The following is a 70,132-nucleotide window of genomic DNA, read 5'->3' on the forward strand; positions in this document are numbered from 1 at the left end:
AAAGCAGAATAAATTATACAGAATAATACAATACAATACAAAACAATAATCTTTATTGTCATTGTCCCATACAGAACAACGAAATTGAAAGAATCTACATCAGACATTCAAAAACCAACAATCCTGCTATCCCAGCCTGGTTAGCCCCCTAAAAACTCTGATACCCCATAATTAAATACAGTATACTCCCATAGAGACTACTTTACACTGCGTTTAAAACCAAAATCGCATTTGGATAGAAACTTTCTCAGGCGGCTAGTCCTAGTCTTTATAACCCTGTACCTTCTTCCAAATTGTGGAATAAATTATGTAAACAGAGATAAATTACAAACCTAGACAGAGCTCCATGAGAGCAGATGAAGTTTAACTTTCATCTGTTCCGGCATCTTGATTTCCACAGTGGCCAACTAGATTACTCAGGGAAGCCCATAGGCAGGGCATGAAGGCGGCAGCTCTCTCTTGCTCATCCTCAGAGGCATGCCGGCTCTGGTCATGGAGTTTCTATACAGACATCATGACTAGTGGTCATTGATAGAATTATTCTCCCATGAATTTGTCCAGCCCCCTTTGAAAGCCATCTAAGCGGACAGCCATTAGCAGTAAATTCCATAAACTGATTATGCATTGGGTAAAGAAGTACTTTACATTGTCCTCAATTATTTCCTTCAGTTTAATTGGATGGCCCTGATTTTTAGTACCGGTAACTCACAACATACACACGTTTCACTTGTGCACATTCAGCTTTACACACTTGGCTATATATATATATATATATATATATGGAGAAAAAAGACTTTGGCAATTCCACTCACTGTTGAACCCAATGTGTTTTGACTATACAGTCGTACCTTGGAAGTCGAATGGAATCTGTTCCGGAAGTCCGTTCGATTTCCAAAATGTTCAAAAACCAAAGCGCAGCTTCTGATTGGCTGCAGGAAGCTCCTGCAGCCAATCAAAAGCCACGGAAGCCCTGTTGGATGTTTAGCTTCCAAAAATAGTTTGCAAACCGTTCAGGAGCCAAAACGTTTGGGAACTAAGCTGCTCAACTTTCAAGACACGGCTGTACATGATTTTGGCCTTACCCCCTGGTGAGTTAAGAGTCGTCTGTATTATCATAAAGGATTACATACTTTTATAAATATTTATTATGGATCAATGTTCTAGGACATAGAATTAGGACCTTATTAGTCCAGAAGTTTGGTTTTTTTTAATAATGTAATTAACACCGCCTTGGCTAGGTGCAACAGATCTTAATTGCAGTGTGGAAACAGCCCTACCAAGATATTTTAAAACTGAGTTGAATCACTGGTACTTAAGTTTGTTTGTTGTTTTTGATATTTGTATCCTACCCTTCTTCTAAGGAGCTCAGGCAACATATTTGGGCTAACCCTGTTTTCTTTTCACACATTTCTGTGTGAGGTTCAGAGAGTGAGGTGCCCAGGGTCATGGCTGAATAATCCAACACTAACAGTATTCATTGCACCACAATAAATTTCAGTAGAGGAAATTTTGTTGGGTGAGTTGATGTAAGAGCCAATCAGCAGTCAGGAGTTCTAGAAGCCATCAGTGCAGGAATCTAATTTTTCCCTTAAATCTTCAACTTCACAGCTCAAAGACCTTCAGGTCCAGTGCTGCAGGAAACTTTTAGATTAGTCAGTGATGGGTGCTTCCTTGTTTCAAAGGAGTGCTGGAGTGTGATCCAAAATAAAAGTCATGAGTGGAGACTTCTTTTTTTGGCACATTATTTTTGCTGAGCTATGCTATTTATTGAGCAACTTGGACTTTCAAAAGGGAACTGGTCTTTTGAGCATAGTTGAGAAAGGCTGGGTGCAGTGATTGGGTGGAGCATGATGCACATATGGAAGTCAGCTGACTTCCTTGCTGATTCGAGTTTAGAAACAGACAATTTGAGCCCAAAGGGCTTTTCATCAGACCTGCAGCATTCAAAGGGAATCATGTTTTGCACTTAGCTACTTTCTCCAGGACACGAGCAAAGGCTTCTTTAGCCCCCTTTTCTTCAACATGCATACCAACAGGCTTTCTTCAAACCTTTCCTTTTAGGTATATCTGCTGCATACAGGTGGGCGTGGTGTACACACACAACAAATGAGGTGGTAATGATTAGATTGCATCATTTTAGAACGGCCAGGTGAGGGAGCGCCATTTTTGTATGTTTCCCTATGTTACTTTTCCTTGCAAGGAGAAAACTGCTGGAGAGTGGGTTGAGCTAGAACCTTTTTTTCATGTTTCTTTTTACTTGAGCAGAGAATGTATTTTTCAAATGCAGGGAAGCATCCAGAAATGCATGTCCTACAGTGGCATAGACCATTTTCTTGACTCGTTTGTCAAGAAATGTAGATCAGGCACAGAGTTCTCTACCCCCCCCCCATCTCAAGGGGGGACACTTAACACAGGCTCTGTCAGACTTATTCCCATTATGTGAGGCCTAAGCCTCTGCCTCCAGACTGCCTCTTCTTGGTGCTGCCCCCTGTAGACAACATCACACACTTGAAGGGCCAACCACCTGGCCTGTAGACAGGCACTCCTCTGTCCCATAGCCTGGTGTCCCCCCTGTGTCACTAGACCGATGAGGTCTTGTGGGAAACATTTGGTTCCCGGTGTTCTGCGAGGGCCTGTCCCTATAGACCTCAGTGGTTCAGGAGGTTCTTATGGGGCTCCTGTGTGACAGCCTCAGGCACAGTGGTTTCTCAAGATTGAGCAGCCAGCTGAGTTCCTAGTTGGCTCCTTAGCTGGTGCATCTACAGCCCCAACTGGATCTGTCCTGCTGCTGGATTCAAAGGTTACAACAAACTTTGACCAGGCAGACCTGCTCTGAATGCCTACTCGGCCACAAAGGTCACTGGGTGACTGGGCCAGTTGCGATCTTGCAAGCTAACCTACCTCTCAGGGTTGTTAAAGGGATGCCCATGACTTTGACCTCCTTGGAGGACGGGTGGGGAAGAAATAGTAGCTTCTTGCCTATGCCCTGCCTGATGCAGAGGTGTCACTCAATTCAAGGCCATCTTTAATAGCTTGGTCACCAAGCTGCTAGGTGCAGTTTTGTATACATATAATGTGTGTATAGTTTTATGTTCTTGATTGGCGTGCAGTTTCCCTTAATTTGTCAAGGAAAGGAGAAAGTTTCTCGCCAACAAGGAATCATGAGGTTGCTCTGTTGGCTGCTGTCAAATGCTTTCAAGAGAAGATGGAAAGGAGACCACTTCCTCCTACCTCTACCTGTGGATGGAAAAGAAAAACAACCTCCCATCCCATAGAGAGAGAGAGAAGACTAAGAGCAACGCAGCGTCCTAGTCTTGATTGGGTTTTCTGATCTGGCTTTTGGTGTAAACTGCCTGTAAGGGTTCTGCTATTGAGATGCCTAGAGACTGATAGAGCCAGGCTGCTTCCTGGGTGCTCGGGCTCTCTGTCACCCTAGTTGGTTTCTCTCACACTCCCCACCCCCCACCCCCCGGTATGAGGTAGAAGGACTAAGCGGTTCCAAATTAAAGCCACCTAGTGTTGCTAGGAAGGGAGAGCAACCATAGGATAAATGTGATGAGGGAAAAATCAAGCCTGTTTTAATTCAGAGGGTTAAAAGCAACTTATTTATTAGTACATGTGTGCAACCTACCCCAATCCAAATACGTAACAGCAAAAAACTGGGACAAAAGCAATGCATCTGCAGCTGAACAGAATAAATTGTACCCCACTTCTCTTAACTCACTCTCCCAGTGCTAGTACTAAAATGTAGGCCTTACAGTGCTTCTGGAAAGGTGCCCAGGTTGGGTGAATTTGCAGTGGGAGAGAATTCATTAACTAGGCAGCCCCTAAGGTATGCTCTGGAAATAAGCATATTTTGAATGGAGTCTCCAGTAGCCCTGAAAATGGACAGGATACTCATAGGTGATACTCAAGTCTGCAGGTACTATTTGGCTTGGTTCTGTAGGTTCTAGCCATGCCTGTTGACCAGCACCACCACTCCTTTGACCGTACCTTTTCCTTTCTGTTGAGCAGCCATTCCCACCTAAAGTTAAGGGAAGGGGCTTTCCTCCTAGATCTGCTTGCAGAACGTAGGCTCAGCCCTTGTCTACCTCTTCCCTGCTTTGCTTTTAGAAATTAAGCACTGCCTCCAGTTTTCTTTGACAGTGTTTGGTGAACGCAGACCACTTACAAAAGAAAGCTGCTGGCACTTCTTGCAAGATTTCTGTGTCACCGCTAAAGCTTATTCTGGCTTGTCATATATGGCTATGCTACTTCCTTTCATCAACAGGGAAAACAGTATATAACAAGTCAAGTAATACTGTAGGGCACATCTGCAGTGTTAGGAAATTTTTGACAAATTTGGATACCACCACCACCACACATGTTGCAAAGATAGGCAGTTGTCCCCATCTCCCTTCTGTGGTGTAACCCAGAACTTCACTTGACTCCCTCACACCGCAGCACAAAGGGGATTCACAAGGTGTGGCTGCTCTCTGTATATGCAAGAGCTCCAGATACTAATTCAAAGTGGCCACATCTGTGCCAATCAAGAACCCACAGTAGCAAGGACAGTTTATTTGCCTGGAAGCTCCATTTTAGAGGGCGGAAACATCAATATCATGGTCAACTGTAGACTTGCTTCTGTCCTGGGAGAAGGCAGTGGAGCATGTTCCTTCCTCACTGAACGCCCCTTCCAAAATCCCTTGCACTGTCTGGCGTGCTTTTTCCCTGAATTTTTTCCCCACAAACACATAAAGAAGTGGGTTGATGCAGCTGTTGGCATAGGCCAATGCTGTGGAAACATGGTTCCACAAAGCTATTGTTTCATAAAGTGCTGTGCTGGGGTTAGCCAGGAGATACAGCACCCCAATGACATGATAAGGAGCCCAACAGAGAAAGAAAGTGACTATCACAAGCAGGATCACCCGCAAAGCCTTCACACGGGACTTTGCAAATTGGTTTCTGAGCATCTTGAGGGCAATAAGGAAGTAGCAGGCAGTCATGATTCCGAAGGGGAGGAGGAAACCAAAGATGCTTCGGGTGACAGTAATGGACACAAGAACGCTTGGCAGCTCATCATAAAAAGGCATTGCCATCGAGTCATTGCTAATCAGGAGGTTGCCAGAGTAATTGCCAAAAAGAAAATAGTCGGGAAGATCGGAATAAATAACATTGGATATGGCAGTAGCTGGGTGGGAAGATTCGTGTGACACGTATTTTGGGCTGGTGACTTCCACCGTCAATGAATCTGTATCTCTATTAGTGCCAAGGGTGCTTGGTGTGCTGGAATACCAAGCCTTGCTTTTGTCTGTATTAAGAATATGGTACTCAGAATACACATCCAAAATTCCGTCTGTGAAAATATCTTCATAGTTACTTGCCACAAAGGTAGGGCGTTGACTAGAAAACTCTTCATTGCTGGGAAACAAATAATCTGGCCATCCTTCCTCATATTCCTCACCGTGCCAATTGTAGACACACCTGGCATTGCCCGATTCATCAATGGAGATTTCGCGATAGAAGAAAGCAGGAAAACACATAATGAAAGCTAGGAACCAGGTAACGCCACAGACCACAGATGCGAACCTTACTGTCCGGTGATTCTGACACCAGACAGGCTTCATCACCACAAGACACCTGTCGATGCTGATGGTGGTGAGGAGGAAGACACTGGCAAACATGTTGAAGATGATGGCAGACGGGATAATCTTGCAGAAAAACCACCCGAAAGGCCACTGCTGATGCAGCGCCAGGTGGACAATGGAGAAAGGCAGGGACAGGCAGCACACAAAGTCAGCCACGGCAAGGTGCAGAAACCAAACCGTGTTCACCGTTCGCTTCATTTTCAGAGCAACGACCCAGATTACCAAGCCATTTCCAGGGAGGCCCAGGAGAAAGGTGATGGAGAAGATGACCAGAGATCCAATAGACGCGGAATCCATATGTTGTACCGTGAAGGAGTCCTCAGATTCATAGAAACTCTCATTAGCCATGAATGGAGGCATGTTCTTTAAAAAAGAAAAGAAAGGAGGAAAAGCCTGAAAAATGCAAACAAACCGAATTTCTTAGATGCTGTTCTAAATGAGGAGAGTTGCAGCCTCAGAGATCAGGCCACAGTCAGTGGGAAATTATCCCGCACAAGCTGCTGCTGAAATGCATGGGAGCTTTGCAGGGGCTCCCTTGGGCTCTTGCGTCGCTCCCATTAATTTTATTCACACTTGTGCAGAAGAACTTCCTAGTGACTTACGCCTCCTGTTTGTTTATTAGTGGGAAGAAGTGGTGCTTAGGTGTCCCACTTCCAAGCAGCAACGTATCTGGGGCTAACCCTGCTAGGGATAGTTCATACGTTCAGCAGAGTCAAGTACAGTAGCAAGATATTGGGGGGGGGGGCTAAACTGCTTCAGGCTACAGGTGGAAGCATTTCCTTCATGCAGGAAGGTGGGAGAGAGCTCAAATATTCAACCCTTCACCTGGAGCCTAAAATCGCTCAGTCCAGGGAAAGCTTTAACGCTTGGTTTGTTGCTTGTACGCAGTGAGATTCATTTGTCAGGTAAGGTCAAAATAAGCCTCTTTTTGTGTTGCTGCACTTGATGGAAGATCAAGAAAAGTGTGCAAACTCAGATGATGTTAACACCTGGAGGATGAGAGGGTGGGACCACAAGGGGCAGGAACCCAAAACTTGTGGAAGGCCCTTGACCAACAGGTTGGTGTCCTCTTGTATAATTCATTTAATTATACCCTAAGAAGTGGGAATAGTTGTCTTCCCATTCTCCAGTAATTGGGTGGTGGGTGGAATTCTGTTCTAATTTTTTTATGGGGATGTTGTACAACTTCCATGAATCGATGGTTATCCCAAATTTTTAGTGTCTGTCACTTTCCTAACTGGGAAATATCCGGGTTTCTTTTTTCAAAGAAGTGAGTTAATTGCACCCAGTTGCAATTGTGCAGACCTAAATTTCTCGTATGTGATTTAATCCCTCCCACAAAATGGTGACGAAACCAGTGGCCACCCTGGAGATTTTTTGTGCTAAGCAATCTCAGCCTTCTTCGCTTTACCCCTTATTCCTTGTACAGGATTAAAGAACACGAGGGCTCTTCCCTGCTTCATGGGTGCAGCAAAAGACATTTTTGCCCTGTGCCATAAAATCCAAGTGGCTCCACGGCCTCTGCATGTGTGCACACAGATTAATTGAATAATACTACCTTGCCTGTTGCCAGTGGCGTAGCGTGGGTTGTCAGCACCCGGGGCAAGGCAAGTAATTTGCGCCCCCTAACCCGTGGATTTGCGCCCCCTAACCCGTGGATTTGCGCCCCCTAACCCTAACCCCCAGATGTTGCGCCCAGTGCAGCCGGCCCCCCCTGCACCCCCCACGCTACGCCACTGCCTGTTGCCACTCTTTAATGATGTCTAGAAATCGAGGCAGCCACCTTCCCATCTCAATGGGGGCCTGGCTTTCTCTATACTCTTGGAACAAACTTATCTCTACAGGATCAAGGACCTCCCTGGTCGGGCTAGTTCTGCACTGTCCTGTTCCGCTTGCTTACATGGATGCACATCGCCAGGATGAGGAGTGGGGCTGCCATTGCGTTTCCCCCAACTCGAGGGATCAGTAACCATGTCTGCATTAGTCAGAACTTTAAAGAAGCCCAGTGCAAGGGAATTGGATGCAGCGGCAGTCTCAGGAAATTACATTAGCTCCAGTGAGACAGGGGCTTCCCCTCGCCCCCAGGGTGCACTTCTAATGGTCAGTTCCCCCTGCTTGCTACGATAATCCTAGCTGTAGCTTGAAGGGCTTTTTGTTGGTTGTGGTGGTTCAGTGTATAAATCCTTTTCTATAATGACTTGAGCTTAGTTCCTTTTTTTTTCATTGCAAATGATGTGGTTCCCTTTGTTGTAGGGGAAAATTTGTGAGTGGACACCATTTTTGTCTCTTGTATATTTTTATGACGTGTGCGATGTTGCAATTACAGTATAACCAATGTGTCAGCCATACAGCAGTGGCAATTGTAGTCAGTAATAATGAAAGCCCCAACCCAAACATGATGGAATATATAAAAAAAGAATATGTACAGACCATTTGGTTGCTTATGAGTTTTGACAGTAGCACTCTTGTAACCATTTGTTATATTTATTCACAACCGTGAGGGCTCAGAACCTGGATTTCTTCAGAAATTTAAGAGTTTCCTTGTCTTACAGGTCTGGGGACTACTTTTTTTTAGCGCTATGGACCTATTAAAACTGCAATCGTTGAAGCAAGGCACATATCCATAGTCAATGATTGTGTGGTTATTAGGGCTGTGCATCCACATCCTTATTTTATTACATTTTTAGTAGGCAGACAGTATCAGACAAAATATTACAACTTCACTATAATAGTACCAAAGCACACTGTTTTAATGATTAAAAAGTGAGTTGACAAGAGTGGTCATGATTTGTAGTCCCTGATATAGCAGTTTTAGTTTCCAGAGTATGTCTCACACAATATAAGCCTGTGCCTTGTAAGTTACTGATTTTTATTAAAAACAAAGAGTCTTGTGGCACCTTAAAGGCTGACACATTTGTCTGGGCATCAACTTTCATGGACTATAGTCGGATTCCACAGATAACCATACCATGCATTTGATGAAGTGAACTGTAGTCCATGAATGCTTATACCAGCATACTTTTGTTAGTCTTTAAAGTGGCTCTTAGTCCTTGCTGGAGCAAGAACAGCAAGCACAGCTACCCCTTTGGAAACTTGATCCTTATTGGTTTTTATTAGGGGGGGGGGCATTTGGTGGCTTTTTGCTTTCCTTAGCAGCTCTCCCTTCTTCAGATTTTTCAAAAATGTGAGCAAACTCCTTCTAGATAAGATCTCTCTTATTCTGGACAGAGCTCCCCAACTATGAATAATTCACAAAAAAGGATGAATTGCTTTTCTCCCCATCCACCCCACTCAATACTTTCTATTTTCCCTCTCCAAATCCTGGCTATAAGCTTATATGTCTCATGTAGGAGCCCTCAACCCCAATCTCCTGCCCCAGCTAACGCCTACCTTTGCTGTAGGACTGGCTCCACAGTAGTTTCTGCTGCTGCAGTCTTTGGTCACCAGCTCCTTGTGTCCGACTGGGTCAAGAATAGGGGAAGAAGAAAAGGCAGCTCTGGACAGGAAGTTGCAGATTGCACTCCTAATCACTTTTACAGGGAGAACATGCTACAGTAGTTCATTTTCTTGATTGTTCTGATTAGGAGAGTCCCCACATAAGGCTGAGCAAACTTTTAAGAGCATTTTAGTTTTGTTTTTAAGGCAAAACAGCAGAGATCAATCTGGAGAAAGGGTGCCCTTCAGCCATATAGCTTAAATGGCAGAACATCAGAACTGCTTGGAATAAATGCACTGCAAAAGCCCATTTTTAAAAGAGATGAAGTTTTTTATTTAATCATTGGAAGTATTTATAAGGTGCCCTTTAAGGCCAAGCCCTCACAAAGCAATATACATAAAGATGCAATGTGTGCAACTTATAAGGATGCAGGTGCCATCTGAAAATGAAACAAAACACTTCTTTGAATCGCAGAAGCCATTTGTGCCCTCAAAGAAAGGCAGTTGAAAAGAGTTGTGCTTTCAAGTTCCTTCTAAAGGCCTAGACTGAAAGGGCAAAGTGTAGGTTAACAGAAAGGAGTTCCATTACTGGGGCCACCACCAAGAAAGCCCTGCTCTCTCTCACACTCTCTAGCCTAACCAATTTTCTCAGTAAGGAGGTACAAGAGCAGGACCTCCGTAGTGGCATATTGGCAGCATCATACAAGTAAAGGTGGCCTTTAAGTTAACCTGGGGTTTAAATAAGATAATAATTATTATTATTGGTAACCAGTTCAGCTGGTGCAAAAAATGGTGTCACATGTTCAGATGTCCTGGTTTCGTTCGCATCTGAGTAACTGAATTTTGCACTAGCTGTAGTTTCATAGGTAGCCCTACATGACAGGGCACAATAGCAGTCTTAACTTGGAAGTTCCTATCCTGTCCTAGCCACTCTAATTAGGCGCACAGCTGGTATAAAGTCTAAGATGCTAGAAGGTGTTCCTGTATAAGAGCTCAGTCCAGAGTAGCCACCGTCCCAACTGTCAAAACCTGTTTTTACCCAGCTTAAATTTCAGCTTCTTCTTCATCCATCTCAGGCACCAGGTTCATGTGGTCCACAACCTTCATGGGTGACTTAGGCAAAAAAGAGAGTAGAGCTGTCTGTCATCTGCATATTGGTGACATCGCTGCCTAAACCTCTGGTTGGCTTTGTTTAGATGCTGAAGAGCATGATGGATCATAGATAAGATGGGACCCTTATCCATGAAAAGACCATGGGATGGAATAGAAGTCACCCAGCACCACCTGAGAAAAACCAACAAGGAAGGGTTGGAGTCACTGTCATTCTGTACCACCTAGGCTGGACAGGTGGGGACATAATGGCCACCACCCTAGTCCCCAGCACACATCATCCACCAGGGTCTGTTGCAAGTCTGTTTTCACCCAAAAGCCAGGTCAGAACGTGGTTTGGAATGAATCTTAATAAGAAACCATTCATCATATTCAATAAGTAATATGAGTGATTTCCCTACTGTGTTTCAGGGAAGCTTATCAGGTACAGTGCTACCTCGGGTTAAGAACTTAATTCGTTCTGGAGGTCGGTTCTTAACCTGAAACTGTTAACCTGATGTGCCACTTTAGCTAATGGGGCCTCCCACTGCCACCATGCGATTTCTGTTCTCATCTTGAAGCAAAGTTCTTAACCCAAGGTACTATGTCTGGGTTAGCAGAGTCTGTAACCTGAGGTACCACCTGTATTCCTCCACGTGAAGGGTCAGTAATGATGGACTTAATGTAAGTCAGCGTTAGTTCTGCTTTAGTTTTGAAATGCAGAGAGATCTCTTGGGAGATAACCACAGGCTGCTTTCCACTCCCATTTAAAGAAACAAAACAGAAACCTAAGTTGCCAGTCTTAACCCTGAAATGAAGACTGGGAGGGAGTTTGGACATGTTTGTGTGCATACGGTGGGGGCAGTAAGACTCATCAGGCTTGGCCAACCTTGTCCCCTGTCCCCCAATGAAAGTGTGCATCCTAAACCATGCATCTGCAGTCCCTAATGCAGGGATGGCTAACCTGTGGGTTGGGCTACAACTCCCCTACTCCTTGACCACTGGCCACGCTGGCAAGGCTGTTGGGAGTTGGGAGTCCCGCTTCATCTGCAGGGCCACGCAGGTTCCCTGCTGCTACTGAAGAGATGCTGCCAGCCTGGCTGGCCTGTCAGGCAGGCCTTGGGTGGGTGGGGAGCAACCTGGTAGTGGTGCTAAGCATAGCTCCAGCCCATGTGCTCATGCACCGCCATCTTAATGATGCCACCCCTAGAGTCAATGTGCAAAGGTCAGGAGTGACTTAATTAAGACAGTGAGTGACACCGAGAGTCCGGGTGCACAGCTGTGTTCTGCAGTGCTGCTCAGCCATCGGTGCTGCCAGCGAAAGGGGAGGCTGCCTGTCTCAGAAAGGGGAGGGATGATTCATCAGTGATGTGGCCCATCATCTTGAACTCACACCACAATCTGAACTATGCCGCTCCTGCCCTGGACACGGGGTGTGTGTGTGTGTTGGGAATGGGCTTGCCACAATTAAGATTGCAGAACTCTTAAATTCAAGCGGGTGGCTCAAAATTCTGCTCACTGCTGCCGCTGCCGCCATTATCATGATAGGCAGAAGACCTGCCTGCAAACAAATAAGTGCCCCCCCCCGCCCAGAAAAAACTTGGAGTCCAGATTGTCCACAGAAGAAAAACCGTTGGGGGTAAAAAATTCCCTGGGGGTTCCTCCCCACTTAAATTATACTTCTAGAGAAAACTGTTATGTTGGTCACATCTGTTAAAACACAATAAAAATAGCATTTAAACTATTTGTGGCATACTTCTTGGTTATTTTTGGAGTAAGATAGAGCCAGTTTCCATACACATAGCTGAATGTTAACAGGAGTTCAAATGATATTAGCTAAAACACGAAATAATATGCAGGAAAGCTCACAGATGTGGTGTTGGTCACTACGCAATTACCCTTATCTGGAAATGAAAGGCATACACAGTATTTTATGCAATAGTTTAGTGATGCAGACAAGCCCAATCCCACCTGCCAATGACTGAAACTCAAAACCACCACTTTGGTGTGAAATATTTAATAGAAGCAATAATACTCTGTTAGAGACAGAAACTCTGGGGGTGAAACTCTCAGGTTCCTTCTGAAGTGAGGTTTTTCTGATGAAAATCCAGCCGGCAGCAAAGAAAAGGGAATCCTTCCGATTTCTAATGCTAGCTTTATATGGGGGTGGGTGGAAATAATATGATGGTGATGTAATTAAACGTTTTTAAAGAAATACTCCAGACTGCCCACGAGGGGCACGCGTGGTGGCAGGTAAGAGGTTGCGGGGCTCGGGGAGAACAATCACAGCAAGGCTTAAATCTTGAACTTCATTCTTTTCCAAGGGCAGCTCTCAGTTTCGTCTCGGGAAAACTTAAAAAACTGTGGTCCAGCCTTTCCCAATTGGGGCTTCGTTCTAAGCCGTGTCTCTCTCTGAGCCCGAAACTTGGCTGCCAGGGCGAAAGATGGCTCCCCGCGTGACTTCAGCAGCCCAACTTAATCGCCGCCGCCGAGTAGAAAGACACGGAGATAAGAAAGTAGAGAAACGCATACAAGGGACTGAAGGCAGAGCTTTTGGGTTCCTTTCGCCCTCTCCCTTGTAAAAAAAGAAAAAATAGAGAGAGGCAGATACCCAGGATTTTAACACACAATTGTGACTGAATCGCAACGCGCCCTCCCCAAAGCAAAAGGCAGCAGCAAAAAGAACCCAGGCTTATTTGGGTGGAAAAATGTGTGTGTGTTGTTGTTTTTTCAGTTGTAAAGCTTTTTTAAAAATGCCAATACAGCTTCTTATCTCAATATTGCGTGGTTTGTAAATGGTGCAATTCAGCCCCCCGGTTGCAGCGAAGACCCGCCCGCCTGAGAGGCCCCTCCGCCGCCTCCGAGCCCCGGCCGGGCGCGCCAGGGCCAGGAAACAGCGGCGGGTCTGGCGGCTCCTTGAAGGCGAAAAGGGATCCATTGCGGCAGCGCGAGGGGGAGGCCGCGCTCCGCTCTCCAGCAAGTGCTGCGTCCCGAGCGGCAGGTGGACGACGTGGCGCTGAGCGCGAGCCGAGCTGGAAGGGGGGGGGGCTCTGCCGAATGGGGGCAATGCTGCCTGTCTGTCTGGCACATCTCCCCGGGGGGGGGGGGAAGATCTTTAAAGAACCCGGGAGTTGGCGACTCAGGCGACTCTACCCTTGAGAAGTCTACGCCGCGAGGCGGCCGAACCTCGCCCCCCCCCCCCGCCCAGAAATCCAAGATGGCGCCCCCGGCGGGTCGTGACTGCGCAATATGGCCGGCCTCGTTGCGTAAGAGTGCGCCAGGGGTTAAGATGGCGCCCGCCAGGGCTTCGGCGAACGTGATAGGCCGCGTCCCCTCGCCCGCGCCGCTGCCCCAATCAAAGGCGGCGCTGGAAGCGCGCGGGGCTGCCGGCCGCCCTCCCGCCCTCCCTCCCGCCCTCCCGCTCCGCGTCCCAGAGTCGCGAGGATGGCGGCGGCGGCGGCGGCGGCGCCCGAGGTGGAGTACGAGTCGGTGCTGTGCGTGAAGCCCGAGATCAGCGTCTACAGGATCCCGCCGAGGGCCTCGAACCGGGGATACAGGCAGGAGAGGCGGGCCGGGCGGGAGGGGGAGGCGGGCCGGGCCGCGAAATGCTCCCCTCGGGCGCACGGGTTCCCACGCGGCTCTTTCCCCGCGGAGGTGCGGAGCCCTCCCTGGCAGGGCCGGCATTCATGCAGCGCTCCTGGCCGCCTGTTTCTCTATAGGAGACCTACAGAGCGAGAGAGAGAGAGAGAGAGAGTTATTACCCAGTGGGAACAAGGAGACGACGATTAGACCTTGCAGGGTGGCTGAGGTTGGAATTCAGTGGAGGGTTCTTTATTTTATTTTAAAAAAAACCACATTTTAATTTTCCTCCTCATTGTACGTCAGTAGCAACCATGACAGTAGGAGCAGCAACTGCACCGCGTTCTCTGCAGACTTCTCTAAGTGGCAGTGGTCCCTTTACTCAGGGAGTAAGTGGCGACCCCCTGCAACTTCTGGGGGAGCCTCTTACGCAAGGCGGCCGGGATCCCCTTCTGCTCGCTGCACCTGCTCTCCTTGGGACTCCGCCTCCGCCTGCCTTGGAGATGTAGCGGCCTTTTTTTGCTCCTCGGCTCCTCTGCCCGCCTTCCACACTTTGCACGCCCTGCTTTTAAATGACGCTTAACTCGTTCTTTTAATGACACCAGAGAGGCTGACATTAAAAATAGTGTGCATTTATATAAATGCATTTATATTTTTTAAAGACCTGTAAAATCAGTAAACATTAAAATCAGACAAACACATTGTTATTAATGTTTTTAAATTGAAAGGCCTGTCGTAGATCAATCTGGGGTTGAATTCTTCCCAGTTCAGGAGAAGCTCTGCTGCATGGATTTCCCTTGGTTTGCCCCTCACCAGCCTTCATCTGACAGGCAACCTTTCCTCTGTTGCGTTTCCCCCCCTTGTAGGAGCGCAAAAGGGAGTTGTGTGACATCTGCTGGGTCTCTGTGTGTGTCATTCCCACAGGGATGTTAAAATGGAGAGTGTCGCTTCCTCAGACTTGCTGCTCCACTGTTCAGTGTTTATCTGCACAGGTGGATTTCTGCTGGTGTTGGCTTCTGGAACATCATTTTCTTCTGTAATCCTCTCTTCCCTTCTCTTTCCCCTTCCCCCATCTCTGTTCCTTTGCAGTACGTGTGTTCTCTGAGTCATCCTATCCCGGTTCTCATTAGTGACAAATCCACTCTTCCCCTTTTCCTCTCGACACTAACAGTCACAAAGGGAGCTGGATTATCTTCCAGATTGTGCATCAGCGCTGACCACGCTGGTTAGATGAGCAGAGAGGAAGGGAATGTGGATAACTGCTAAGCAATTACACTTGTTTTTCTGCTGACATCTCCCTGCGTAGGCACACACTGTTTGTTTAAAATGGTTTGGAGCCCAGTTACTTGTTCAAGGAACAGAGCAATCAGAGGAGTCATTGATTTCCATTAGCGTGGCTTCCATTAGGCTCTGCATCTCCCCAAATTCAGGGCTGAAATGCCTCTGGAATGAATCCCATAGTAGAAGTTCAGAATCAGGAACTGTGAATCCTCCAGGGTAATTGGGGGAAAATAAAAGTAAGTCATGTTAGTAGTATTCTCAAGGATATGCCATTTACTGATATAGTAAAAAGGTAAAGGTACCCCTGCCCGTATGGCCCAGACAGACTCTAGGGTTGTGCACTCATCTCACTCTAGAGGCCGGGAGCCAGCGCTGTCCGCAGACACTTCCGGGTCACGTGGCCAGCGTGACAAGCTGCATCTGGCGAGCCAACGCAGCACACGGAACGCCGTTTACCTTCCCGCTAGTAAGCAGTCCCTATTTATCTACTTGCACCCGGGGGTGCTTTCACACTGCTAGGTTGGCAGGCGCTGGGGCCGAGCGACGGGAGTGCACCCCGCCGCAGGGATTCGAACCGCCGACCATGCGATCGGCATTTTCGGTTATTTCAATGGCGCTGGCTCACAAAAACTTATGCTACTTCTTAATTACATTATAGGTGCGTTTATTTCCTGGGCCTTTTCTTTCAATATACAGTACTCTTTTTCTGCACAAAACTGGAGAGGTCAGTGTTCTGTTTCTGAGCCCCAGTACTTATTTTATTTGCAGACTTATAAACAGCTTCACAGTCAAAACCTACCAAAGCAGTGTTCAATAAGTTAAAATACAAATAATAAATATCCACTAAATGAAAAGCAATGAAAACATTTCAATGACTGGATCACACTTCAAAATAAAACATTGTTTAGTTGATTACATTTTGGTTGGTATCACTTTCAAACATCATCCCTGCCCCTACCCACAGTCCCTGCCTTTCTAGTGGTCTAAAACTCAGACACCCTTTAGGATCCCATCTCTAACACTGATATATTTGTAAAAAAAATTTTTTGGGGGACACACCACAAATGTATTACTGATTTTAAATCTCATAGATATATCAAATACCCAATTCTAAATTCCAGGTTATATACATTTTTCATTATCAGTAAAGAAAGTTGAGTTTTCAAGAAAGTGAGAATTGCACATTTGCGCTATTTCCAAAAAGTTCCACCCCTCTGCCCCCCAAGCACGAGGAAAATCCACCCATGGTTTCAGATTCCTTGGAAACTTTTGCATTTCTTCACCAAACAGATTTGCTCCACTAAAAGTTTACTACATGTCCTTGGCCATTGCTTGTAAAAGTTTTGAAGTCTGCATCTGCCTACTGAGCCCATTTCACAACCTCCTCAGGAAACCCTGAGCATCCAGATGATAAGGAATCCTGCCTGGTCACACAGGAGAATATGCTAGCTGATATTTCTTTTTTGAAAGCTGTTGCCTACAGAAGAACCTTGTTAGATTTGAAAGCTTTTCAAAGGTCAGCTCAGCAGTTGAGCATTTTTTCAATGCTTTTGAGGACTGACTGTTTAAGACGAGTCTGTGGGTGGCTCCGTTCCTCTTCAGATGTCACAGACTCCTGGAAGTGGTTTGAAAGTTGTGTATTCAGAGAAATCTTTCTGGGAAGGCCACAGTTGTATCTGTGAAGAGACTGTTTCACACTGTCTCACATGTTTAGGGAAGTTTTTAATATTTGATATTTTATCATGTTTTTAATATTCTGTTGGGAGCTGCCCAGAGTGGCTGGGGAAACCCAGCCAGATGGGTGGGGTAGTTTAAACAACAACAACAACAACTTCGGATTCTCTGTAGATTTGTCTCTGGGGCATATTGACCTCATTGTGTGGAAAAAAATACTGTTAAAATGTAGGTAGGTAAAAGGTAAAGGACCCCTTGGATGGTTAAATCCATTCAAAGGCGACTATGTCATGTGGTGCTCATCTCGCTTCAGGCCGAAGGATCTGGTGTTTGTCCACAGACAGCTTTCTGGCTCATGTGGCCAGCATGACTAAACCACTTCTGGCGCAACGCGACACTGTGACAGAAGCCAGAGTGCACAGAAATGCCATTTATCTTCCCACCGCAGCAGTACCTATTTATCTACTTGCACTGGTATGCTTTCGAACTGCTAGGTTGGCAGAAGCTGGGACAGAGCAATTGGGAGCTCACCACTGTAAAGCAGATTCAAACCTCCAACCCTCTGATTGGCAAGCCCAAGAGGCTCAGTGGTTTAGACCACAGCGCCACCACTACATTGTTAAAATGTACAGCCGAACCCAAGTAGCTCATGATCAAAATACCAATAAAACATCAAAGCATGCCAATATGCTCTTAATACCTCAGATCTAGAAGGGTGAGCCTACAGGAATTCCACATAATTGATGTCGCCATACAGAAGGACCCCATGCGGGAGCTCCTCCACCTTTTCTCTATAGATAGAACGTGTTTTATGGCCACCTTTGATCTCGGCAGGTGTGGGCTCATGTGAGTCATGGTGGTCCCACAGATAAATATCAGTGAGTTGGATTAGCCAGAGAGATGCTAGCCTGGCCCAAGGTCGGCCGCTGAGTGGGGATCTGAGGTTACTCGCAACACTTTCTTGTGATACTTCTTCACATAGCGCATAGTTAAACTATGGCACTCGCTCCCACAGAAGGCAGTCACTGCCACTAGCTTGGGTGGCTTTAAAAGAGGACGAAGGAGTGGGCTGTCTCTGGCTCCTGGCCAGGATGGCTCTGCTCTGCCTCTACAGTCGGAGGCAGCAATGATTCTGAGTCCCAGTTGCTGGAAACCACTGCAGGGGAGAGGACTCCTCTTGTGCTCAAATCCCGCTTGCTGGCTTTGCACGGGCAACTCTTCAGCCGCTGTGAGTACGTGATGCTGGCTCTTCCTGTGTCCTTATGATAGTATCATCTTTCCACAAGGTGCTTCCCCTTCTTTGTTTTTGTCTACATTCCACTTTGAGCAGGCAAGGTCAGTCTCCTTTTCCTTTTGTGCTACACGTAGCTTTTAGTTCCTGTATAAACGTTGTGTTGGTGATGGTGCAGTTAGTTCCTATTGAAATAAGAGTAGCCTCAAACAACATCTAATAACAATCATAATAGCTTTCATCCTAATTATGAATTCTGTTCAGCAGCAGGCTGAGAAGCAGGATGGATAATATTGATGGTGAAGGAACAAGGTGGGATACTCTGTGGCCGCATTCTGTCCTGGAGCATCTAAAGATAAAAGTGCTGCTTGTGCCCTTGGCCGCAAGGGAGGTTAAGCTAAATCTGCCGTGACCCAGGATTGTGGTGAAATCGGCAGGGGAATCCCACAGGGCGTGGGTGGCTGGCGGGGGTTTCTTCTCAGCGAATTTCTCCCTGTTTGTTTACCCTGCAGGGCTTCTGACTGGAAACTGGACCAGCCGGACTGGACAGGACGCCTCCGCATTACCTCTAAAGGCAAAGTTGCATATATAAAACTAGAGGACAAAGTTTCAGGTGAGTAAATCACAGGGTGGGCATTATGTAGTCCTGAAGTCGTGGTTGCCCAGGTTCTGTGCTCTGGTTGGGGTGGATTCAAATACTTCTCAGACTTCTCTGTCATGAAACTGCTCCGCTTAATTTATGTCAGTGTGTACATATCCAGTTCAGCATCATTTTCTTTTGTCTTCACTCCTGTAGGTGATATTGCCCTGCATGGTTTTTTATGTAGCGCCTCACTTGGTGTTGCTTCAGATTAGTTCTGCTCTTAAAGATGTTGTGGGGAATACAGACTGTCAATTTGCCACATGATTAGTGTAGGGAGGTTTGCCTACATACTAAATCTATGGAAAAGTGTGTCAATACATAACGGCTCCGTGGTTGCTGGTTGCACTTCTCCAAATTTTGCAGAGCAGCTTTCTAGCCAAGTAATGTGTACAAAAATGCATATACCAGGGAAAAGTATACATAGGAATGCATTCATTGGCTAAGGTTTATTCGAGGGGGGTGTGTGATTGCTTTGCAACAATGTGTACGTTAGACAGAATTACATACGGGAAAGCGATATTACTGATAGTGTGTTTTCATCAAAACATGTTCCCTTCTCCTTGGAGGAGTTACCTTTGTCTTATGAAAATTTCCTGGCCTAAATTTTTGTTGCTGCTTATCACTCTGTTCTGTTGTATTTTTTCCCCAGCCTCTGGCAGTGTTGGGGAACCTTTGAGCCCTCCAAATATGCTGATCTACAAGATCCATCCGCCTTGGCAAGCCTTAGCCTGGCCAGTAGCCAGGGCAGATGAGAGTTGTAGTTCAGCAACACCTGGAGAGCCAAAGGTTCTCCACGCCCGCCCTGTGGTGTTAAGCCCTCTGTTGTATGTTAGTTTAGATTATCCATGGGGCTTTTGTATCCTTAGCTGTGCTAGTTATGATTGCAGTGTGCACACTTGGGCATATTACAGTTGTAACCAAAACAGATGTAAGTGAAACAAACAGAGATGATGATCAGCTACAGGCTAAGTGATAGTCAACTCAGTCTTACTCAGAGTGAACCCATTAACATGAATCCACATGGCTAAGCTGGGTTTATTCATTTCAGTTGGTCTGCTCTGAGGAAAACCTACTTGACTGTCACCCAAAGCAAGATCAGTCATTAACATCCATATCTCGGCACAGTTTTTATGCACAATTGTATCACTTTGTTACTCATGTTAAATTAGAGTTGAAGAAGATGCCATTAGAATCCATGTTGTAATTCAAGGTGGCAGAGAATGTAGCATTTTTCTCAAATATGTAACGTTTTTTATTGTATGCAAATTGTTGATGAACATCAAGGTACCGCACCAGTTCAGGTATGCCAGGAATTGTTTCTTGAAAATGAGATACTGCAAGCATTAAAGCTCTGACTTAAGCAAAATCTACATGTGTTGATTTTCATAATCATTTTGAGAGTGAAGTACCATATTTTTCCATGTATAAGACCCTTTTTTCTGAAAAATTTTAGTGATAAATTGAGGGTTGTTTTATACAGCTCAGTAGCTCAGCTCAACAACTGTTTTTGCAATTTGCCAAAAATAGCTCAACAACTTAATTTTTTTATTTCCTCATTTTAGGCTCCTAAAAATAGCGGTCGTCTTATACATGGGGGCGTGTTATACATGGAAAAATATAGTATATTAACCAAGGAAATGGTGAACCCATGGTACTAGAAAACTATTAGTAAATGTGCTTACTGAAATGCACACACTGAGCAGAATTAAAATTTATTTGCAATATCTAATTTGTGAGCTAAGGTTTAGCAGTAAAAGCTAGTGTAACTGGTGTTGGATAGATTATGAATTGAAAGCAAACTCAAAATGTTTGGAAGTCTTCAGATACTGTGTGACTGACAATGCAGCAATTTACTGTGTTGTACTCTTCGATTTTTATGAAAATGATAAAGACTGCTTCATGGGGTTTGATGCTGAATAAGTTGGTTGTTCCTTTGAACAAAGAATATAGTGTCTCTAGTTTGCTTGTAGTGATAAATCTGTTTGGGTCTTGAAAGTGGTCTCTTCTTCTGTATCCTTAGGGGAGCTTTTTGCTCAGGCTCCAATAGATCAATATCCTGGCATTGCTGTGGAGACTGTGACTGATTCCAGTCGGTACTTTGTCATCCGGATTCAGGATGGGAATGGTGAGAGAATTAAGGGTTTATTACTCCTTAATTGAACTGTGGTGTGGCTGAATGATGAAGTAGTTCTTGGGAGTAGGAGCACAACAATCTGATGCCCTCCTACAACAGTTCTACATCACCCTGACCATTGACTGGAGCTTATAGGAGTTATGCTCCAATAGCATCTGGAGGGCACCAGGTTGGCAAGTCCTGATCTACTGTATAGGGCCCAACAAACCTAGGCCTAAGTCTCCCTTCTGTTCTGTTGCCACCTAGGAAGCATGATCCAAAATGACTATTCTTACAATCATAGAATTGTAGAGTTGGAAGAGACCCTGAGAGTTATCTAGTCCAACCCCCTGCAATGCAGGAATCTCAGCTAAAGCATCCATAACAGACGATCACCCAAATTCTGCTTTAAAACCACCAAAGAAGGAGAGTCCGCAACCTTCTGAGGGAGTCCATTCCACTGTCAAAGAGCTCTTACCATCAGAAAATTATTCCTGATGTTTGGTCAGAATCTCCTTTCTTTTAACTTGAAGCCATTGGTTCGGGTCCTCCCCTCCAGAGCAGGAGAAAACAAACATGGTGCATCTTCCATGTGACAGCCATTTAGATATTTGAAGATGGCTCTCATATCGCCTCTAAATCTCCTCTTACAATGCCCAGCTCCCTCAACCGTTCTTCATAAGACCCCCGATCATCTTGGTCACCCTCCTCTGCAAACGTTTTAGCTAGTCAATATCCTTCTTAAATTGTGGAGCCCAAAACTGGACACAGTATTCCAGTTGTGGTTTGACCAAGGCAGAAAAGAGTGGTACTGTTACCTCCCTTGATCTGGACAGTATACTTCTGTTGATACAGCCTAGAATAGCATTAGCTTTTTTTGCTGCTCCATCACTTTTGATGCATTATGCTTGTGGTCTACGAGAGCCAGTGTGGTGTAGTGGTTAAGAGCGGTAGTCTTGTAATCTGGGGAACCGGGTTCGCGTCTCCGCTCCTCCACATGCTGCTGCTGGGTGACCTTGGGCCAGTCACACTTCCTTGAAGTCTCTCAGCCCCACTCACCTCACAGAGTGTTTGTTGTAGGGGAGGAAGGGAAAGAAGAATGTTAGCCGCTTTGAGACTCCTTAAAGGGAGTGAAAGGCGGGATATCAAATCCAAACTCTTCTTCTAAGACCTTCTAGAGACCTTCTTCTCACATGTAGTACTGGCAAGCTAGGTGTCCCTCTTATATTTGTACAGATGTTAATTCCTTGCTACATGGAGAACCCTCAAATTTGTCTGTGTTGAAATTCTCTGGCTTAATATATTAAGGCTGTAAATTGAGGCATGATAAAAGGGATCCCATTGAAAGGACAACTTAGCAAAAGGCAGCCTGTAGCTTCAAATATATTTGCAAATGCTGGTGATGTGTTGCTGTGCCCCCTCATGCCTGATTCTCCCAAGACAGTCTAGTAGCAAGGATGAGTGGTCTGAACCTTTGTCCTCATCCCTTCTGCTGACTGGTTTCTCCACCTCCCTTGTCAGGGCGAAGCGCTTTCATTGGCATTGGCTTTGGAGACCGGGGAGATGCGTTTGACTTCAATGTTTCCTTGCAGGATCACTTCAAGTAAGTTTTCCGCTGTGCCCTGGGACTTTGATTCTCTGGTAACTTCTTTCCCACTGAACATTTAAGTCCTGAGGACTGGTCCATCCAGTTTGTTATTGTCTACTGCATTGTTTCTCAGCCTTGGCTCCCCAGATGTTCTTGAGTGACAATCATCATCCTTGACTGGCTAGGAATGATGGGAGTTTTAGTCCAACAATATCTAGGGACCCAAGATTGAGAGATTCTGGTCTACTGTGACTTGCAGCACAGTCCCCTTCAAGGATTTAGGGCAGAGAGACTCTTTTCCAGCCCTCCATTTTAACCAGAGATGCCAAGACTTGCATACAGTTGTCACATTTAAAGCATGTGATCTGCTACTGAGCTGTAGCCTTGGCCCTGGGGTACTGTAGAGAGTCACACTTCAAGAAGGACACTTGGAAAGCTAAGTAGGAGCTAACAGAAAGTGTTGAAGCTGCTGAGCACCAGTAGAACATTTGAAGGTACCTTTTCTGCCGCCTTGTTGCTTTTCAGATTGCCTAATATCCTCTATTGAGACTGCCCTTTAAGATTGGTGGAATCTTCAGTAGCATAAAATTTAGCTACCCATTTGAGGTGGGTCCCCAGGAATATATTAAACTAAACTATTGCTGATCCTGCCATGGCTTCTGGTGTGCTACAGGGCCCAGTTCAGGTCACTGAATAACTTGGCCCTTTTATATTTGCTGGAGCATCTTCTCTCATACAGACCTTCTGATCTCAGCCCCTACAGTCTTTAGGAAATAAGATACTTTACTTGGTCCTTCCAGGAGCACCTTCCCTGGGCAGGCTCAGTCAGACGCCTCATTATCTATCAACAATATACTAGTAGCAGAACTTTGCTTTGCCTGTTGACACTCTTGTATCCTGATTAAAAATTCAGACGCCATTCAGACGAATGTATTGGTTGAGGTTGTTAGGATTAGCTGGCTTCTTTAGCATGAAGAGCTTGTAAAGTGTACAGCTTAGAATGTTGGACCTGAAAGTGGGCTTAACCCAAGCATAGGATTGTGTGGATTAAACAAAGCAAACTTAAGTAAACCATCCCTGTACTCTTTGGGGGGGAAATGTGATGCAGATGTCTGTAAAATAGGAACATATTTGAAGGAGTGGCAAGTACTCATGGGGCAGGAAACCAAAGTGGCAGAGTACTTACTAGAGAATTCTTGTTGGGCTTTTCCTTTCTATCATTTTTCCTCATCTCTGCAATTAATCTTTCCTCCTCTTTTGTTAATTTGTTTGTCTTTGTTGCCCACTCCACAATGTAGGTGGGTGAAACAAGAGACGGAAATCTCCAAGGAGTCCCAGGAAATTGACAGCCGTCCCAAGCTTGATCTAGGGTTTAAGGAAGGACAGACAATTAAATTGAACATTGGGGTGAGGATCTCATAGGTCTTATTTCTTGACGTGCTCTGGTAAGCTGCTGCTAGTGTGAGTTGTGTGCCTTGATGCTGTCTCTCTCTTCACAGAACATGCCAACGAAGAAAAGTGGGTCAGCCAAGCCACGTCCAGCTGGGTCAGGGGGACTAAGCCTGCTCCCGCCACCTCCTGGGGGCAAAATTGTACCTCCTCCCGTGCCACCTCCTTCCTCAACTGCTATTTCCAATCATGTTACACCGCCGCCGGTGCTGAAATCCAGCAATGTGGGCAACGCAGGTAACTGCCACATAGTTTGTAAAGGTGCATGTAGCAAGCACATTTCCTCACCTGGCCGTATCATACAAATACACGTTCCAAGAAGCCAGAATTGGTTGTAACTTCCTGCTGTGTGTACAGTCGGTGGCAGATGCAAGATTGCTATCAAATAACATGGGTCACAGATCTAGGATATGGGTAGGTCTGGGTCTCTGGAGTGGAGAGTAGTCATTTCTACAAAGTGTCCTTTTAAAAAGCCATATCCAACAGAGCTAATGTGGAAGAAAGATGCTGGTTTATATTTGGGGGGGGGGGAGACCCAGTGAATGGTCTGAATGCACTTAGTGCAATACTGTGTCTTAATCAAAGCAGATATTGTAAGCTGTTTGGCTGCTTGGGAACCAGGACGTAAACTACTTTGAGAGTGTAGTAAATGATTTTTTTAAAAAAGGTGTGTAATTGTGTGACTCTTACAAATTCCTGCCGCCTTATGGAAATTTCACTACTCCATAGTGTCCTCTCTGATTTCTGCTTGGAATATCTGTCCTTTGGAGGTAATCATATGATCGTAGGAAGGCCCTTTATGCCAATGTTTATGTAGCTCAATATTGTCTCTGCTGACTGACAATGGTTTTTCTTGGGTCCAAGCAGGGGTCTTTCCTAGTCCTACCTGAGAATCAACGCCACTGAGCTACAGCTCCTAGATAGATGCAGTTGCAGTTTCTCTGAATACGTTGCTCCTTACATCATCACCAGCTACTGAGGGCCAAGAGACTTGATCTATGGGATGTTGGATCATCATGTAAAACCTGGAGAAAAGCAAACCTTCTGCATGCACCAGGAAATGAGAGGCAAAGCCTTGTCTGGCTGCTAGCAGATGTTGTCCCCCTTCACAGTGGTGCACTGTTCCTGTGTGCCTTTTTAGATGTTGCCCCAAGAAGTGACAGTATTTTTCATCATAATAGCAATGCTAGATTTCCCCCCCCCCAAAACAAATTGCCAGCCAAAGTGTTGTTGGGTTGGGTGTGTGTGGTTCTTGCTCTTTCTCCACTCAGGTTACTGAGAATTGAGGCAATTTACATTCCCATATATGGCCCTCATCAGGAGCTAGGAAAAAGACCACAATAGGAATCCTGTGCAGGTTCTTTTATAGAAGTTTAATAAATAAGCATTACCCTCTTTTGACTCCCAGATATCCTGCTAGACCTCGATTTAACACCTCCTGTTTCAAAGGTGCCTGCACCTGCTGTGGTCCCAGCCACCACAGACCTCTGGGGAGACTTCAACACTGCGTCCAGGTAACCCTTGTGAAAACGGGGGGGGGGGGGGGATTGGCCCAGGGAGATCATGGGAGGTGCACATGCCAGAGATGGGTTACAAGGCAACTGAAGGACACTTCTGGAAGTGTTAAAGCCAGATCTACTTGCTCTGATATATATTTAACAAACACTGGCAAGCAATCCAGCTTCTAAAAAAATCTTAAGTAGAAACTGTAGAGCTTTAATAAACAATAAGGCAATTTCACTGCTTCCTAGACTAAGAGACAACCAGGTCAGCTAACTAACCAGCCTCCTCCCTTTGGGCACATGGGTGCTACAGGTTTTTGTTGGAATTTAATGGATGGCATTCAACTAAGTTTTACTCAGAGTAGACCCATATAAATTAGTGGCCTTAGCCCTGTCCATTCAATTCAGTGGGACTGCTTGGAGTAAAACTCAATTGAATACCACCGTGTGCCTCTTCCTAAAGCAGCCTGGACCTAGGAATGCAACTTTGCCTCCTCCTTTGCCAACCATTCCCTTGGATTGGAGCAGCTGCTGAGGGAGAGGCAGAAGTCGAGGGGGGGGGGCAGAGCCCTGGAGGCCAGAACAGCCCCTTGAACCAGCACCAGAGGCTGCCACTTTCCTCATTAACACTGCTCTTCCTTTCTTCTCCCCAGCACAGTTCCCAGCCAATCGCCCCAGGCACCCAACTGGGTCCAATTCTGAAAGAATCTGAGTTGGTGACGTAGGAATGGACCAATGACGGAGACTCAAGGTGCCTGAAGTGGCAGGGGAGTGAGCTGATGTCCTTGGCTCTTCAGTCAAAACTTGACTTCTGGACAATCTTCCTCTTTTTGTTAATGTTTCCCATTTGCATTGATTTGTTCAGTTTTTCTCTCGTGCAACAGAACTGCAGAGGCGTGCTCTGTGGTCACTTCAGAAGAGGGGGGGCCCTGACTGGCTTCTATAAATAATACCTGCCTGCTTAGTGGCTGCCTCTTTGAGGGAGAATTAAGCTGACACTGTGTGGAATGGGAGAAGATTGCACAGACTTGGCTTTTCTAGGTAGACTCAGTTCCTCTTTTCTTCTCCCAGCTTCCACAGCAGCAGCAGTGACCTTAGCTGGGGCAGGTTGATTTGCAGGCTGACTGCTAATCACCCTAACCGTGTAACTGACACTAATTTGTACATTTCAACCAAGAAGGAAAACAAAAGCCATTCTTGAAGAAGCCACCCTGGAGTTACCTGGGACAGGCTGCTTTGTCGTAGCATCTTTATGATGGAATTAATGTAATCCTTCCTCAAATGTTCCTTCTCCCGTCAAATCTGTAGTAGGGGAGGGATGACGGGGTTCTGTGCAACCTGTCTGTGGTGCAGCCCTGCCGTTAGGGTCCCACAAATCCCTCAACTCCCCTCCCCCCACCCCAAAGCACTAAAGACAGTTGGCGCCTTTAAAACTGGGAATGTGTGGAAACGGCGCTAGCATGGCAAGGCGTTCTCCTGTTTCCATCCTTACTGGGAACAAGAGCAGAGCTGCCTGCTTGCCAGTTGGTAGGAGGAGGAGGAGCTCGGTGTCTTCTGGAAATCTTGTCCCTGGGCAAGGCAGCTCGGTGCGGATTCTCACTCAAGTTTGGTGGAACTTCTGCACTTTCATTGTGTTGGTTAATGTGAAAGAAGTCTAGGCACTTAACGCATAGTTTGTTGCCAATGGCAGGCTGCTGTCACCAGATTGGCCAAAGCAGCAGAGGCGTCTCTGCACAGACTTCCAAAAAATGAATTTCAGGTTCTGAAATTGTACTTTTTGGCCAGTGTGATTTACCTTGTTATATCGTGATAGTCTCTTCCCCAGCAAATATTAGTGGATCATGAAGTTATCTTGGGCAGAGTCTCTTCCTCGCTGCACATCCTGTACAAAGCTCCTTATTTTGTAGTTCCTCTGTCCTTTTGTCCCACCAGCTACTTTGGTGGCTGTGCAGCCCCCTCCCTTCACTCTGTTGGCTGGAAATAACTTTTAAAGCACCAGCTTTGCTTGACCTTCTAGCAGCAAGATGCACTTCATTACCAAACACTAGATTTGTAAGTTTCACAGTGGTTTCTTCTTGTTCTGCCAATAGGCAGTAGTCACTGTCCTGTAATATCAGCTAGAGGCTTTGTATGTAGACACAATTGGTGTCCTCTGTGACCCTGTGGTTTGGTGCTTCTAGGTGGGCGTAGTTGAATCGGGGAACTTCTGAACAAGTATCCTGATGTTTTCTCCTTTGATCATGTCCTTGCAAACCCTTTTCTGAATTCTTTGATACCAGAATAGCTTACAGAAATTCTGTTAGTTAGTAATTGGGGAAGCAAAGTCTTCTAAGGAGTTTTGTAAAGTTGTATGCACATCTTGTCTCTGATTTCTAGCTACTTCACTTGTGGGATTTGGGGGATGGAGGCCTGCTTTTTAAGGCTTTCCATTCATTAAATACCCAGATATTCATCTCACTCACTGAGACACACCCTAAGCTTATCTGCTTCTTCAGCTTTCTCTTGTTTCACTGCTGGTTATAAACTGTTTTCAAGTTCCTTTCCTTGTGCTATCATATAAGCCAGCCGAAGAATTCTCAAATTTGGCCGAATATTCCATATCTGTAGCAGGTCTTATCATTTCAGTAACTCTGTTCAGACCTCAAGTATTTGGTAATATCTTGAAGAGACTAATCAGGAGCCTCTCCCTCCATTTTTTTTTTTAAGTTGTTATCATCAAGATAATATACTATGTATTCGCAGAAACTGAAGTAACATTTCATCTATATGTATATAAAGCATAAGATGTACTGGTTCAATATTAGCAATTAAAATCAAGGATAAAATTGGGGGTGGCTGTGTTTTTGGGGTGTGTGTGTGTGTGTGTGTGTGTGTGTGTGTGTAAGTGATGTATTAGTAAATCAAGTGATACTAATACATGCTTGGTACCCTCTTAAGAATTCATGTGTCTCCCTGTGGTGGAACAGTCTCCCTTGGTTCTTCAGTGAGTAGGCAAATGAAGGAGGACCTCAAATGAGGATCTCAAGGCCTGGGTCCGTTCATTTGGATAGAGGTGACCCTTAAAAATATTGTGGTCCTGAACCATTTAAGTCTTTATAGGTCAAAACCAGTATTTTGAATTGGGACTGGAAACTGGCAGCCAGTGCAGTCAGACCAGAATCAGTGTAATGTGCTCAAACCATCTTTCCCTGATGAGCAGCCTGGCTGCTGAATTCTGCAATAACATGTTCATCATCTGTGCACCGTTGAGTTTCAAAGTCTCTCTTTTCTTGCTCTACACCAAAATTCAGCTGGCCACTGAATTCTGCACCAGCTGTAGTTTCAGAACCATCTTCAAAGGCAGTCTTACATATAATGCATTGCAGTAATAGAAGAGATTAAAAGGTAAAGGACCCCGTTGGTTAAATCCAGTTGCAGAGGACTCGGGTTGCGGCGCTCATCTCGCTTTACAGGCAGAGGGTGCCTGCGTTTGTCCACAGACAGCTTTCCAGGTCATGTGGCCAGCAGGACTGAGCCGCTTCTGGCGAACCAGAGCAGCGCACGGAAATGCCGTTTACCTTCCCGCCGGAGCAGTACCTATTTAGCTACTTGCACTTTCTGGCGTGCTTTCGAAATGCTAGGTTGACAGCAGCTGGGACTGAGCAACGGGAGCTCACCCCATTGCGGGGATTCGAACCGCTGACCTTCTGATTGGCAAGCCCAAGAGGCTCAGTGGTTTAGACCACAGCGCCACCCGCGTCCCTTAATCTAAAGAGATTACCAGAGCATTGAAGACAGTAGTTGGGCTATCTCTGTCCAGATAGGGGCACAGCTCAGTCACCAGCTAAAGCTGATGGAAGGTGCTCCAGGCCACCAAGGCCAGCTGAGCCTCAAGCGACAGCAAAGGCTCCAGAAATGCCACCGAGCTGTGGGCCCACTTTTTCAGAGGGAGTATAAGCCCATCAAGAGCAAACTCTCACCTCCTTACCCATAGCAAGGGCTGAAGGTAAGCTTTCCCGCTTGGCAGTGTCTGCCAAGCCCTTCAAGATGAGCTCTTTATTCTCCCAACTCCTTATTTATGGAGGAGGAAGGATTGTTAGATGAATTTGCCTGTAGTAAAGGTAAGCACAGAGAGGGGGAGAGAAGGAAAACGATAGAGAAGAGTTTAAAACAATCTGGATGCTATGTTGAGTTTAACGGTGGATGGATTCTCAATCTGAAATGGCGGGAGGTTAAAGCATTCTTCAGGTGTTGCGATGCAGTGCATGGGAAACTTGCAGTTGGGGGGGGTGAGCGCTGGTTCTGCCAGTGTCGCCATCCCACTCGTGACAGTGAAGCGGTGCACCTCTTGTGAGGCTTCTCTCACATCCTGTAACTTGGAAAAGTGATATACCTGCAAAAAAGGGAAATAAGTGGGTCATGCACAACAAATAGTCACATCCATTGCACAAATCTTGGAAAGTTCCCATGAATCAGGGAATTAGCACCGTGGCAGAGGAATGACTTAAATAATGCCCTTTCTCTGCACCTGTCACGTTACGTCCCATAGGAGACTGTTTTAATGATGTGCTGCCATCTGGTGGGCAAATGTGATTCAGTTTAATTCCTTTCTGCATATTGTTTGCCTAGTACAGTGGTACCTCGGATTAAGAACAGTCCAGTTTAAGAACGATTTAGTTTACAAACTCTGCAAAACCGAAAATAGTGTCTTGGTTTGAGAACTTTACCTCGGTCTAAGAACGGAATCTGAATGGTGGAAGGGCACCGGTGGCGTGAGGCCTCATTAGGGAAAGCGCACCTCGGTTTAAGAACGGTTTTGGTTTAAGAACGGACTTCCAGAACGGATTAAATTCGTAAACCGAGGTACCACTGTATATCATTGCATTTTGGAATTTTCCAAGATGACTGTCTACTATGTGCCCCAACCATTATAGTCATTATGTTTCTTACCTGCCTTTTACCTGAAGGTCCCAGGGCGGGTACAACAATATAAAATGCACCATTCATTCAAGATATTTGTTCGGAAAATATTTATGTTGCAGTATTACTGAAACATACGGAGCATATTGGCATTTGATGTATCATATTCCCAACATTTATTACAGTGGTGCCTCGCAAGACGAAATTAATTCGTTCCGGGAGTTTTGTCGTCTTGCGATTTTTTTCGTCTTGCGAAGCACGGTGTCAGAAAAGTTTTGGAAAAGCTTCAAAAATCACCAAAGTCTTTAAAAACCTCAAAAAAGGCTACCACACTGCGTTCTATGAGTTGCTCCTCGAAGTCAAGTCGCAACTGTATTAACGGTGTTAAGAAAAAGGAAACAAACTTGCAAGACGTTTCCGTCTTGCGAAGCAAGCCCATAGCGAAAATTGTCTTGCGAAGCAGCTCAAAAAACAAAAAACCCTTTCGTCTAGCGAGTTTTTCGTCTTGCGAGGCATTCGTCTTGCGGGGCACCACTGTATTTGCCCCTGGATATATTTGGTTTAGCCTAGCCCAAGTGCCAACAAAACAGAAATTTACAAAACATTATTTAAGATTAGTACTAAAAGTTTGCTGTGGGGCAGTGTGCCACCTCCACTGACAGCTGTAATCTCACAGTTCAGGGTTTCTTCCCATTTAGTTTGATGTGCAGTAGCAGAAACATCACAGTTCATAGAAAGTCCATGCCCTTTGCTCAGTAACTTTGATCTTCCCCTGCTTTACCACCAGGTTTTCCACATCTGTAGCATCCCACAATGGACAATATTTTGTCATTAAGCAGTTAGCTATATTTCTTAATTGTAAATACTGAAAATTGTGGACATGGCCCTCCTATTTCACTGCTTATTTTGTTACAGGATTTAAAATACTGTAACATATCTCAACCAACCCATAACTGCACCATGATTTCAGATGGCCTAAGATAGTCTTGTCTTCCATTTCCTCGTTTTCTATTTCTGGTAAACTGACGTTATTTCCACTTTGCATTGACCAGAAATGTGGCACAATCTGAGGGAAGGGAGGGGTGAGCCCAGGGCAAGGCAGAGACAGTGGCCAATCGCTGAGAAGATTGCCTTTTAATTTGGGGGACTGGGCTGGTAGGACTTCCCCTTTCCATCTTGGAAGTTCCTTTTTCACTTCAGCTCTTGTGGAGCTTTCCAAATGAAGAAGTACTGAAAGAACAAAGACTTCCTAATATGACACCTCATGGGAGGGAGAGTTAGAAACCCCTTGCTTTAGTCGAGCTTTCATTTGTAACCTGTTCTCCAAACCAAATGCAAATCCCTTTCCACCAGTTTCACCTTAAGCTTTGAAAAGGACTCTTCAAATGACATCAGAGGTCACCTATGCTGAAGTGAGGTTCAAGAACAACGGGCCTTCATCTGCTGAACCCAAAGGTAAATGATCTGCCGGTGGGGTGCAAGGGCATGTGTGCTGGGGTGTCGGCAACCGAAACGAGCCTCTGGGCACTTCTTTCCCAGTTGTGTTGTTTTAGGACAACTTGGCTATAGAATACCTTTTCAGTTTTCTGATCTACTGTTCTGTTTAAATTCGGAGCAGGCGGAATTCAGACAAGTGTATACTTTTTTAGTATGGAAACCTAGCAGTGGGAAAACATTGCTGGCTCGGCAAGTCCCCGTGTGCTGCGCTAAACCGGCGCAGGGCGGGGACTCGCTTCCATGGCGCCAGAAACCGTGTCGACGCAGACGCTGGAAATCACGGGCGCACGCGCAGTCCAGCCCACGGAGGGATCTCGGCTGGAGTGAACCGGCCCAGGCGAGGTAAACCTTGCTGACCCTTGTGTAATCCCATTACTCTATTGGGATATGTGGGAATTTGCCAGTTGGAGGAAACAGTGCAGCCTGGATCAGAATAGTGCAGCTTCCTTTGTCAGAGATGAACAAACACACACAGAAACTTGAGGAAGGGAGGTGCATTTATATTTTTGCCACTTGGTTGCCATCCATTCCTTTCTGATAAATGTGAGATTAGAAAATGCTTAAGAAGTAAGATGGAGACCTTGAGGTGTGCCTCACTTTAATGGTCTCTGGTAGATTATTATTACTGGCTGGTGTCATTATTTCTTAAATTTACACCTCTGACTTAATGATCTCAGCAGAGCTTTCAAGACAACTTGCAAAATAAAAGTCCATAAACAAGCCCGATCAAAATTGGTTAGGATTGTATGCCATCTGCTCTTCACTGACCTCTGCTGGCCGATGGAAAGGGGGTGCTTCATCGTGGAAGAGACCCCAGGTTTGCCTGGGCAGGCAGTAAGCAGCCACCATCGGATCTTTCATACGCAGTAGAGAGCAGAAAGCTACAAAACTGGGTGCTTCAAAGCAGGATTCAAAGTATCTGCTAGATCCAAAGCCCTTTGGATCCCCTGAGGGGCCTGATCTTTGGGCCCCTCAGCTACATCATCCTGGAGCTAGAGTAGCAAAAAGTTCTAGCAAAATCCTCCCTCCCTGCCAGTTTTCTGCCCTGGCTGGTGAGAGCCATCGAGGGTCTGAGCTGCAGCACTCAATCTTTCAGACTGCCCCCCTGCCAGACCCCATGTAGAAGTGCCTTCCTCCACATCTAAAAACGCACCACAGAGGTTCTAGACGATGGACTAGGGGTTCTAGGCTAGTCCCCTAAATGTTTCCCTGGCACCTCCTTGCCAAAGCCCAGGAAGCTTCTGCCCAGGTTAGGGAGGGAAGCGCGATGCTCATGTGCACGATGCCCCCCCCCCCGCAAATCTCCCTCATAAGCCTCTGGCTCTAACTGTTCCCCTATGAAAAATTTCACCCCACCCCACTGATTCTCGAGTATCCAGGTCTTAACCAATCTCCTAAGAGCTCAAAGGAAATGGTCATGGCAGGCTTTCTGAAGGAGCGATTCTCCAAAGAGGACTCTGCCAAAGGGAAGACCCTGCCTGGTTGGTCTAATATTTGATAGTCATGGTACCTAGGCCCTTGGGGTGGCTGACTCAGATGGGGGCAGAAAACCTTTTCCCTGAGGAAAGGTTATCATGCTTAGGGCTTCTTCATTTGGGGAAAAGGCATGATAAGAGGTATATAAAGTGGATATGTCGAAAAAGTGGACATGAATAAGTTTTCCTCCATCTCTAACAATACCAGAACTCAAGGTCATCTTTAGGAAGCTGGCTGTAAGAGGTTTGGGGCAGACAAGAGTGTACTTCTTGTGCATGGCTGAAGTGTGGAAGTCACGAGCACTAGGTGGAGAAGTAAGACAAATTCACAACGGTAAAGGCCATGTTATCATATTCAAACTGGGAAAGTGACCTCCATTGAAAGATGTGACGGCCATGCTTGACATTGAGTACTGGAGACAGTCTGCCGCTGAATACTAGTCTGAGGAACACGAGGGGTGAGAGTGCTGTTGGCATCTGGCTGTCTGGCCTCTGGATGAGGTGGTCTCTTTCTTCCATCTCATGTTCGTATGCCATGGGCTGCTTGTCCATAAAAGTATGGCACTTAAAAACCTTTCCATCTGGAGACACGTAACCTTCAAGAAGATGGCACAAGGAGCCTTTTCCTTTTAGAGCATTCATCAAGCAGACTAGAGAAGGTGCAACTTAACTGGCAAGCATCAAGGAAAAAATGGCTTCAAAGGCAAAAACAGGAATGGTGCACATCTGTTCTGGACTAGCGGGTCTGAGAAATGAGCAAAAGGCTATTTTTGCCTAAAAAGCCCCACTTCCCCAATATTCCATACACGCAAATGTGCATGTCAGCTTTTTTGAACACCAGCATTACACAAATTTCTGGCTGCCAAGCAGAATCAACTTGCATGATGTGCTAATGCCCAGCAGAATTATAGTTAATGGGGAAATACACTCAGAAACTAATTTGCATAAGTGGCCTATAGAGAATTTGTAATCTTCCCCAAAAATCTGCAGGCAGTGGATTTTTCAAAAATGATTCATAGTCACAAGGCATTTGTGTAAATGAGAAGCGCAGAGCAGGCACATAAGAAGCTATTTTAGACAGTCATGTCATTGGCCTATCTAGTTCAGTAGCCAGTGTTGGGGCCCCCAGATGTTCTGAACCCCCTGTTCTCATCACCCCCAGCCGACTATCTTCCCCATGGCCCGAGGCTGGAGGCTGCAGCATAATGGGGAGGGTCCCTCTGCTCTAGACCATCTGTGCTGACTGGCAGTGATATTCCAGATTTCACAGCCCTAAATGGAAATGTCAGGGATCGAACCTGGGATTTTTGCCTGCAAAACATGTCCTCTACTACTAAGGCATGGTCCTCAGTCATTGCTACTGAATCATCATGTCCCCCAAGCAACAGAGAGTCTTGTCACACTTTACAGACGGCTGTTGGCATATGGTTTCAAGTGCACAGAACTAGCTTTCCCATAGGTCATTATTCTTCAGCCGTGTGACTGCGAGTGCAACAGTGATGCAACAGCATGATTAGACATTTTAAGGGTTAACTAGCTTGCCCTGAGTGCATTTGAGTAAGTACACTTTACCTTTGTAATGGTGACATTTTCACTTTTCAGGATCTTCAGGAAGCGAAAAACCACTTAGTATATTCCAGAAATGCAAGCCCTGGTTTCCGTGGGTGGTGTCAGGGTTTTTGATGTTGCTCTCCGTCATCCTTCTTGTTTTCATCATTGGTGAGTAAAAAGCAAACTGAACTTAAGAGAAAGGGGAAGATTCTGCTAAATGGTTGCGTAAAATTTCTGAGTAAAGCAGGGAGAAATAAAGCCTGCTAGAGATAAGTAGACTTAGTAGGTATTCTCTCCCTTTAGCAGAGAGTATGACAGAACCTAAAAGCTCTCCAGTTGACAAATGCCCTTCAAATTGATGAAGTTTGGATCGGACATGTTGTGATGAGGAGTGCACTAACATAATTAAACAGAATCCTCATTCATACTCACTCACTGTTTCCCATCCATTCAGGTAATCTCCTTTTTAAAAAAAATCTAGCACCAAAAGGTTTGATAGATCACTTGCTCTCTTGACCATCATGGCTGATTCAGATTATCCAAAGGGAAGTCACTGGTTTGGTGGAGGATACAGTGAATGCATCATTATGTGAGAGAGTGGTGCCTGCTAATCTTAAATAATCAGTACAGTGGTACCTCGGGTTAAGAACTTAATTCGTTTTGGAGGTCCGTTCTTAAGCTGAAACTGTTCTTAACCTGAGGTACCACTTTAGCTAATGGGGCCTCCTGCTGCTGCTACGCTGCCACCGCGTGATTTCTGTTCTCATCCTGAAGCAAAGCTCTTAACCCAAGGTACTATTTCTGGGTTAGCGGAGTCTGTAACCTGAAGCGTCTGTAACCCAAGGTACCACTGTAGTTTTTAGTGAACTAGGCAGTGGCAGCTGATCTGGCATTTTTGAAGATGTCCGTCCATTCAGGATTTACTGCAGAGGTGCCCAATTCCAGACTGTTCAGGGGTTCATCACAGTGTTAACACCTCCTTCTGCGGCCGAGCCTTTTTTCTTGGACTCTGCCGTATTATATGGTCCTGCTGTTCATTCCCTTTTCCCAGTTATCCTCAAAGGAAGTCCAAAGAAGGGATTTCTCAAAAGCCAGTTTCAGAAATCAACAGAATGGAATTGCCTCCTGAAGAGACCTGAAGGAGAAGGTGAGTCACTATGAATTAGAGGGTCTGATGGGCAACAAAGGAAGCCACCTTAGTATGTGACTAAAGGTTAGACGCTTTAAAATAAAAAGTAGAGAGCCACCCTTTAAAGGAGCCCCTTAAAAGCAGGAATTGATCCAGAAATGCAGTTGGAATAGTCTGCCAAAAAGTTTTTAAAATATATAAGTGGTTTCTTTTTAAAACAACAACAGCAGCAGCAGCAGCAGCAGCAGCAACATTTAAATGTGTCTCACATAAAAATTCCTGAATATATTTGCCTTGATCCACTCCAGAGGGGCTAATATGTCTGCAAGTTTTATTGACTTCTGCCAAAAGAAAAAAGTTGCATATTCTCCCATAATAAATGTGGTGGGGATAAAACAACACTTCCTTTTTTACTGTGTACTGTTGAGTACCCCCAGAAAAAAGCACTGGTTCCAGTGTTTTGAGAACCACATAACACAAGTGGGAGCTGCAAGGAAATGCTGCAATGTGGCATGGTCCTCTTCAGGATTCTTGGCAGCTGGCCATGCCCTTTCCTCAAATACTCTATTCCATCCACTTCCCAGTTTTCCACCCATTCTCCCAGACAGTCAGCCTTCCATGCCTGCTGAACTGTTTCTGATTCACTCTCGATCCCTGACTTAGTTTTTTCTGATCATTTTTTGCAGTTCTGCAAACCTGGAGGTTCCCTTAAGCCTCCTTGGGGAGCATTGCATTGGCTCTGCCACAGCATTCACAGTGCATTATGCGCCCCACTGCCTTGTCCTTCCCAGTCTCCCTCTTGGTAAGCAGCAACAATGTGCTGGTTCCAGCTGCACTTAGTTTGGAAAATAAAGCATTGCTGAGCTCTAGTCTGAGCTTGAATCCTTCACTATTCTTTGCTCCTGAATGCTGCTTGCTCCTCAAGCTTGCCTCCTAGTTCAGGCCGGAATTGTTGTTTGTTCATGACTGCTGGTTTGCCCTATCACTTCTGGGTCCCAGCTTCTAGCTCTCCTCAGACTGCTGCCCACAGTTCAGCCCTGGTAGCAGGAAATGGAGTTCCCTTGCTTGTGTGTCTGACCAGTAAAAAGCTCCTCCACAGTGTGTGTCTCATTTATCATTTCTTTTCATGATACACATTGCCTTAACTGCTACCGCATGCAGTTCAAGTTTTTTCCTTTAGTTTTTAAAGCCCTAAACAACTTGGGAACTGTTTACCCAAGGACTGTGTCATACCACTCTCCTCGGCTGGGTATTGCTAAGGGTACCACTTGCCCCAGGGATGTGCTTAATATGCATGTACTAGAAACCAGGTTTTTAGGATTGCAGCTCCAGCCCTCTGGAGTAAGTTAGCAACTGAAATTAGACAAGTGCCTAATTAGACCCTGTGTGACCCAGTAGTTTTATGGAATATTAATAGTACTATTGCTTTTAGTTTACTGAGTCTGTCATCTTTTTTGTTTTGTCTTATTGGGCACTGCTTTGGCCACTTTGGGTTGTGAAATATAATAAAAATAAAAATAAAAATACCCTGCCTATCTGACTGGGTTGCCCCAGCTACCCTGGGGTGAATTTGGGGTTCAAAAAGCCTGCCAGGTTAGGACTATATCCCCCCTGAAAACCCCATATGAAATCTGAATTATAGTGCCTATCTGAACATGTGAATTCCTGCTGGTGAGTCAACCCTTGAACAACTAAGAAATAAAAATGTAGACTTAACTCCAAGCTGCTTCCCTCACTTATGGGACTTGTCTGTTGCTGTGAACAATGACACATGAGCCCGGAAATCGCTGCTGCAACCTGTGCAATCTCCCAGGCTTCAAAAGGGGAACTCTAGAAGGCGGAATGTTGTCACGTAGCTTTCAGCTGAGGACAAGTGTCCACTATCTTAATAGCAGTAAATGATGTGGTGTAGTGGTTAGAGCCTAACCTACCTCACATGGTTGTCGTGGGGATTTGAGGATGGGGAGAACACTGTACGCCACCTTGAGCTCCTTTATGAAAAAAGAAGAACAAATGATGGTTCACCAAAGGGAAAGGTGAGTTGAGTGTGCACACTGTGAGCAGCACTCTTTGCACCCCTTTAAATTCTGCATGTCCACTTATTTTCTGACCCTTCCCTGTGCATATTTTTGAAACAAAAGAAAGGATGCACAATACTACAAATGGAACGTGCAACTTAAAAAGTGGGACAACTAAACGGATTGTGATGAATAGCAAAAGAAAGATCTGGGGAAAGGGCTGGGAGTGGGTGGGAGAGACCTGTTTCCAGTTGCAACAAGATTTCAGGTTGCTTCTTGTTGTCTCTGCTTTCCTTACAGAATCACAGCTGTCATGTTGCATGGGGGAACTAGAGCAATTTGGATCCAGCTGCTACTATTTCTCCAAAGATGAAAGGACCTGGAACAAGAGCAGGGCAGAATGCATGAAGAAGGGCTTTGACTTGGTGATTATAAATTCAGAAGCTGAGCAGGTGAGCTCAGTGGCATAGCATGGGGATGGCCTCAGGCGCAAATTTGTTAGGGGCGCAAAATGTCAACGCCCAGTGCTGCCTCACGGGGCACCGTTGAGAACAGCTTCTCCATGTGAACCAGGAAGTGACCTCTCCAGACAACAGAACAACTCTTCTTTTCTTATCACTTCAGCTATTATCTCCTGTGTGATGTGGATGCTTTTAGGAAGTTGAATGCGCATGCGCCGTCCATTTCCCTCCCTCTCCCACTCTGTGTGGTGCTGGGTGAGCTACTGTAGGTCAGCCTTCCCCAACCTGGTGCCCTCCAACATGACCATTGGGCAGGCATGATGGGAGCCGTCCAATGACAACAGAAGGGTTCCAGGTTGGGGAAGCTTGTGCTACATTTATCATGCCTGGAAGCAGCATGTTAGAAGAAGCATTTCTATCTCCCACCACTCAGCTATATTTGTGGTCTTTAGTTGCATTGGTGTTTACATGCTACGACAGGCAGCCTTGGGTTTGGGGTTTGTTTGACACAAAAGGATCCCCAAAGATCTCTGCTCCACAAAGACAGCTAACCTGTATAGACTGCTATTAACTGAAAGTTTGGTTCAAATTTTTGTGCAGGGATTCCTTACAAACCATACCCAGAACAGTCAAGTGGAAAATTTTTGTATCGGTCTCACAAATCAGAAGGGAGCAGATCAATGGCTTTGGGTGGATGACACTCCTCTTGACCCCATGCTAATGTGAGTAATACTTACATAGTAATAGTTATATTTAGCATTTATATTGTGCTTTTCAAATGTGCTTCATAGGCACATTGCAGATTGGGATGGCAGCTGAGGTTGAGCAAATATTGCTTTGGGTTGCAGAAGGCCAGGAGTGCCAGCTGGGCCCTGTGACCGTGGGTGCCCTGGGACATGGGTGTCATGCAGCGTTTACAGCCCTGGCACTGAAATTTGTGAGTGCCTGGCCCCTTCATGGGGAATTTTGTGGGTGCTCGGGCAACCAGGGTCCCAGGGGTTTGGCAGGGAATTTCAAACTCTCCATATTTCCTCTCACCAAACAGTCGTGGGACAGGGATAGCACTGTGACAGAACAAAATGGTCAAAGGCCTGGAAACGATGCCTTATGAGGAACGGCTAAGGGAGCTGGGCATGTTTAGCCTGGAGAAGAGGAGGTTAAGGGGTGATATGATAGCCATGTTCAAATATATAAAAGGATGTCACATAGAGGAGGGAGAAAGGTTGTTTCCTGCTGCTCCAGAGAAGCGGACACGGAGCAATGGATCCAAACTACAAGAAAGAAGATTCCACCTAAACATTAGGAAGAACTTCCTGACAGTAAGAGCTGTTCGACAGTGGAATTTGCTGCCAAGGAGTGTGGTGGAGTCTCCTTCTTTGGAGGTCTTTAAGCAGAGGCTTGACAACCATATGTCAGGAGTGCTCTGATGGTGTTTCCTGCTTGGCAGGGGGTTGGACTCGATGGCCCTTGTGGTCTCTTCCAACTCTATGATTCTATGATTCTATGAGAACCCTTGTTCTTCTTTATTTTGGTAGTTCACAGCATTCTGGAGTGAATACTTTTTACAAAGTTAGGTGCTAGGGTTTGCTTTCATGTGCAGGAGCTCCAATCAAATCCAATATTATGTGTGTCTTCACAAAAGGCCAAAATAGGAACATATTTTCATTTGTGGTGGGAGTGCCCTCGGTCTCAGATGTTCTGGTTCAATTTTTGTTGTTGTTGAAATAAGGAATATTCTTAGAGAACCTGTTCAAGACATACCTCAAATGGCACTATTACTGATATTTGAAGGTAGAAAAATTCAGAAATAAAACTATTTACTTTGTTTTACTAGTGGCAGCATGTGCTACTATGGAAGATATTAGAGGAATGGGACATTGGAAAATGGTGGGATAATGTTTGGAGAACAGCCATACAGGAAAAACTTACATGGCGTGTTAGATTATTGTCTGGTAGGATTAAGCCAGAAAGCTTTGGGGCAGTTTGGAGAGATCTTCTTGAATATACCAACAGGGCACAGCTGCCACACTCCTTGACAGCAGCTTCAGCATATATGCGGAGGATGTGGAAATGGTAGGATTTTTGTAGAGTTATATTGATAAACTTATGTGTCCCAGTTTCCCCATCTATTTAGCTCATTTCCTATGTTTATATTCCTTCTGTGACATACACTAGTCATCTATATTATTGACATCTACTGTCCATCCAAACATTATTCACCATTTCTCCCCAACTGTGCTTTATTGTTTTCTAAACTATGTGCAAAATTAATAGAGTATTTTTTAAAAGGCAAATAGAGATTTGGTGGGGTGAAGGGGATTGGTGCAATGTGTGGCAGAGCTATATACCTATTTTTCCTTGCCGCCGCCACCACCAACTTACCCATAAACAAGAAATCTACAATCCTGTCACAATATATAAGTAAAAATATAGAGAGAGGATTAAATAAAAAACATATTCACCAGCGCTGGTGTCCCTGGTAGCAATTAGAGAAGCAGCCTGAAGTCATTCAGACTCCAGTCAAGCTGGCTTCTCCAAATTCAGGCAGAGCCAGGTCTATAAGAATATCTTGAGGTAAGTATTTTCTTATTCCATGAGAAGCATATTTACATTGTTATTTTCCTTGGATATGTCCTGCTTGTTCAGCATGATCTTTCTTTGGGGTGCTAAGTCCAAAACATCATTTTTTGTGCTTCTATTATCCGTTTGTTGTTGTTCTCCATCTTGGCGTCTGAAAACTAAACTCTCAAAATAGCTCCATTTCTGCCCTTCTTGACTTGTTCATTGGAGACCTCTTTGATTTCCTGAGAACCCAAAGTTTAATGAGCCTTGGGTATGGCTTGTGCTATTTGGACCAATGTACAGGGCTTGTCTATTAAATCCTAGCTTTGCATCCTTCTTTCATTAATTGTCTTCTCTTTCAGGTTCTGGAGAAGCAAGGAACCTAGTAATGTTGATGAAAACTGTGTTGTCATGCATAGAGGTAAAGGAAAAGGCAACAAGATGAAGAATAACTGGAATGATGTCCAGTGTTTAGTGGATGAGCATCATTATGTTTGTGAAACAAATGCAGTATCTTTTCCCATTTAAAGGATGATCTAGAGCCAAAAGAACACTTCAAACTATTAATCATGGGCCCCCTGACTGGACAGACTGAATTCATTCTGAGCATGGGCTCCACATGAGAAAGGTGTGCATTCTCATTCCATAACTGTGCTCCAAAAGAAATGTAATGTATAGAAATTTTCAAATGATAGGGAGAATCCAAAGTTCAGTAGAAAGTGATTAATATGTAGCCGTAGCATGTAGCTCCAGCCCTAACCACGTCTTCTCAGAAGTAAATTCCATTGAATTCAATGAGATTTACCCCTAGGTAAGTGGGATTAGGATTACAGAGCAGGAGTCATTCCTGCAGCAGAATTAATTCTCAAAGTGTTCTCTCTGGCACCATGCCAGGTATCAAGGTGTATGTGTTGAGATATTTCAGCAGGAGCAGCAAGATTTTCAGCAAGGTTTAAAAGTCTACTTTTGTATATAGTGTTACACACCACCCCAATCTCCGAGTGGTGTGAGTTTCTGGGCACTTACCTAGGGTTCGTGTTTCCTTTGGAAATGAGGCACAGCAGAGACTGTGGTGTCTTTAGGATCTATGGTTTATTTACACATATATACAACCTGAGCCTGCAGTGGAGGGGCTCCCAGCTTTACACTCCAAGAGGGTCTTGCTTCTCCCATAGATGCAGCCCTGGTTTCAAACAGACACAGCCATCCTGCCTGTTGCCCTGAAACTTACATTGCTCTCCCACCCACACAACTCCTGACTCCCAGGCAGCCGCCTAGCTTGCTTCTCCGTTGCATCGCTGCTAACCGACTGGAAAACCTTTCCTCCTTCAATCCTGAAACACTACCACTTCTGCCTTTTTCTTCGCTAACTAACACAGAGCTCAGGGAGAAGGGCCCCTCTGCCATCTTTGCTTCTGGCTCATCAGCCTGCCTTTGTTCCCTACTGATGGCCCCCCTTCTCCCAGGCAATTTCTTGTACAAGGAAAAACTGATTTGGCCTGTATTTTGGCACTGCTAAGCTCAATACCTGGCAGCCCATCTTAATGCTCCAAGCATTGATTAAACTCCAACACCCACTAGACCCAGGAATTCAGGGGAGTCAAGGTGCCCACAAACTCATAACAATATTGAAAGATATAAAGATATTGATCCTATGATGGAGGGACTCACAGCATTAGCACCCCAAGAGGGTCTTGCTTCTCCCAGAGCCGCAGCCTTGGATTCCAGCAGAAATCAGGCCTGGCTCTGCCCTGCCTGCAGCCTGCCATCTTCTGTGTTCTAGCTCACCTAACTCCACTCTCAACTCTGAGCTTCGTCTTCTAACTACTGGTGAATGAATGAATGAAACTTTATTTGCATTAGCCATTGGCCATAGCAGTAAAAAAGCATTACGATGTACACAAAACACAATAAAAGTCAATTATAATAAAACACAGTTTAGGGTCCTGAATCATCAGTCAAACAGTGGATCTTATTCTGATTGCCCCAGCTAAAAACCTTGCAACCTTTGCTATCGTCTGCTCCTCTTGATCTGCCAGGAGAAAAGACACTGTGGCAGGGGCTGGACAACCCAGAATGGACAATAAGAGAGGGGTGAGTTGAGGGAGTTGGCCGTCCATCTGCTATCTAACACAAAGGCCATGACCTCAGCAGGAAGCTGGCTTGGCCATGCCAGAAACTGAATCTTTGCTGGAGTGCGTGATGCTTTACAACTGACTGGCCTTCAGGATATTTGGAAGTAGTGTTGTAAAAGAGTGGCCAATCATTTGTCCTCAGGATGGAGAATTTGCAAATATAAGTTTTAGTGCACAGTTGTAATCAACAACTGTAGTAGTAAATCAACATCAACAAGACGAACAAAGCCTTTTAAAGGAAGATTAGCTGCCAGAATTTGCTGTTCCTTACTTGGTAAGGATGAGAAAGATCCTGCCTCAGAGGTTTTTGGGTCACTTTTGCATCCACCTTAGAGACCTGGGAGACTGTGTGTGGGGGGGGTGTGTGTGTGTGTGTGGTGTGTGTGTGTGTTGCCATTTGATATATTTTTGTAATCTTCAAACTGTCCAGGCAGGGAGGAGAGGGGTGTTGCAAAGCAAGACTTTGCAGCCAGGAAGACAGAAGCAGCCATATAGTTATAAACTGGATAATTTGCTTTAATAGCACCAGCCCAGACTATTTGCAGCAGAAGCAAGGAGGAAAGGGGAAGGAGAAACAAAACTCACAACTTGGGAAGGCCACTTGCAGTTCCTTTTTAGTAAGGTTTTAGCGAGTATGAAAGGTTGCTGCTTATTCCAAGAAGGGGAGCAAAGGAAGTGATGCAGTTCTATAACTGACAGCTCCAACTTGCAGTGGAGAAATGACTTTACAGTGACTAACTGGGCTCTTTCTCTTTGTGAGAGAAAGCCCAGTTGAGAAAGTGGCGGGCAGGGTGCCTCTTCTTGAAAGTTCATAGTGATCATATGCCTTGCCATGAAGTCTGTCAGATGCTGGAACTTTTAGTACACACGATGGTCAAGTGCTACAGATTTTACACTTGTTGCAACTGGAATCCATATTTTCACTGTCATTAAGCAATAGCTTTAATACAGCAAAGTTCGAAGCAAAAGAATCTGCAAAGTGGTGCTCTGACCGAAGAAATTCTGCAGCAGAGAAGTTGGAGACAGAGCAGTTGTTGGAGAAGACAAAGCTAAGAAGGTGCAGAAGGCAGGTCCAAAGGTGGAAGTAAAAGGAAGAGAGGAAGCAGGCAGCATATTGGTCAGAGAAATTGTCAATATATTTAATATTATTGGTTAGAGTACTCATTCTCAAACTTTTTCCTCTGGGCCACACTTTCAGAATTTTTTTTTGCTCTCAGCACACCAAATTCTTTATTGCTAAGAAACACGTGGGGAAACACAACTAGGACTGTCCTCAACATCACTTGATGCCCTTGTTTTCCTTTTGAAAATATTTCTACGTGAATTATGCAAATAAATATTTTTATATTATACTACATTGATTTTCCTTGAAACTTCCTGCCACACCCTTTGAAAACCACTGGGATCGAACAATCCACCCACAGGTACCGGTAAATGCTTCTGAAGCCTGTTGATTTTAAAGACACAGTTAAACCTCTCCCACTGAAATAAATGAACCTGAAATAAAAATACTGAAATCAGCTGATTGGATTGTCCTTTCATTCTGCTAAGCCATAAAAAGACTATTGCCACCCACAATACAGTTTGAGAGTATTGTGCTATTTATGTTAATATTTTGTCTTGGATAATAAAGCCAAGGCAGGAGGTGGAATTGTAAGGTGTTTGCTCCAGAAAGCAAGAGCTGCTTTAAGATTCATGCATGAAAATATGGACCAGATTGTTCCCTGATATGTTAGCTAGCTGCCAGATTATGAGTTTATGTAGACACAATGCAGAAAACAGTATAAAGAACACCCATAAAAGGAGATGGAGACAGCCAGGTGACTTCATAATCATTTCCACTTTTATTATGTATCATAGCTATACTATAGGACCTGTAACAGGAAAGAGGCACTAATCATAAAAAAGCATTAGGCAAATCATCAAACCCAAATCAGCAGCAAGCAATTTTAAGCGGAATTCATCTTGAAGTTGATTCAATTTAACTGTGTCATTCAGATTCTTTCATTCAGATCCAAGCACGTCTGATTCCTCATGGAGACACATACTGCTTCATTGGATTCTCTGCCCATGGGGGGAAGGTTCTGGCCAGCTTCTGAGAAACCTCTTTCTTAATAGGCCACTTCCAGGCTTGAAAGAAGGGGGCTAGATCTCTCTTCACTTGCTGGGAGAACTTTTCTGCCCACAGATTCATCTTGGACTCGTTGTCTTCTGGGATTTGGGTCATTTTTTGGTACTCGGCAAAAATGCGCATGTAGGGCTCCCATCCAAATGCCTCCTGCAACTGAAAATCAGGAAAAAGAATAATTGTATTCAGTCCCTTTCTTAAGTACTTCATAATGGCTTCTGTGTACAAAGTAAGGAAGAGGTACCCATAAGTTATGCTCAGAATGCCCTTTTTGTCTAATATTTTGTTGCATGCTACCCCAAGTGTTGCAAGATTCCAGGGTTCCAGGCACTTACCCAAGGTTCATGTTTCCTCAGAATGAGGGCAAACGGAGACTGTGCTGTTTTTATGATATAGGGTTCATTTACACATATATACAACCTTAGCCTACAATGGTGGCAGTCATAGCATTAACAGCCCAAGAGGTTCTTGCTTCTCCCATAGCCACAGCCTTCGATTCCCACAGAAACCAGGCATGGAATGTTAATATACTTTTATTGCATTTTACCTGCAAATATGGTTCCAGTGCAGTAAACAGCTCAAAGTCCTTTAGCTGGCCATTTTTAATGTAATTTTCAATCCTTTTCTTTCTGAGCTCCGGCAGAAGTTCCTCATGGGCCCTTTCTCTTGGGGTGTTCAGGACAGTCTCATTTACATAGACAGACCATAGATTGCAGGTGGCTTCAGTGGTGTGAGGTGGAAAATCCCATCCGGCCTGCTGCTGGTTGTGCCCTAGCTCATGAATGGGGCCCCATAGGCCATTGGCATGTATGGACTGCACATCTATCATCTCCTGCACTGACACCAAGTGAAGCATGATTGGGTAGCCAGCATGCATCCAACCTAAGGAGCAGTGAGTGAGGAGAAAGACACACAAAATAGACCCTTAGGAGCTGAATGCCAAGGAACCAGCTGTAGATAAAACATAGTCTAAGCATGCAGTTGAGGGCCATCCTTTGGAAACCATGGCAACACAAATGGCTTTCTGGGTAGGTGATGTTGTCTGTTGGGAAACATGAGGAAACTACTCAGATCGATGTGCTTAAATGTTGTTGGGGCAAAGCAGGCATTGGCTAAGGCACCAAGCCAGCCATGTTTAGGATTTGTGCATAAGCCTGTGTGCATTGCCTTTTGAAAGTAGGACAGAAGACTGAATCCTCTTCTATCTTCCATCATGGTTCCTAGCCTCCTGCCTACCAAAGCACTTGACCCAATCCAAACTTGCTTAGTTTTAGTAAGGTAGTTGTATCATATGGCCTCAGGCTATGCCCCATTATAACGGAACACGTTGACAACTAAAGAAAATCAGAAGAGACCTAGTCCAGCAGCTTGTTCTCACAGTGGCCAACTAGATGCTTGTGGGAAACCAGCTTTTGTGAAAAGAGGTGTTCATATAGCAAACAGGCTTCCTTAGGGCAAAGGTCCATGTGGTCTGAGGGAGAATGACATGAAAGACCTTTGGGCTAGGATGACCTAAGGCAGTGGTGTGGAGTTGCCTGGCCTGTGGGACAATCTTGGCCAGCCAGTTTGGCCCACAAGACCATTAAAAAAAACAACTCATCTGTCAATCAGCTGATGTCACTGAGATGGACAGTATGAGGTCAGTTGATGGTTTCAGTTATTCAAGGTTTTCCTCCCTCTTGCTGAAATGGAGGAGTATGCCCCTGGTTTTGGCAGCAGTTTCAATGCAAATCCTTTGTCATTGGGAAGGTGACTGGACTGATACTCCTGCTTAGGAGTATCTCCCTCCGCTCCATTTCCCCCTCCAACTTTGGGACTTCAAAGCATCAAAATAGTGGACATCTTTGTGACAGCTGGTGTTTTGACAGGTGGCTCCACTCACCCACCAAAACTGGCCAATCTTACTAAGGATCTGACTTGTAGATCCAAATAAGTCCCGTACCCTTGACCTAAGGGAAGCTATAACTGTACTCTCACAGGGCGATACATGTAGATTGCTCACTGCCAAGCCCTAGGATGTGAAACGGGTGGCACAGATCCAAGGGAGTCTGGTAGAATGCCAAATGCCTCTTATGCATGCCTGGCTCTTCAGACTACAACTCCCAGAAATCTTCAGGGTGTAAGTCAGGAGAGTGAAATGGCTAAATAACTAGCTAGCTTAAGTTTCCAGCACATCAGTGCCCTCTGGACTGCTTTTCTAGGATGAGTTGCACTTGTCTAAAAACTGCTGCATTGTGCAAAATGCCACTTTCAGCCACATATGTATGAATTTTTAAATATTGTACTTGCCAACTGATATTTGAACATCTGCCACAATTCTCTCTGGTCTGGGAAAAACAGCAGGGACGGATGCTAACTTGGCCACTGCCTTCATCATGTTGTCCCAGATGGTGAGAAGAACCCCAGGATTGTCCATAGTCCGCACATTGTCTGCTGGCACTGTCAAAATAACGTTTGTGGTTTCTAGCTCAGCCCAGGGAGCAGGAAAGTGGCGGATAGTGTTCTGCCAGGCAGATGTGCTGGTTTCACCTAGTGAAATATTTTAAAGGGAGATGTTTATTTTGAAAAAACACATTGCGTACTTTTCCATTATGCAGATAACACCAAGTAATTAGGCAAGTTCATTTAAAAGAAAAAAATAACCAGTCTCTAAAAAAGAAATTACAGATAACACTCATTAACAGTATTTGCATCCATTCATGGAAAGAAGGGGATTCACAAGTCCTGGAGTGCCTCAGCTGATTCCACCATCCTTTCAAAGTACAGGCCAGGTGGCACTTCAGGCTGAAGGCAGCAATGGATGTCAGGTTCATTGCAATGATAGGAGGAGCTGCAAAGTGTTCATAAGTGGCTGCAAAAAGACAAGCAGTTCTTAGAAACACCAACAGAATTTAGACATGGCAGCTGGTCCTTTGGAGATCCGTTATGGTTACAGGAGTTGCACAAAGTTTGCTCAGATATTACAACAAAGGTGAAAACAATCACACATGATCAGGTGTGGCACATGAGAACGTGGCTTGGTGGTGGAACAGAAGAACCAACCCACACTCCAGGCCTGCCCCACACACTGTTTGTTAAGGATTAATGTGTGGGGTGGGGTGGGGGACAGGCTGAAATGGTGCAATAGTGAGGCTATGGCACTCTGAACATATTCAAAAGTACTTTTTAAAAATTGTATCATATTACTTTATCTCTCTCCCTCTAAGAAGAATGGCCAAAGAGGTAGGAAAGTCTAGAGGGGGCAGTATCTGCAAGATTTGTTTTTCTATGAGCAGCACCAGGCCAGAAACTGGCAGCATCGGACTGTGTGACCTGCTGTGCTCTGCAGAGCTCCCAGAATGCAGTGGGGCTCCTACCAGCTTGCCAATTCCCTTACGTTTGAATTCAGATCCATTTCCTATAGTTCAAAGAACATTTCCAGGGCATCCCTATGCAAGTCTACTCAGAAATAAGTGCCACTGAGACTTCTGCACAACCCGTAGGTGTGTACTTTCCTTCTTACCATGTTTGTAATAAGGTGCCTGGACCGCTCCTTTGATGGTAACAGAGATCAGGCCCACCGATGACTTCTCTGGCACAACGATGTATAAGAGGCCACCCCACAGGCTGGAGACTTCCACGCTCTGAGCCTTAACTTCAAACCTCCTTGTTACTACAGGAGCACGTTTCAGCTCCTCAGCATCACTTAAGTCATCCGAATGACAACCAATCTGCACCTAGAGAAAGGAAGTTTGATGCTTCAAATCAGACTTTGCTATGAAAGACAATGGGCCATTAAACACTCTTTGGTCTGCTGTGTCCCTTTGACATGACTCCCATCTTGAAACTGATTTGTTGATACTAAGTTAGAAAGATCCAAAGATAGAAAGAACCCATTTCCGTGCAGTACATTGATTGTCTACTCAGCAGCGAGTTTAATTCGGATTTATTCCCAGGTAAGCCTTATTTCCAGGTCTTACAGATCAGGGTCAGTCCTCTCAATCAGGAGTGCCAATATTTTTTTGGGGGGGGGGGATCAGAGAAGGCCCCGCCCCACATAATCGATCACATGATGTGGAGCATGCACACCATTTGTATGGCAATGCCTATCAACTTGGGGGAAGCCTGGCACCCTTAAATATTTTATGGGGGGGGGGCGAAGACCTCTCAGCCCCTAGGAGTTGGCTCCTATGCTCTCAATGTTTGTGTTCAACAAACAGAAAGTGGAAGAATGCAAGGTATAGCATGCTAGAGGTACCTATTGTATCTTGTGACACAATAATTTCACAAGAAATTCCAGCCCCCAAAGTAGATCTGAACCATATACTAAAAACAGTACAGAGTCTGTTGTTTGCAATTCAGCTGAAGTTATTGCAAGTTGGTTAGCACCTGTAATTTAGCACCGATGGCATTGTAGGGAAATAGCAAGCTGGCTGTTTTCACTGGGGGGACATAGAGGCCCGTGCTTCTCCATGCTTCATTTCCTGCAAAGAGGTCAAAGCAGTTGAAACACAGAGTATAAAGCAGTCAAAAGTTGTTCAGTACAAATAAAAAGTTTAGTTAGTTTGCCTTTTCAAAAATACTTTCCCACTGAGTCCAAGACTTCAAACTTGGTATAGGTTAACTAGAGATTTTACTATATAATCCTTGGAATGTCTTGTAAGCAACAGGAGGATGCCAATTTCTTTGGCTCTGATTCCACCATTTCTCCAAAACGGCGTATGTGCTGCTCCTGCACGGCCCCAACGTTGTTCAGAAGTAATTCTCTCTGGGTTTGGTGGGGCTTATCCCCAGAACAAAGCTTCAGGAAGCTGGACTTTATTAGAATTCAGTTAGTTACCATCTTTCCCAGAGAACATATCTGCATATTTACATATTCTAAATAGCCCATGGTTTGTTGTAAAGAGAGGTCCTGAGTATACAAACAAAACATCCCTGTTAGACGGCAGCATGAAGCTCCAGTTACGTCATTCCCGGAAGTCCCACAATCAGGAGCCAAATGAGAAATGGTTTTCAGAACACCGTTCACCTTGCATCCCCTATTTGAATCCAAAAGTTTGTTGTGTTAACCTTTCAGCTCAGCAGTAATTAGTAATTATTCACACATATTGCAGGTGAGGAATGAACTGAGTTTTGCCTTGCTCAGGGTCACTATGACTTTATGGCTGAGACAATATTTCAACAAGGCCCTTCCCAGCTTATGGCAAATTCTCAGGAAGTCAGATACTGTATTCAGATAGCTAAAGCCAGCAGATCAAACAACGAGCTGAGTGAAAAATCGAAAATACTTCTTACCATTATTCTTTCCATTTATTCTGATAGTTTGAGGAGGGGAAATAGGGTAAGTTGCTCCAAGCTGTTGATTCAGGCTGGGCGCCAGCTTCTGGAATTCTGGGGAAACGTTGTAGAGCTCTGAAGACAGCTTGATAAAAAATGCCTCCTCTGAACTGGATTTGATGGGGTTGCTTGCACTGATCTCAGGAATTCCCCTGGACTTCATCAGCTCCATCAGATCTTCATGCACAGAGAATATAGTAGGGGATTCAGCAGCTGGGATCTTTATCAGTGTAACCAAATCTTGTCCTAGCTTCTTAAGCCATGAGGAATATGGTGACTTCAGAGCCTGGCGGTTCTCAATGTGTTGCCGGAATTGGAAGAAGGCTTTCCGGAAGTGATAGGCCAAAGCAACTTCTCTGGCTGGTCTAGCTGGGAAGATTTCATCAGATGAGCTGATGTCATTTCCAAGGATCCCAATTCCAAATTTCTCCAGTATTTTGTTTCCTGGAAACTCAGTAATAATACTGGAACCAGTATTTTCATCAGCACTTGACCAGGCTTGTCCGCCAATCAGGAGTCCACCTCCTTCAGAGACAAACTCTTGGATTTTTTCCACCTCTGTGTCATAGTAGGCTGTGCAGCAGTACACACTGAGGCCATCTTTAAGGTCTGTTAGCTCACATGTGATCTTCGCTTGATCTAGCATGGAGTAAAGGTCCTGGAGATAATCTCCAACACCCACCTTTCCTCCCTTCCCAGAACTAAGCCACCGGATTGCATTGAGGACGAAAGGTTTCATGGATGGTGTGCTAAACAGGTTTTCATGAGCACTTACGATAACCCGTCCCCTCCCATAACGAGCAGCTGCAAGAAACGACTGGTTGGCATCATCTATGGCAACTGGAAATGCCAAGGTTCCATGGATTAGCAGCTCAGATGGAACACCATCCTGAATCTTGAATTCTTTCACTCCACTAAGTAGAGCTGTTAAATCACTTTGGATATCTAATCCATGCCTGGAAGAAAAGCAATATCAATTCTTATCATGAGGAGTAACACTATATGGCAAAACAGCATCTTATTGTCCTTTCTGAAGGATCTCAAGAGATTCTTACAATTTCTCGTACAGTATATACTTTCAAATACAACAAATTGCAGTTTTGTCACTAGGATTTATATGTAATTTACTGCTGGAATTCATTGCTTTACATTTTCCCTAGCAAATTCCTTAGACTTCTACAGTGGCAGTTCCAGAAGAGCCAGACCTTTTCCACTGAGAGATGCGTCCGCCCCACTGGCATGATTTGCTCTTTTTGCTGTGTGGCCAGCAAGATGCAAGAGGAAACCTGGCTTCAGTGATTATCAAAATCATTCTTTTGGGCTCATCCTGACCACCAGTACCTTACATGGGCTGGCAGGTGAGCTGGCCTGGCTAATTTGTATGTAACTTGTCTTTTATTCCCATGTCTCCCAAGGTAGGTTTTGGGAGGGGGAAAAACCTCTGGGAACTTTTCTGGGAACCTCAAAGGTGGGGTTTGTGAGAGAGAGTTTTGCATCCCTGGCAATCTTTTCTCACACAGCACTGCCAGATCCCTTGGCTTCTCTGTTACATCCACGAAGAGAACATTAAGGCTCTGCAACAGCAGCAACTGAGATGGGAGGAAGCCCACCTTTTGTGGAGGACCCTGCGCAGCATCTGACTGCTTCTCCTGTTGTATGCAGGGGAGCCCCATAATTCAACTACATCCAATAAAGAGAAATTAAAACCCTGCAGGGGGGAAACAGAAGGAAGGAAAGGCAACCTGGATTTTGTCCCTGGGACATTTTGTACCCACCCCTTTAAGCTAAAGGCTTAAATCTATAATTTGTGGGCACCCCTACTCCCCCCAGGCCATTTTAAGCCCTGAAATTGGTTCACATTAGCCAATATTTTTTGACAACCCCTCCCCTGGGAGAACTCACTTGCACGGCAGATAAAGAGGCACCTTGGTGTCTACAAGTATAGAATAATATAATCCCAACTCCCTGCAATATGTGAATCACAACTATTATGAGCAATTTAATCCTCAGTGCCTAGCAAACAAGTCACAGTAAGTGAGACTTTGATGGACACCTAACACCACCTCTTAGGGCCAGCAGGAGAAAGCTCTGCTGGATGAAATGGGAGGCTGCCCTGTGTGCCAGGGAAGTCTTGCTTTTTTCATTGCCTCCACCACTACCACAAAGCAGACTTCAATTCTTACCTGTGTTTGGTCACAAGTTTTGCATATGTATGTATGTATGTATGTATACGTGTGCGCGCGCACACACACACACACATGGATGGAATGTTGGGAATTGGCTTGCAGGGTTTGTTAAAATGAAAAATGCAGATAAGAGGTTTACTCACTGGGTGATAAGTGGAATCCTCGGCATTTGTGCGGACACAGGGAAGATCCCATTGCCTCCCACGTTGCCAGTGAAGTACACACCAGCCACACTTGCCACCCGGTTGCCAGGAAACCCAAGCAGCACGTTCTTCATGCCATGTTGACTTGCCCAGTGCCAGGCCTGCCCTGCGATGAGCAGGCCCCCACCACTCTTCACAAACTGCACAAGGTCATCTGCGTGCACCTCCTCATAGGCATCTGTGCAGTAGACTCCCAGGGAAGACCCCAGCGCTGCCCCTGCCTGCACTTTCACACCATCGCGGAGGAGCATTTGAGAGAGGGAATCCAAGCTTGCATGGACACCCACCTGCGATGCCCCGGAGGGCTTGAGCCACTGCAAAACATTTCTAATGAATGGCAAGAACTGGGGAGTTTTCAGGGCATCTTCATGGGAGACAACTACCATGCGCCCCTTCCCGTACTGGGATGCAGCAATTAGCACTTCCCCATTTGCATTCACAAGGACAGGGAAAGCTTTATCTCCTGTAAGCAGAAGCTCACAAGGCTGGAACCCCCCACTAAAGTCAAAAGAAGGAACGCCCTTAACTAGAGCTGCATAAGAATTTTTGAAATCCATGTCAGATGTTTGGAATGGCTCGTTGAATGCTGGAGCTAAAAGAAAGATAGAGAGAGAATGCAACACATCTAATTAGCACCTGCAACTCCCCGTTACATCCATACTTCCCCATAAAAAAATTAATGAGTACAAAATCTTACCAAACTTGAGTTCCTCTCTAGAACTGCCGGTGCACAGTGACAAAGTTTGGGTGCCTTTATACCCAACAGCTAGCTTTTTTTTTTTTTTGGGTGGGGGGAACACAATGGGTGTGGGAGTAGCTTTAGGCCAATCAGAAGCCCATGCTAAATACCTGTCAGTAAGTTAGTAACAGCACTATAATCCCCTTTAAGCTTTTCCTTGTTTCTGTACCTAGAAATGGTTAAATATAAAAAAGCAGTGGTTTATTGTATTAACATGTCCAGAATTGAGGAAGGAAAATTAAACCCCTTTTGAAATTAAATCCCACCTGTCTTACCTACTAAAGCTGCAACCCTAACAACACCTACTAGGGAGTCAGACCTGTTGACTATAATGGGACTTACTTCTGTGTAAACACACCTAGGATTCCTCAGTCAGTACATCTGTGTGAAACTCAGCTGACCATTCATGTCTGGCCAATTCCTTCTGTCAAAAATTTACAGAAGAAAGTATCTGTGCTGGTCTAGGGGCCTGTGTGTCTTACTTTCGAGAAGACTGTCTTTTATTTGTAGGAGCCCTCTGTTTGAAAGGCGCTCTGGGGATGGCTCAGTTTAAAGTAAAACTCTGGCCCAGAGGTCTCACCCTGATGAAGCAGATGTGAGTACAGAAGATCCCTGCCTCCCCAGTTCCCACTAGGACTCTCCAGGGTCTTTCCAACAAAGTCTCAAGCTGCATCTGTGCACAACTTGCTCTGCCTGTTTGCTTCCTCCGCATGTTCTAGGACAGGGGTCAGCAAGGTTTACCTCGCCTGGGCCAGTTCACTCTAGTGGAGATCCCTCCATGGGCTGGATCAGCGCAAGAGAGAGATCGCACGGCTGCAATTTCTGGTGTCTGCATCTGCGCAGACACGATTTCCAGTGTCTGCGTCTGCGCAGACGTGATTTTCAGCATCTGAGCATGCACAGACACAATTTCCGGCACCGCGGAAGCGAGTGCCCACGTGCAAGGACTCATTGAGCGTGCGCTGGTTTAGCGCAGCGCGCAAGAACTCACTGAGTGGGCGGCTAGGTTTGGGGGCAGCTCGTAGGCCGGTTAAACAACTCCCATGGGCTGTTGTGGGTTGCCTACCCCTGTTCTAGGAGACCAGGGGCAAGGGCAGTTGGTTGCAGCAAGAGGGGAAGACTCCCTGGCTTCAGCAGCCTGCCTCTCTGTCTCCCAGGCCTACTCATCTCCAGCCCCGCTTCTGTCTCAGAGTCTGAACTGTGCTCTGCCACAGCCTCTTCCTGTTCACTAAAGCCTGTCACCTCTTCTGCTTCTGACATCTCCTGCTCGCAGTCTGCTCCTTCTACTTCTGGCCTCTCATCACTATCCTACCACCAGTTCCCGGGCACTGAGCTTTCTTCCCCTGGGGTTTTCCTCCCACCGCTCAGCTACATCTAGCCAATCCATGCCACCTTGGGACCTAAATTCATAACAGTCCTGTTCTTAAGAAAAATTCACCCAAATGAAGCAAGAAACTTGGGGGAAAAATAATAAGGTTAAGCAGAAGTGGTAGTATTGATTTTCTTATGACTTGATTAATGTTTTTTGGTTATAATGGTAATATGAATTTATGAAACTTGTTTTCAGCAAGACTTTTTCAGTAAGGTCTCGTGCGGTATTTTTGTTGGCAAAGTGGTAAAATGTGGACCAGACAATGATTCTGTTAGGTGGATCTGTAGCCGACTGATGGGCTGTGCCCAAACAGGGGCCATCAATGGTTCCTTGTCAACCTGGATAGAAGTGACAAGCAAGGGTGCTGCAAGGTTCTCTCTTGAGTCCAGTGTGGTTTAACTCCTTTATAAATCACTTGGGTGGAGAGGATACTCATCAGATTTGGAGATGACACCAAACTGGGTGGTGTAACTAACAGCTTAGAAAACAAAAAGAGAATTCAAGATAGCCTTGCCTGGATAGAGAGCAGGGCCAAAACTAACAAACTGAAACGGAACAGAGATCCAAAGTAAAAAACAACCCAGAAATACAAATACAGGATTGATGACACCTGGCTTGACAGCAGTACGTGTCTGTTTGCCCCATCAAATAGGAAAAGTGGCAGGTGAGGGGTTGCAGTCAGTGCCGGAGCTAGCTGCTCCAGCACCTGGAGCGGCACACATGCTGGGCAGGGCTAGCCGCCCGCAGGCAGTGGCGTAGCAAGGTCAGGTGGTACCTGGTATATATATATATATATATATATATATATATATATATAAAATTGCCTGCAAAAATGGTTTGACTTTATGTCATATTTTCTTACAAAGGAATGTGGATTCTGGGCCTCTGATAACAAGTAGGCAACTGTGGACGGATACTTAAATCTACAGGATGGATTGTGTTTGGGCTTGTGTTATTTTATTTATATTTATTGTTTATTTATTTAATAAAATTTATTTTTAAAAACTTGCAAAGTGGTTTACCAAAACACACACACACACACACACACACACACACACACACAAAATACCACCACAGCAGTAAAATCAAGAAAAATTAACAGTTCCTACTTTAAAATATTAAAAGAGATTAAAATTACTTCAACTTCCTAAGCATCTGGGTACGCTTGCCTAAACAAGAATGCTTTCAGCAGGTGCCTGAAAAGAGTCTAGCAAAGGCACGGGCTTTATTATAATAGGCTGGGGGTTGCAAAGTGCAGGTGCTGCCACACTAAGCAATGCAGTACAGATATTATGTGGAACCTGTAGTAGTGCTTGAAACTACGGAAGGAGAGGTTTTATTTATTGTGACTTCACTACGCTCTGTATTATCTGAAAAAGAAAACATTTATTCAAAAAGCAGGACTGCACAGCAGCAACCTACTCGCCTGCGAGTCTCATCATGATCAGTGGGACTTATTCCCGAGCAGATGTGCATAAGATTGGCCGCAATTCTTTTCTGCAGTGGTTTCCCATTTGTGGGATGCTCTCCCAAGGGAGACTCACCTGGCTCCTTCCTTACATCTTTCGGTGCCAGGCAAAAATGTTTCTCTATAACCAGCCCTTTGGCTGGTTAACATTCTACGGCCTTTTAAATGTGTTTGTGGGAGGAGAGATAATTGGTTTGTCTTTGTCTTTGTTTTATTATGCATTTTGTGTTCTCATTTTGCATTTTTATGTTGTGAATTGCCCTGTAAACTTTGGATGAAGGGCAGGATACAAATTTATTATTATTAATAATAGCAGCAGCAGCAGTGAACAGCACAGCTAACTACAGTCAATCAGGGGTGCCAACTTGAATAAAATATTGGGGAGGCAGGCGTGGGCACAGTCAGGATTTATGTTAGGAGGGCAGAATCTCAATTAAGGATTTTTATTTATTTACTTAATGGGGGGCAGCTACGCCCATGGACCCAAGGAACCCCCACCCTGCAAAACTGATCACAAGATGCAGTGTGCACACACCATTATTATTTGAATGGCAATGCCCATTAACTGGGGGGGGGGGGCTCAAATATTTTCTGGGGGGAACCAAAGGGACCTGGGCCCTAGGAGTTGGCTCTTATGCAGTCAGTCATGGCTGGCTGGCAGACCTGTTGGCTGTATTCCTTAATTTATAGGCATGCCTACCAAGACCAAAAAATGTGTCCTGCTAAGGTGTCCTGGGGTTACGCGAATCCCGTTAAGATATTGGAGGCAAAGCTCTGTGAGGAAGAGAAGCAGAATTTGTTGCTCTCTCTCTGCCCCTCCCTCCCCCCCTTTTTGGCCAGGTCATTCATCCTTCTGACAGGCAGAAATCCAGCAGGTGGGGAGGATTTCCTTTCAATATTGCTGCTGGAATGTATGCAGTGACTGAGAGCTTCCATTGGATCATTGTAATGGATTTCTTTGAAGTGATTTCTGCACCAGGTCAAGGAATTTTTAGCCCCCCAATTACACCCCCCTGCATTTTGCCCAACGAAAGGTGGCAGCCCTACCTAAAGCACAGGAACGAAGCAGCAAAACGGACTTTCTTCCCTCCAGGCTGGGGCGGAGCGAGTCCACCGCCGCGCACCCAACCTCCCTTCCCCGGCTTCTTTGGGCGTCCTTGCTCCCTCCGTGTTCCAGCCTCGGGCAACAGCTCTGCATGACGCTTCGCTTCTCGCCTTTTCCAGCCTCCTCCTCCTCAGGCGACGTCTGCAGTTTCTCCCCTCCGCTGCTGCCTCGCCAAAATAGAGAAGCCAGCAGTTTCCTCATCCGGCTTGTTTCAGAGCAGTCAGATCAAACGGTCAGTCCTGGGGGGTGTCCTGGCTCAGTGGCGTAGCGTGGGTTGTCAGCACCCGGGGCAAGGCAAGTAATTTGCGCCCCCTAACCCGTGGATTTTAGCACTCGAGTCTCTTCCGCTAGATTAGTGCGCCCCCCCCTATGTTGCGCCCGGTGCGGCCGGCCCCCCCTGCACCCCCCAAGCTACGCCACTGTCCTGGCTTGTAGCTTCAGAAACGCGGCTTAAAAGACAAATACATAAAAACCTTCTCATTAAACCTAGAGGCCAGCAAGAACAATTTTAACGCCACAATGAAACAATTCCCTTGGCTGGGTTAAATGGGTGTTAATCTTTTCTTGGGGGGGGGGGCTGAGGTGCATGGCAAGGAGAGGGAGATCGCCACCTCCCCCATAGTGGGAAAAGTTTCGGGATGCCCCTCCCCAGGGCCGGATTTAGATGAAGAGAGGCTCAAAGCTACTCCACTTTTGAGCCCCACCCCCACAACTAGAAGAAAATGGAAGAGTGTTATAAACAAAATTGAGTGAAGCCAAGGATGATGATGATGATGATGATGGGTATTTACAATTCTGCAATTCACAATTTCTCCTGTAAAGGACATCAAAAAAACTTCATCAAAATTTGTTTGTCTAAATTTGTCACTTTCAATGTACAGAATGCTCACTGCGGACAACCTCTCTTGAGACATCGTGGCCCTTAATGCGTTTTTAATTCTTTTGAGCCTTGAAAAGCTTCTCTATCCCAAGCAGTTAGTGACCATAAAGCTAAGAAATAGCCGCAAAATTGCTTCCACAGTAGGAAAGGCCATCTGATTTTTTTTCCTTGTATATAATTTAATAAAGGTCTGTATGAGACAGAGAGTGCTCTGCTGTAAGCCTATGGCTTTGTCTCATGTACAGGTGAAAGTGCAAAAATTCATCAGGAAGTTTCAGATCAATATCTTCTGGGTATGCTTCCATCAACAGTTCAACACCTTGCTGAATTTCTTGCTTAGGTGCTATCAAATTAGCAAGAATGGCAAACAATTGTGCAACATCACTGTACACAGTACTTCTTTTTAAATTGGCTTCAAGTCATCTGATATAGGGATATAGGAATAAAGGATTTTATTGTAAACTTCTCTCTTGAAGAAAGTGCATCTAAGGCATCATGCGCACTTCTGTCATTTCTTTGCTGTTCCCTCACCCTTTGTCTCCTTGTTTTGTAGTTAACATTTGGCAAGGTGGCTTTTGCTTGTTTCTCAAGCTCATCAACATCTTCTCTAATTTTCCTTAAAAAAATCCAGAAGTGAACTCTACAAACTTGCACAAGAACTCAATACAGTGGTACCTTGGGTTACATACACTTCAGGTTACATACTTTTCAGGTTACAGACTCTGCTAACCCAGAAATAGTGCTTCAGGTTAAAAACTTTCCTTCAGGATGAGAACAGAAATCGTGCTCTGGCAGCGCGGCGGCAGCGGGAGACCCCATTAGCTAAAGTGGTGCTTCAGGTTAAGAACAGTTTCAGGTTAAGAACACACCTCCAAATATGGACAACTAGAGGGCTGGCTCCTAAGACTAGAAAAGTGGAAATCTGCCCAAAAACCTGCTCCGACCATAACGCTCTGAAAGTGGAATTGAGACTCATGCCAACCGGTTCCTTCAGATGGAAAATGAATGACGCCCTACTAAGAGATCAGGAGATTGTAAAGAAGGCCCAAAAAACTTTAAAAGACTACTTTGAAATCAATCTGAATACTCCGGTGGAAAAGAGAATAATCTGGGACGCAAGCAAAGCAGTAATGAGAGGGTTTCTGATACAAAAGAATACGATCAAGAAAAAACTCTGGAATGGAAAAAAGGATAAGATATTAGAGAAGATAAGAGATGGTGAGAAAAATTTGAGACTAAAACCAAAATCTAAAGAGATCTTAAGAGAAATTAAATTCCATCAAGCACAGTATGCGAAATTGATAAACCAAGAAGTGGAATGGAAAATTAAACAAATGAAACAAAGATCTTTTGAATCGGCGAATAAATGTGGAAAACTGCTAGCATGGCAGTTGAAAAAAAGACAAAAATTGAATTTTGTTACCAATCTAGAGGTAGAAGGGAGAAACATTCAGAAACCAGAAGAAATTAGAAAGTGTTTCCAGAGATATTTCAAAAAACTTTATACGCAAGGGCCTCAGGAAGTGACTGAGATAGATCAATTTTTAAAAGTTAATGGATTATCAAAACTATCTCAGGAGAAGATAACAATCTTGAATCACAAAATAACACAACAGGAAATTGAGGGTGCCATTCAGAATATGCAACTTGGCAAATCTCCAGGCCCAGATGGACTTACCTCCAAGTACTATAAGATATTAAAAGATTATTTGATACAACCGCTAATGGAGATTTGCAACCAGATTATGGAGGGGAGGAAGGCACCGGAAACGTGGAAAGAAGCTTTCATCACATTGATACCTAAACTGGAAACTGAAAAGACTCAACTTAAGAACTACCGTCCCATCTCACTCCTAAATGTGGATTACAAAATTTTTGCAGACATTTTGGCAAGTAGATTTAAAAAAGTGCTAAATGAAGTAATTCACAAGGACCAGGCAGGCTTTCTCCCAGGTAGACATTTATTTGATAATACCAGAAACATTATTGATATTTTGGAACTTTTGCAAACTAACATTAATACTAAAGCAGTGTTAATTTTCATTGATGCGGAGAAGGCCTTTGACAATATTTCCTGGAAGTTTATGAAGAAAAATTTGGAAGGGATGGGAGTGGGACGGGGGTTTGAAAATGGTATAGAGGCAATTTATTCAGAGCAAAAAGCTAAATTGATAGTGAACAATGTGGTGACAGAAGAGTTTAGAATTGAAAAAGGAACACGACAGGGGTGCCCCCTTTCCCCTCTTTTATTTATTTCAGTCCTGGAGGTGCTTTTGAACATGATTAGGGAGGACCGGCTGGTACAAGGAATACAGGTCGGAGTGAAACAATATAAACTGAAAGCTTTTGCAGATGATTTGGTTCTAACATTACAGGAGCCAGAATCTAGTACAAAAAGAGTTTTAGAACTGATTCAGGAGTTTGGTCGGGTGGCGGGATTTAAGCTGAACAAGCAAAAAACCAAGGTTTTGGGAAAAAATTTGACATCTTCAGAAACAGATGGGTTTCAGAAGGAGACAGAACTAAGTGTGGTAAAAAAAGTGAAATACCTAGGGGTTCATTTGTCTGCTAAAAATTTGAATTTATTTAAAGACAATTATGAAAAATGTTGGTTGGAAATTAAGAAAGATTTGGAAATTTGGTCGAGATTGAAACTTTCCTTGTTGGGTCGAATTGCAGCTATAAAAATGAATGTATTGCCGAAAATGTTATTTCTGTTTCAAGCCCTACAGATTGTGGACAGAGTGGAATGTTTTGGGAAGTGGCAGAAGGATGTATCCAAGTTTGTATGGCAGGGCAAAAAGCCCCGGATAAAGTTTAAAATACTAACTGATTCGAAAGAAAGAGGGGGGTTTGCCCTGCCGGACTTGAGACTATATTATGAAGCGGCGGCCTTCTGCTGGAAGAAGGATTGGTTACTTCTTGAGAACACTGATGTCCTAGATCTGGAAGGGTTTGACAATGCTTTTGGTTGGCATGCATATTTGTGGTACGACAAGGCAAAGGTCCATAAAATGTTTAAAAACCATATTGTCAGAAAATCAATATTTATGGTCTGGACAAAATATAAAGATTTATTAGAAGGTAAGACCCCGAGGTGGCTATCACCAGTAGAGGCCAAGGCCTGGAAAAAATCCAATATGGAGGTTGGTTGGCCGAAATATGGGGAAATCATAGAAAAAGTTGGGGAAAACTGGAGGTTGCAGAGTTATGAAAAATTAAAGAATAAGGTGCAAAATTGGTTCCATTATGCTCAATTACAAGAGGTTTTTAAGTTGGATAAAAAACAGGCTTCCAGGTGGAAAAATCGAAACTAGAGACAGAATTGATAGAACCAAAGACTAAAGTACTTTCGAGAATGTATAATTTGCTGCTTAAATGGAACACTCAGGATGAGACAGTCAAATCAGCAATGATAAAATGGGCTCAGGACATTGGGTACAACATTATGTTTGAAGACTGGGAAAGGTTATGGACCACTGGTATGAAATTCACGGCATGTAATGCCTTGAAAGAAAATATTATGAAAATGATATATAGGTGGTACATGACCCCAGTCAAGCTTGCTAAGATATATCATTTGTCTGATAATAAATGTTGGAAATGTAAGGAGGCTGAAGGGACATTCTTTCACCTCTGGTGGACTTGCCCAAAAGTGAAGGCCTTCTGGGAAATGATACATAATGAGTTAAAAAAGGTGTTTAAATACACCTTTCCTAAGAAACCAGAGGCCTTTCTCCTGGGCATTGTTGGCCAGAAGGTGTTAAAGAAGGACATAATTTTTTATATGTACGCTACAACAGCAGCAAGAATACTAATTGCAAAATACTGGAAGACACAAGATTTGCCCACACTGGAAGAGTGGCAGACGCAGTTGATGGGCTATATGGAACTGGCCGAAATGACTGGCAGAATCCGAGATTTGGGAGAAGAAACAATGGAAGAGGATTGGAAAAAATTCAAAGACTATCTACAAAAATATTATAAGTTATATGAATGCTAAGAGTGTGCATGATTTAGAAAATTTAGCTTCAGCAATAAGATTCGGTGATATGGAAATTAAGTAATAATTATGAAAGGACTAATGTTTAAAGTAATTTCATATTTATTTTAAGGTAAAGTAATCAAATAATGAGTATTTTAAACATAAAGTATAACTGATTGAAAGTATAAAGGAATGCATGAAACAAGGTAATAATTTGCTGATATTTTTATTGTAAAGAATGCAGGGTGAGGGAGATGTGGGGAAGTCCAGTTGGTTATGAAAAAACACTTTGGAAAGATGGTTTTCTTTTGTTTTTCTTTCTTCTTTTTCTTCTTATTCTTTTCTACTACTGTTATTTTCTTATGCTGACTGTATATGTGTATCTGGAAAAAAGCAATAAAATTTTTTTTTTTTAAAAAAAAGAACACACCTCTGGAACAAATTAAGTACTTAACCCAAGGTACCACTGTAACAGGTCTGCTTTGCTGACCTTGTGAAAATGACCTAGCACACGGATTTATATCTCTAAGATTCTGAAGACTTTGGCTGTGAATTAGGGCCCCACAAAAAAAAAAAAGTCAAATTGGGCCCCACTGGCTGGCCCTGAGTCTCATAGTTGCTGGGCCCAAGTTGCCCTTGCCTGGCATGAAGTCTTGGGTTTGCAATTTGGGGAGGGGGAGACTGCCCGCTGGGGGGTGGGGTGGGCTGGTGAGGCCCCCTAGATTTAGAGGCCCTAGGCTTCAGCCTACTTAGCCTATATATAAATCTGGCCCTGCCCCTCCCCTCCTTCCTTCCCTGCCCCACTCCAGCCTAAGCCCTGCAATCTCAGTGCATCTTTCGCTCAGCAGTAGCGGCAGCAGCAGCCCCAAAGCTGGGCTGGGTCTTGTGCAAAGGAGCCCCCCAAGTTAAGAGGGCTGTTGCTCGCCAGGCAGGCGGCTGCTGTGGCTAATTTTAGCCAGGCCAGCAGGAGCAGCAGCCCTTGCACTCTCCAAAGCTGTGAATGAAGGAGCAAAGGGCGGGGGGGGGGGGAGAGGAGAGGAAGCTTGGCGCTCCGAGGCAGCCAGCCAGGAGCCTGCTGCTCCGCTCCCCCCCTCTCCGCCTGCCCAGCAGCAGCAGCCACGGGGGGCAGATACTAGGTGCCTGCAGGTGCCTATCAGTAAACTCTGATCCCATTCAAAGTAGTCTGCCTGCCTCCTCTCACTCAGTCGCCCTACAGCTGGGGGGGGGAGGCAGTGGGCGGACCATTTGGGCAGGAGGGAGCCTGCGCACGCCCAAGCCACTGCCTGGAGAGACACGTGGCTTGGGTGTGCTACAGGTCCCACGGTGAGTGCCGCCTGGCATTTTGTCCCCCCCTCAGTGGTGACACCTGGGGTGGACCACCCCCACTGCACCCCTTGCTCACGGGGGCGGAGCTAGCCGCTGTGGGGGTGCGACAGCGGCAAGCGTCTGGGGGGGCGGCGGGGGCGGCAGCGAGCCTCCCAGGGGAGTGCGCCAGTGGGGGAAGCATCCTAAGGGGAGCACCGCCTGTGGTGATGTCCCCCCCCTCAGGGATGACACCCAGGGTGGACTGCCCCCCACCGCCACCCTTTTCTCCCCCAGTGTTTGCAGTGAAAAGGGCCAGCAAGAGTTGTAAGCTGCAAATCCCTTTCCCCTTCCCCTCCTGCCCCACTTTTGCCTACATTTCAACCGCATTAAAAAAATCAAGTTTAATTTTACTTGACATTGAGTACTTGAATAAATTAGATCCATTAATTTCAGTGGGTCTTCCCTGAGTAAAACTTTGTTGAATACCATCCCAGGTGTTTTGCTTGTCAGTATCCCTCTTTGCTCAAGTAACAGGCGCAGGCATTAGCTGACAGAAGCCCTTGAATGATTTATTTAGCAAACTCCAATATGTTAGTGGTTATGACAATATATTACAAACAATATATTTTTAAAAAACTGGGTAGTTTCTTTTTTACAACTGCATTGATGACAATCAGAATATTTACATATCATGGTAAAACTATTTTTGGTCTCCAGTGAGTTATGCTATTAATGTGATGTGGAGAGCAGAGGAGAACGGTTTTGAAAAAACGAATTGACATTCTGGTTAATGCACTATTTCCATTCAATATTATGGTGCAGGAAATGCAAATATTGATTCTGGAATCACTTGGTCTGCTGTTTAATGCACAAAATGCATCTGGTATAAAAGGAATGCACTGCCCCAGTGAGCTCAAGGAAATGCACTGCCCGGTGTGCAAGTGGTGAAACCTGAAGTAATTTGCTAAATCATCCTTAGCGACTCATCAGCACATTCTGATTTTGCAATCTTGGCAGCCACCCCTTAAAGAAAATATTAAGAAAATGTTGAAGTTCAGCCCAGGATTATCAAAGGGAGGTCTGTGCTTTGCAGAGGTGTCAAATGATATCTTGGCAATTGTTGTGAAGATATACTGGTAAGCACCCTAGATTAGGGAAAGGTATTTGTGGCAATTGTTACTTGTAGCTTCAGAAAGAGGGGATTAAATGTACCTTTTCCTCTTTTCTACAAATGCTGACTAGGGAGTTCAACAAAAAATCTGTTGCTTTTAGAAGCAATGGAAATGACTTTTCTAGTGACATTGGCCTGGCATTGCAGTCGTCCCAGTCAGGCACCAGTAGTATTGCTCTACCTGATTAGAGTGCTGCTACGTGCATTGCAAAATAGGCTTGCATTGATACCATGGAGCCTAAATTTAGAGTGTACAGTGCACCTTTTATTTTTGTCAGGATCTTGGCAAGGAGATAGGGATGGGGGAATCAGTTTGATTCAGTGTGCATTTAAAGGCATATTGATCAAATTTGTACTTTCAAAAGCAGTATGGGAACCGAAGTACAACAGTGGCAGACTTTGGGCTTTAAAATTTCAGCGCTCATCTTCTATTATTCATCATTGCTTTTCTGCCCCCTGCAGCACCCTCTCAGGTCAACCAGTTGTGCTCTTCTAAATCCGCCTCTGAGCACAGGGATCCTTTGAAATCCACACTTACCCAAATTTTGTGATGTAGTTCTCCAGCCAAACAGTTTTTTAAAAAACAAAAACAAAAGTGCATATATTAGAAGCGGGGGACCCCTAAAATCACAGGCGCAGAAGCCTGTGAACAAGGAGACTCGGTGGGCACCAGAAGCGCCCCCCCTTACTGCGAAAGAGCCTTTTTAAAGGCTCCGGAACGGCATCGGGAGAACGCGGTGCTGAGAGTCGTTACCCAGCCCGCAGGGTGAAGCCGCGTCGCCATTGACGGAGAGCGCCGATTCCTTCCTGTAAATTTTGGACTGAAAAACCCGTGAGTAAGATTGGACGTCTATCTGGAACTAAAGATTTAAACCTGAAATTTGGCTGAAAATGGGGAAGGTGAAAATTAAGGAAGTCTGCCTTCCCCCGACTGCATGACAGTTAAAGCAACGGAGTTTTAAAGCTGCATCCGCAGGAAGCAATTCAGAACTGTTTAAACCTGACATTGAATTTAGATTCCCCTCTAGCAAGCAGGGCAGAGGGGAGGAAAAGGGACATTAGAATCCTGCATGATCTACCTAAAGAAAAAAAAAAGCCTTCCGCTGTCTTAATCCACTGAAACGGACTGCCAAACAAGACATTAGGGCACTGAACTGTCTTTAGAAACTTGTGGGAAAGTTACATGGTTAAAGTTTTGCTTGATACAAAGTTTTGGGACTTTATTGCTACAGTATACTGGAGTGTGTTGAAAGAGTATCTACAGGAAAAAAAGTGTTGCAGTTTATATATTCAAGCCTCCTGATATATTTTGTTTTTAACTTCTTTGTTTCCCTCACTTGGACATTTTGTTCTGCTCCCTCTAGAGGGCTGAAAGTATTAGTTGCAACGGTTTAAGACAGTGGGATTTTCCATCAGGGAACTGTCTTTGTGGGAACGTCCTTGGGACATGAGTGCCCCGGCAGAAGAGATAACTACCAGAGCTAAAGCTAAACAGCAACAACTGCAACAAAAGAAAAGAGGCTCAATTTCTAGTCTAACTCCTACAGGAGCAGCTGGACAAGAAAAAGTGACAGCTGCCTCCATGGAGTCAGTGACACAGGCATTACTTAAGATAAACCAATCTTTGGAGACTTTGACAAAGCAGAGTACAGAAAACTCACAAAAACTAACAGAACTAACAGCGAGATTGGACTTGAATACGAAAAGTGTGACATCCAATACAGAATCTATAAATAAGCTGATTGAAGAAAACTCGGCAACACGTAAAATTGCAGAGGACGCCAGAAAAATTGCTGGAGAGGCACAGGAGAAGTTAGAACCGATTGCTAAGAAGGTATATGAGCATGATGCGACCCTGTCTTTGATGGAATTACAGAGAAAGGAGAGAAACCTGAAATTAAGATCAATTCCCGAGAGTGAAGGGGACAGCCTCGTGGAGTTCCTAACACAAGCATTTGCTGACTTTTGGCAGGAGGATTTGGAGGAGGAAGAATTTAAGATAATAACAGCATTTAGATTGGGCAGGAGACAGAACAGAAAGACCCCGAGGGATTGTCTGATTACTCTCAGATCCACGGAAGAAAGAGACAAAATATTAAAACTACATTACCAAAAGGCCTTGGAAATTGAAAATTCACCTATACAAATCTTTAAAGACATCCCTAAATATATCTTGGAGGTGAGAACCTTCTATAAGGATTTGGTCTACCTGCTGAAGAAGAACAACATCCTCTTTAGGTGGGAGTTTCCATAAGGACTGTCCTTTAACTACAAGGGAAAGAAGGTGAAAATAAAGACAATCCAAGACAAAGAGAAGTTCCTGGAGAGAAATAACGAGGACTTACAGAAGGGAACGGTGGATCCAATTCTAGAACAAAGGAGAGCGTTAGATATTTTGAACCTATCGTTTGGACTTAAACCACTGCCATCAGAGGAAGAGCAACAACTTGGAGCAGTAGGAGGAGTAACGGAGAAACAATAAGATGGCCCTGCAATTCCTCAGTTGGAATTGCAATGGGCTGAACATGCCTTTGAAGAGACGACAGGTGTTTCATATTTTGAAAAAAGAACAATTGGATTTGATTTGTTTACAAGAAACTCATGTAACCAGGGTACACAGGAAACTACTTATAAATAAAAGATTAGGACAAGAATTTATCTCATCGGACAAAGTCAAGAAAAGAGGAGTTGTGATTTATGTAAAAGAGAAATGGACCCCAAAAATGATGTTTAAAGATGAACAAGGAAGATACCTGGCAGTTGAAATACAAGTACAAGGAGAAAAATTTTTAATAGTTGGAGTTTATGCACCAAATGAAGGCAAGGCGGAATTCTTTAAGAAGCTTCATGAAACTCTGATGGATTATTTGGATTACAATGTAATAATTATGGGAGATATGAATGGTGTGGTCTCTACAAATATGGACAAGGCACAAAGACTGACAATCTCCAAGGAAGGGAGACTTCCGAAGACCTTCTTTGAAATGACTGAAAATATGGACCTAATAGACATATGGAGAACGAGGAACCCTCTTGAGAGAGAGGGAACTTTTTTCTCTCAAGCAATGATGACCTGGACCAGAATTGATCAAATTTGGATTACTAGTGGGATGGCTCCAAAGATTAAGAAGGTAGAAATCTGCCCAAAAACTTGCTCCGACCATAACGCCGTGAAGATGGAAATGAAACTTACAACAACTGGTCAATTTAGATGGAGGATGAATGACACCCTGTTTCGAGATGAGGAGATCCACATGAAGGCCCAAAAAACTTTAAAGGACTACTTTGAAATAAATCTAAAGGCCAATGTGGAAAAAAGAGTGATCTGGGACGCAAGCAAAGCTGTGATGCGAGGATTTCTGATTCAACAAAATTCAATAAAAAAGAGAAAGCAGAATGAGAAGAAGGAAAAGATTTTGGAAAAGATAAAAGAAGGAGAGAAAAAATTAAGATCAAAACCAAAGTCCCAGGAGATTTTGAGAGAGATTAAGTTATATCAAACACAATATATGGAATTGATGAATCAAGAGATTGAATGGAAGATAAAGCAAATGAAACAAAAGACATTTGAATCGGCAGATAAATGTGGCAAACTTCTGGCTTGGCAATTGAAGAAAAGGCAGAAACTAAATACAGTTACAAGCCTAGAAGTGGATGGAAAGAATATATTTAAACCTAACGAGATTAGAAACTGTTTTTTGAGCTATTTTAAAGAACTATACTCTCAAGGGCCACAAAATGAAAAGGACATAGATGAATTCATTAATAAATATGGATTACAAAAAATCTCTCATCAAAGTAAGGTGGATTTAAACCAGAGAATAACAGAACAAGAGATAGAGGGTGCCATTCAGGACATGCAACTGGGCAAATCTCCAGGACCAGATGGACTGACTTCCAGATACTACAAAGCCTTGAAGGAGTGGTTGGTTCAACCGTTAAAGGAAGTCTGTAACGAGATTTTAGAGGGGAAAAAGGCACCAGAGTCGTGGAAAGAAGCTTATATTACACTAATACCAAAGACAGAGACTGAAAAGACTCAACTTAAGAACTACCACCCAATATCATTACTCAATGTGGATTATAAAATTTTTGCAGACATTTTGGCAAAAAGATTTAAAAGAGTGTTGATGGAGAAGATTCACAAGGACCAAGCAGGCTTTCTCCCAAAAAGGCATTTATCAGACAATGTAAGGAATATAATAGACATTTTGGAACTACTAGAGGTGAACTTAAACACCAAAGCAGTGTTGATCTTTGTGGACGCGGAGAAAGCCTTTGACAATATTTCTTGGAGTTTTATGAAAAAGAATCTTCATGGGATGGGGGTAGGTCAAGGTTTTGAGAACGGTATGGGTGCGATATATTCTGAACAAAAAGCTAAGCTGATTGTAAATAATGTGATAACTGAGGAACTTAAGATAGAAAAAGGAACACGACAGGGGTGCCCAATTTCCCCATTGCTTTTCATTTCTGTTCTGGAGGTGTTGCTAAATATGATTAGAAACGACCAGCAGGTTAAAGGTGTACAGGTCGGAGCCAAACATTACAAGTTAAGGGCCTTTGCAGATGACTTAGTATTGACCTTACAAGAGCCGGACACTAGTACGAAAAGGGTGTTGGAGATAATTCAACAATTTGGCCAGGTAGCCGGATTTAAACTGAACAAACAGAAGACTAAAGTCTTAGAAAAAAATCTAACAGTCGTGGAGAAGGAGAAATTTCAAGAAGAGACAGGTTTGACAGTGGTTAAGAAGGTGAAATACCTAGGGGTTTACTTGACATCTAAAAATTTGAACTTGTATAAAGACAATTATGAAAAGTGTTGGTCAGAAATTAAAAAAGATCTAGAAATATGGTCAAATTTGAAATTGTCAATGTTAGGCCGAATTGCAGTTATTAAGATGAATGTATTGCCTAGAATGTTATTTTTGGTTCAAACTTTGCAGATTCTTGACAAGATGGACTGTTTCAAGAGGTGGCAGAAAGACATTGCGAAATTTGTCTGGCAGGGCAAAAAGCCCAGAATAAAATTTAAAGTACTTACAGATGCAAAAGAAAGAGGGGGATTTGCCCTGCCGGACTTAAAACTGTATTATGAAGCAGCAGCGTTTTGCTGGCTGAAAGAGTGGATGCTCCTCGAGAACACAGATATCTTGGATTTAGAAGGTTTCAATAATACATGTGGTTGGCATGCATATCTATGGTATGATAAAATCAAAGTGCATAGGGCCTTTAAAAATCACATTGTCAGAAAAGCGTTATTTAATGTTTGGATAAGATATAAAGACTTGTTGGAAAACAAAACCCCTAGATGGTTGTCACCCTTGGAGGCT

The 70,132-nt window shown here is 44.5% G+C and overlaps 4 protein-coding genes across 6 annotated transcripts; 2 read left to right on the plus strand and 2 right to left on the minus strand.

Moving 5' to 3' along the window:
* Window positions 1-1,725: 1,725 nt before the first annotated feature.
* C3AR1 (complement C3a receptor 1) lies at window positions 1,726-10,778 on the minus strand. 2 transcript variants are annotated; one of them, XM_081021566.1, is made up of 2 exons: window positions 9,018-10,778; window positions 1,726-6,020 (listed from the first exon to the last, which is right to left on the minus strand). In XM_081021566.1, exon 2 carries the CDS (start codon window positions 5,985-5,987, stop codon window positions 4,578-4,580), a length of 1,410 nt encoding a protein of 469 aa, XP_080877692.1. In that variant the 5' UTR covers window positions 5,988-6,020; window positions 9,018-10,778; the 3' UTR covers window positions 1,726-4,577. The 2 variants fall into 2 exon arrangements, with proteins under 2 accessions (XP_080877692.1, XP_080877691.1); XM_081021565.1 differs by having other exon boundaries at window positions 1,726-5,990; window positions 9,018-10,777.
* Window positions 10,779-13,550: 2,772 nt separating this feature from the next.
* On the plus strand, window positions 13,551-28,039 carry NECAP1 (NECAP endocytosis associated 1). Of its 2 annotated transcripts, none has more exons than XM_081021611.1 (8): window positions 13,551-13,708; window positions 18,429-18,529; window positions 20,580-20,684; window positions 22,194-22,275; window positions 23,559-23,667; window positions 23,760-23,946; window positions 25,118-25,223; window positions 25,865-28,039. In XM_081021611.1, exons 1-8 carry the CDS (start codon window positions 13,596-13,598, stop codon window positions 25,911-25,913), a joined length of 852 nt encoding a protein of 283 aa, XP_080877737.1. In that variant the 5' UTR covers window positions 13,551-13,595; the 3' UTR covers window positions 25,914-28,039. The 2 variants fall into 2 exon arrangements, with proteins under 2 accessions (XP_080877737.1, XP_080877736.1); XM_081021610.1 differs by having other exon boundaries at window positions 25,870-28,039.
* Window positions 28,040-31,067: 3,028 nt separating this feature from the next.
* On the plus strand, window positions 31,068-44,293 carry CLEC4A (C-type lectin domain family 4 member A). Its single transcript, XM_081021627.1, has 6 exons — window positions 31,068-31,565; window positions 34,685-34,801; window positions 35,685-35,780; window positions 38,081-38,232; window positions 38,842-38,963; window positions 41,166-44,293. The coding sequence occupies exons 1-6, from the start codon at window positions 31,496-31,498 to the stop codon at window positions 41,329-41,331; spliced, it is 723 nt and encodes a 240-aa protein (XP_080877753.1). The 5' UTR covers window positions 31,068-31,495; the 3' UTR covers window positions 41,332-44,293.
* Window positions 44,294-44,759: 466 nt separating this feature from the next.
* On the minus strand, window positions 44,760-53,624 carry TCAF2 (TRPM8 channel associated factor 2). Its single transcript, XM_081022175.1, has 8 exons — window positions 53,469-53,624; window positions 52,712-53,363; window positions 50,341-51,338; window positions 49,435-49,529; window positions 48,569-48,782; window positions 47,356-47,595; window positions 45,614-45,948; window positions 44,760-45,222 (listed from the first exon to the last, which is right to left on the minus strand). Exons 2-8 carry the CDS (start codon window positions 53,326-53,328, stop codon window positions 44,971-44,973), a joined length of 2,751 nt encoding a protein of 916 aa, XP_080878301.1. The 5' UTR covers window positions 53,329-53,363; window positions 53,469-53,624; the 3' UTR covers window positions 44,760-44,970.
* Between the last annotated feature and the right edge of the window lie 16,508 nt (window positions 53,625-70,132).

This window comes from Podarcis pityusensis (assembly GCF_964106645.2).
Source record: "Podarcis pityusensis genome assembly, chromosome: 9".
NCBI classification, from domain to species: Eukaryota; Metazoa; Chordata; class Lepidosauria; order Squamata; family Lacertidae; genus Podarcis; species Podarcis pityusensis.

Bases quoted from the DNA above. Each gene is read 5' to 3' on its own strand.
- TCAF2 (XM_081022175.1), bottom strand. From the start codon at position 53,328: ATGGATTTCAAAAATTCTTATGCAGCTCTAGTTAAGGGCGTTCCTTCT. The intron at 45,949-47,355 runs GCAAGTACAATA...ACTGCTCCTTAG, and splicing joins AGATGTTCAAATATCAGTTG to GTTGGATGCATGCTGGCTAC. The intron at 45,223-45,613 runs GTAAAATGCAAT...CCTGATTTTCAG, and splicing joins CACTGGAACCATATTTGCAG to TTGCAGGAGGCATTTGGATG.
- C3AR1 (XM_081021566.1), bottom strand. From the start codon at position 5,987: ATGCCTCCATTCATGGCTAATGAGAGTTTCTATGAATCTGAGGACTCC.
- CLEC4A (XM_081021627.1), top strand. From the start codon at position 31,496: ATGACATCAGAGGTCACCTATGCTGAAGTGAGGTTCAAGAACAACGGG. The intron at 38,233-38,841 runs GTGAGCTCAGTG...ATTTTTGTGCAG, and splicing joins TAAATTCAGAAGCTGAGCAG to GGATTCCTTACAAACCATAC. The intron at 38,964-41,165 runs GTGAGTAATACT...CTTCTCTTTCAG, and splicing joins CCTCTTGACCCCATGCTAAT to GTTCTGGAGAAGCAAGGAAC.
- NECAP1 (XM_081021610.1), top strand. From the start codon at position 13,596: ATGGCGGCGGCGGCGGCGGCGGCGCCCGAGGTGGAGTACGAGTCGGTG. The intron at 22,276-23,558 runs GTAAGTTTTCCG...TCCACAATGTAG, and splicing joins TCCTTGCAGGATCACTTCAA to GTGGGTGAAACAAGAGACGG. The intron at 23,668-23,759 runs GTGAGGATCTCA...CTCTCTTCACAG, and splicing joins CAATTAAATTGAACATTGGG to AACATGCCAACGAAGAAAAG.